A 71753-nucleotide genomic window follows, 5' to 3' on the forward strand; every position below is an offset into this window, starting at 1 on the left:
AATGATTATCATATCAATAAAAAAATAACCTTACTGCAACCAGATGTTGTAAAGAATAGGTAAAATGTTAAATATAATTTGTTGCATCTAAAGAAAATATTTAAGAGGAGTGTGTGTGTGCGTTCTGTATACATCTTTCTTTCCTTTTTTAAAATTATTTTTAATTGATTTTGCTGTTACAGTTGTCCCAATTTTGCCCCCTTTCCCCTCTCCATTAAGCACTCTCACTCCCTCAGGCAATTCCCCCACCATTGTTCATGTTCATGGATCATGTGTATAAGTTCTTTGGCTACTCTATTTCATATGCTGTACTTTACATCCTCATAGCTATTCTGTAACTATCTATTTGTACCTCATAATCCCCTCACCTCTTCACCCATCCCCTTACACCACCAAGCCATCTGGCAACCATCAAAACGCTCCGCATATCAATGACTCTGTCTCTGTTTTTCTTGTTTGCTGAGTTTGTTTTTCAAATTTAGCTGTTGATAGATATGTAGTTATTGCCTCTTTATTTTTCCTAGTATTGATCTTTTTTTTTCTTAAATAAGTCCCTTTAACATTTCATATAATAATGGTTTGGTAATGACGAACTCCTTTAGTTTTTTCTTGTCTGTGAAGCTCTTTATCTGTCCTTCAATCACAAACGATAGCTGGCTGAGTAGAGCAATCCTAGCTGTAAGTCCCTGCTTTCTCTGACTTTGAATAAATCTTGCCAATCCCTTCTAGCCTACAAAGTTTTTTTGAGAAATCAGCTGACAGTCTTATGGGGACACCCCCATAGGTAACTAATGGCTTTTCTCTCACTTCTCTTAAGATTCTCTCTTTATCTTTAACCCTTGGAGTTTAATTTTTAAAATTGTTTTGTAAATTCTATTTTTTACCTTGTTTTATTTTTTTTATTATTGTTCAAGTACAGTTGTCTTCATTTTCACCCCACCATACCAACATAAAGGAAAGAATAAGCAAAGGGGATCTTATCAAAATAAAAAGCTTCTGCACAGCTAAGAAAACATCAGCAAAATGAAAAGGGAAACAAAGCATATGGGAAAACATATTTGCCAATGATACCTCGGACAAGGGTTTGATCTCCAAAATATATAAAGAACTCACACAAGTCCAGGAAGACAAACACTCAATCAAAAAATGGGTAAAAGACCTAAACAGACACTTCTCCAAGAGGGACATACAGAGGGTCCAGAGACATGAAAAGATGCTCAGCATCAGTAGCCTTCAGAGAGATACAAATTAAAACCACAATGAGCTGCCACTTCACACCAGTGAGAATAGCCCTCTTAAACAAATCAACAAACAACAAGTGTTGGAGAGGTTGTGGAGCACAAGAAAACCTAGTGCACTGTTGGTGGGAATGCAGACTGGTGCAGCTGCTGTGGAAAACAGTATGGAATTTCATCAGTTACCTTTGGCATTTTAATTTTGATGTGTCTTGGAGTGAGTCTCTTTGCATCCATCTTGTTCGGGACTCTCTGTGCTTCCTGGGCTTGCATGTCTATTTCCTTCACCAAACTAGGGAAGTTTTCTTTCATTATTTTTTCAAATAGATTTCCAATTTGTTGCTCTTCCCCTTCTCCTTCTGGCACTCCTATAATGCAAATGTTGGAATACTTAAAGTAGTCCCACAGACTGCTTACGCTATTTGTTCTTTATATCAATTAGTGAATCCTTCATTTCTGATTGGATCTTTTTTATGCTGTTGAGATCCTCACTAAGTTCCTTGAACATCCTTATAACCACTGTTTTGAACTCTGCATCTGACAGATTGCTTATCTCCATTTTGTTTAGTTCTTTTTCTGGAGTTTTGATCTGTTCTTTCATTTGGGCCATGTTTTTTCATCTCCTCATTTTGGCAGGTTCTCTGTGTTTGTTTCTATGTATTAGGTAGAGCTGCTATGACTCCCTGTCCTGGTAGCATGGTCTAATGTAGTATTTGCTCTAGAGGGTCCATTGGCTCAGCCTCCCCTATTATGTAAGTGGGGTCTTGAGGTATGCCCTTCATGTGGGCTGAGTACACCCTCCTCTTGTAATTGAGCCTTGATTGATGGCAGGTCACTGGGAGGGGATTACCCAGGCCAATCAGGTGCAAATCTGGCAGTGGCCACTGACCAGAAATTTCCACCCTCCTTGAAGGATCAGTTGTCCAGGGACAGGGTGGAGGTCTGTAGCTGCTCACTGGGTGTGTAGGCGCAGGGATTTCCCCAGGTGGTGCAGGCCAAGGTCAACCCCCACCTGTGTTCTGCCCAGGGTCCACCCTGCACAGCTATAAAACAGTCTGAGATGGCTGCTACTTGTGCTGGTCTTGGAGATTCCCAGGGAATGCCTAAGTGTGAATCTAGACAGGCTGCTGCTAGTGCCAGGCCTGGGGCCACTTAGCAAGAGTTATGGGGGCTAGAGGCTCATTGAGGCCAGAGGTTGCTTGTTTGATAGGATTTAGGAGGTTGTGAAACATGAGGCAACACCAGCCATTTATATGGAAAAGTCATCGTTAACCGTTTGGGTGGGCCCAAAATTTGGACGGGATGGAGTCTCAGGGGATCCTTAGGGCAGAGCAAACAGTGTTAGCCAGGTTGATGGAGTCTCAGATATGGCACCATCCTGCTGGTCCTGCAGCTCTTTGGAGGGGAGGGTCAGAACGAGACAATGGCCTCTGCTCACCTTTCTGTCTGAGAGGAAACTACCCCAGCTGTGGCTTCAATGCCAGACACTTCAGTTCTTCCCCATATGCCACTGGTGTCCTTCAAGCTGCTACCCTAGTGCTGGAGCTCAGAGGTAGGGAAACTGAGTAAGTCTGTGTGTGGGTTGTTCAGGAGGAACTGCTTGGGACTCCATAAGTTTCTTCTACCAACTGAATCCCTGCTGGTTTTTGCCACAAGAAGTTATGGAAAATTGTCTTCTTTGCACTAGAACCTGGGCTGGGGGATGTGGTGTGGGGCTGGGACTCCTCACTCCTCAGATACTGTGCCTGAATTTTCATCCAGCACATGTGAATGTGGGACCAGCCCATTCCACATCTTCACCCTCCTACTAACTGGATGAATGGGGTTTCCTTAATTCCGTAGTTGTCAGACTTCCATTCAACTTGATTTGTGATGGTTCTGAGTGATGGCTGTTCTATATTTTAGTTGTAATTTTGATGTGGTTTTGAGAGGAAGCAAGCTGTGTTTACCTACGCAACCATCTTGACCAGAAGTCATTTACATCTTACAAATAAACACACTCACACATATGTATGTGCATGCACACAAACTCATTTATAGTCCCATCTATTATGCTGAAAGAAACCTTGAGAGAAATTTGGACAATATAGAAATAAAAAGAAGAAAGGTGTGAATTAACATGAAATAGAAAAAAATTAGAAATCTTGACAGAAAGATTTAAGTAAAATATGTGACCTTAATCTTAATGAATAACTTTTTTCACTTTAAAGCTTCAAAGGCTTCAAGGTCAGGACCACATTTACATTTATGCAATGGGAAATTCTTTGTACCACCTATGGGGCCAAATAGCTCTAAATTAGCTGTGATTTTTTTTTCTATTTAATGTAGGATTTCAAAACAAAACACCTTTGCCCAAGGTGAGATAACTGAATGATTGAGAGGCTTCAACTCAGTCTCCTTGAACAATATCTTATTGGATCTATGTCTACATTAGTTTCCCACTCCTGTTCTTACGAATTACTACACAAGTGGCTTAAAACAACCAACTTTCAATCTCACAGTTCTAGCAATCAGATGCCTTAAATGGGTCTTTAAGGGCTTAGCTCAAAATGTTTGCAAGGCCTGGATTTTTCTGGGTGATCCAGGGGAGAATGCAATGTCTCCCTTTTGCAATTCTAGTTTCCAGAGCCTCCTGCATTCCTTGACTCCATGACCCATCCTTGAACGTCAATGCCAGCAACAGAGAATCTCCAAATGCCTCTCTGACACCAATTTTCTGCTCCTTTTCACATTTAGAGGACAATTGTGAATATATTTGACCAACCTATAAAATCCGAGGTAGTCTACTGTCTCCTCATTGTATGACAAGTGACTAATAACTTTATTTCATATCTTCTCATAGTTACCCTGTTGAGTGAGATAACATATTGCAAAGTTCTCGATATTAGGATATTATCATCTTTTGAGGCCCTTATTCAGCCTACTACAAAGACTTTCCAGATACAAATTATTATGTGTCTCTCTGGAGCTCTAGTTTAAAAGAATCAAACACGGAATTTATCTTCTTCTATGGAATGAGTGGAAAACTTTTTTTTTCAAAATCACATACACAGAAGATTCCTGGTGGAGAAGACCTAAAATTACCCTCCCCTATCTCTAAGACAGGGCCATAGCCAGCTACTCAGACTGTGGTCCTCAGAACAAGAAGACCTGCAGCTTCAACATCACCTGGGAGTGTGTCAGAAATGCTGTCCCTTGGGCCCACTGGAGACCAGAATTTGCATTTGAACTCCAAGGTTTGGTGACTTATGTGCACAATGAAGTGGACAAGTACTGGTCTACAATAGGTGTTTTTACCTTGTCACTGTTGACACTTGGGGCTGGGTAATTGTATGTGTTGGGTGCTGCCCTGTGCATTGCAGGTGTTTAGCCGCCAACCTGCAAACATTGCAAATATCCCCAGGGGAAAGTCATTTCCGTTTGAGACCAAATGGTTCAGAATCTGCAAACTGGAAGCCAAAACTCCATCCCTTCCTTGGTTTATACCTTTGAACACAAGAATAAATCCCTCTGTGCCCCATTTCTGCATTGGTGAGGTAGTTTCTCAAGGTACTACCTCATAAAACCCATTTCTGTGGAACATATATTTGACAATTGTTACAAAGTGCTAAGCTGGACTATGGTGCCTGAAATCTAAATGAATCTCTTCTCTTTAATAAACACGTCATGATGAGGGATCAAATGGCAGCTGTTAACTTGTGATATCACTATGAAATCCCTAATTATTCTGGCTGAACAATCATGAAGCCTAAGAGTATACTGCCTCAGGTTTTATAGCAAAGGAACAATTATCTCCCCTTTCCTAAAGAGGAAGATGTTAATTGTCTAGGGATATCAAGAGTGCATCCCACTATAAATAAATGCCTTGAAGACCCAAAGACCAATCAGACAAATTTCTCAGAATAAGACTTTTTGTTTTTCAATTACAGTTTACTTTGAATATCTTTCTGCATTGGTTCTAGGCATACAGCACAGCAGTCAGACAATCGTAAACTTTACGTAGTGTCCCCCCCACCCCTGCCATGTCCCTCCTGGTGTTTCCAGTACCCAACTGGCCTCACACATAGTTATTACAGTATTATGGACTATATTCCCTATGCTCTACTTTACATCCCTGAGACTGTTTTGTAACTGCCAACTTGTACTTCTAACTCTCTTTACCTTTTTCTCCCAGTGCCTCAACCCACTTCCCCTCTGGCAAACACAGGTCCACTCTCTGTGTCCATGAAACCGTGTCCATTTTGTGTGTTCATTTATTTTGTTCTTTAGATTCCACATATGAGTGAAAACATATGGTATTTGTCTTTTTCTGGCTGGCTTATTTCACTGACCACAATGCCCTCTAGGTCCATCCACTCAGAAACTTTAACACACAGTTGGGATGAGCTGCTGGAAAGTGTAGATGTAGGAAGCAGGACAGTTAATGGAGAAGGACTCATCAAAACTGTACTCAGATGGCTCATTACATAGTCTCCTAGGAAAAGAGAATCAGCAGGAAAACTCTCCATTCTGTCCAGACCAGCATCCCCAAGGGGAATTCTGTGCTTAGAGGTTAGAGTGCTGAGAGGTAAGTGTGCCTAATGAGCCGACATGGAGAGCTGTAAGTAGCTCCTGTACTGCAGCATCTCAGCATGTGCAACCTTTGGATGGAGAAACGTGGCTGTTGCTCTTGGAGACCTGAATCTGGCAGGGAGACCAATGCTTGACCACTCCTTGCCATCTTGTCTGGGACAGAGTTTCGGTCTCCATCATCCACCACCCAGGGAAGATTTTGGACTCCCACAGGGAAACCTTCTTGTCAGAGCTCCCATGCAGGTGAGTCTGAGAGCCCAACTGACATGGCAGGAGAGGATCTGAGAGACTGGAAACCAAGAACTTGTACCTGAAATCACCTGAGAACCATTCCAGACTCCAGTGATCACTGTGGTTGCTGGCTGGCTTTACTCATAAACGAATGTTTATTCATGATGCTAAAAGGAAAGTGAACATTGTACTCAGAAATGCAGGTGTCTTTGTTGACAACTGAATGGTTTTAATAGAAGACAAATAAGAGAGGGAATTGGAGGTGTGGTCATTCCAGTAGAAGTAGAACGTAAGTTCAATGAACAGGAATAGACAAATAGGTTATTAGCTGTGGAGGAACAGATGGTGATGTGAGGGCATTTAAACATTTTATGATGGGGCCTATTAGACTGTGTCTCCCTATGGATGAGAAAGATCTGGACCAAGGAAGGCTCACAAGTACACCCTTGCAGTGGCAGTGCATGGGACATGCATTTCACAGCATCTTCTCTCACTGCCTATTCACATGAAAAAGCTGTTACTTGGTAGGTGAAAACAAGTGTGCTGATGAGCTTCCCTTTGTGATTATTTCATTGCCTGTGAGGCTGAGTAAGGAAATGTGTGGGTTTGTAAACCATTTATGGTCACTCTTGACATTTTGCAGTGTAAGTTTTTTTGCTTTTCTTGTGTATTAATTTATTTATTTTATATTGTAATTGGACTATAATATTATAACTTTCACTATGCTGTCCACCTGTAAGCTCCTTGCTCTTGGATAGTGGTATCAGAGTATTTTCATTCCTTTTTTGTGTGTTTGTTTAAGTACAGTTGGTAGACCATATGACATTAGTTTCAGGTGTACAATAGAGTGACTCACATCTGTATACGTGGCAATGCAATCACCACACTGAGTCTCATAGTCACCTGTCACTGTGTAAGCTTATCACAATATTTTTGACTACATTCCCTTATGTTATTTTTTTACATCACAACATTGTTTATTATGTGAATTTTTTACAATACAAACAAAAAAATACAGAGATGCAATGTATGAATACAGCTAAAAGCAGGATGGTGACTTTTTTTTCTTTTTAAGAGGCCATTATTCCCATTTCTAGTAAAATAAAGAGACTGCACATAGATAGAAATAGGTTGGTCGTTAGCTCCACAATTTTGCTTAGAAATGATCTATAAATGCATTTTCCCCCTGCTACTTACCATAAAGTGTAAAAAGGGAATTAAAGGAAAGTTTCCTTTAGATGCTATATTCTATTTTAGCAGGGCCAATATATGGAAAATACCTAAATTAAATGTTATTACAAAAATGTAGCAGTAATGAGATTCTGGCTAAAGAGGGAACTAAGTGAGAATAATATATAAAGAATCCAAAATAACAAACAAACAAACAAAAAAGGCTGTTAAAGAAAAGCTCTAGGTGCATGGTAAGCATATACGTTCTTTTTTCCATGTGTATTTTTAAACAATGGAAGTGTCAAAAAATAGGGTCAACGGTGTTAGACTAAATTACATTATTGTATACGCTGCATTGGATGGAACCTTTGTATTATAATTATCAGAGAGAAGCAGAGTTTGCATCATATTATGGCAATTTATCCTTGGTGAAAACCTTTCAGAGTCCTTTTATTTTGGAATATCCTGTAAACAGTGAAACCACCAGAACATGATTGTACAATAGTAAAATGTTTTCTTGCATTAAATTGAAGACATCTGTTTAATTAAAAAAAAAAAAGAAAATGTAGGAAAGGTACTTAGAGCTGTTAGTTTCTAAGTACACAACACCCTAGACAATTCAAGGCATCTTAATCTCCATCAAGAACAAAAAAATAATAATAATTTTTGTCATGCTGTTAAATCCATCATTAAGGATAAAACTGGTGCAAATTGGTCAAACGGATCCAACAAACACTGATGTCCAAGCTGGCATATTGGCAACTAATATGTGACTGGTGGTCAACAGAGGGTTTAAAAGATCTTCCCTTTCTTCTTGTCCTTTTCCAAGGTTCTTGAAGAGTTCTGTTCTTCTAAAATACGTTGTTGGGCTTCCCAGTTTGCTTTCTCATCCTCAAACTGACGACGTTTTTCCTCTAATTCTTTGTGCTGTGCTTCCAAATTCTTTTTCATTTGCTCATGGCGCCGCTGGAGCTCAGCTTCAGAGTCCTTCAGTTTCTGAACTTTTTCTTTGACCTTCATCTCAAACACCTGCTCCATCTCCATCTCCATCTTCTTCATCTTAGCGATGTGCTCCCTTCTTTCTTCTTCCATTTGGGCCAGAGGGCTCTTAGTAAGCTGCCCTTTATTCTTGTTATTATCAACTCCATTATAAGTCACAGCCGCCAGTTTTCTGCTCCGGTAGTTTTCATAGTGTACATTATTAGTGACATCTTTCAAGTCCTGCATATGTGTCCTTATCAACATATTTCTTAGAATTGTGAAATCACAATGCTCACCATTTTCAACTTCAGCAACACCCCAAGGATACTGCCTTCCTCTGACCCTTTTGCCATTAACTTCAACGATAGTATTACTACCTACCACAGCGAGAGGTAAACGGTCCTTTATCTTTTTAACAAGCTTATTTTCTTCTTCATCATCCGTCTCTGGAAATTCGTATATTTTAATTTTATGTTCTTGGATTTCTTTCATTATCTGTTTTTTAAACTGTTGGCACTCCTCTGGTGTGAGTGTGTCCGCTTTGGCAATAAGTGGAATGATCACTTTTTCATGCAAACGCTTCATAAACTCAATATCCAATGGTTTAATTCCATGTCCTGAAGGAGCGATGAAGTATAAACAACACTGCACCCTGTTATCAGGCATCTGCCGTCTGTTCACTCGGGATTCTGCGTTTAGGTAGTCCTCAAATTTACTGTCAGTGTAGTCGATAATAGGCTGCCAGCAATTACTATTATCCACTGCATCTCCAAATCCTGGGGTATCAACTATTGTGAGTAGCAACTGAATCCCACCTTCTTTGATTAAAACTTCGGATTGTTCCACCTGCACTGTCTTTTTTATTCTATGGGAAGGACCTGGATACTCTGGAGAATACAAATGCAGCCGACAGCGGACGCACTCCTCCTCCGGTGCTCACCCGACTCCCGCTCCCTCCTCCGCCCCCGCCCCTCTCCCTTATGTTATTTTTTATTGGCTTCTTTCTAACCAAGAATTGGAGTTTTTTTTACACAAACTGTCTGTTTTCCATTTAGTTCTTTTATGTGTGTGTACATGCACTTTTGGGGAATGTATAAAGTTGATAAATTTTGTGTGGTCCACTCTATCAGTCAGTGATACTGTGTTCTCTCTATGGCTTTTTCAAAAAATGTTTTTAAATTGAAATATGCCTTTTTAGTTTAAGTAATTGGTTTATTAAATGTCCTTTTGATGACATGGAAATTGAGATTAAGAACATTGTAACGATAGCCACAGGGGAGTGGGGAGGGGATAGTGGGGAGAGGGGTCTATAGGAGCTAATATAAAGGACACAAGGACAAAATCAAGGGGGAGGGTAGAAGTGGGGAGGGAGGTGGGACTGGCTGGGGTGGGGTGGAAGGGAGGGGAGAAAATGCAGACAATTGTAACTGAATAAAAATAAATTAATTAATTTAAAAAATAAATGTCCTTTTGATGACATGGAAAAAAGGTCAGATATAAAGTTTTTGTAGTTCTTGTGAAAAAGAAAAAAGAAGGAAGTGAAATTTCATATAACTTTGAAAATTATAAACACCAATTTGAATACTCTTACCCATAACAACCGATTAGCATGAAATGTTTTGGAATTAGAACAGACATAAAACGTTATATTAGTTTCAGGTATACAACATAATATTATATTTGTATATAACACAAAATGATCTGCAGTAAGTGTAGTTAACCTCTGTCAGCACACACAGTGACAACTTTTTTCTTTGATAAAGACTTTGAAAGTCTCCTGTCTAGCAAATTTCAAATACAGCGTTCAGTCTCATTAGCTTGAGTCACCATGCTGTGCGTTCCATCACATCCATTGCCTTTTTACTTTTTCTTCTCTTACTGAAAAAACTGAGTAAGATACAAGAATTCTTTGTGTATCTTTACCTGGAAAAAGAATTTTAAATAAGAAATGGCACTAGGGATGTTCTAAATAATACCAGACCACACACCAAATGTGACATTAACTTCTTGATTCTAAAATATTAATGGTAGCAATTATGCTAGGTTACTAATGCTTGCATGAGTGAAAATGAGTCATGTACTTTTCTTATATCTTGGTAGTCAAGTGCACCACATGGAAGCAGTGAATCTTACACAAATTACAGAGTTTCTTCTCCTGGGACTATCAGAGGAAACAGAACTGCAGCCCCTCTTATTTGGGCTCTTCCTCTCCATGTACCTGATCACTGTGCTGGGAAACCTGCTCATCATCCTGGCTGTCAGCTCAGACTCCTACCTCCACACGCCCATGTACTTCTTCCTCTCCAACCTGTCCTTGGTAGACATTGGTTTTACCTCCACCACTGTCCCGAAGATGCTGCTGAACATCCAGACAGAGAGCAAAGGCATCAGCTATGCAGGCTGCATCACCCAGATGTATTTTTTCATACTGTTTGGCGCATTGGATGACTTCCTCCTGGCCGTGATGGCCTATGACCGGTTTGTGGCCATTTGTCACCCCCTGCACTACACAGTCATCATGAACCCCCGACTCTGTGGACTGCTGGTCCTAGTGTCCTGGATCACGAGTTCCCTGTATTCCTTGTTGGAAAGCTTAATGGTATTACAACTATCCTTCTGTGCAAACTTGGAAATCCCCCACTTTTTCTGTGAACTCAATCAGATGAGCCAACTTGCCAGTTCTGACACCTTTCTTAATAACATGGTGATGTATTTTTCAGTTGTCCTACTTGCTGGTGGTCCTTTTGCTGGGATCCTTTACTCTTACTCTAAGATTGTATTCTCCATTCGAGCAATCCCATCAGCTCAGGGGAAGTATAAAGCATTTTCCACCTGTGCGTCTCACCTCTTAGTTGTCTCCTTGTTTTATTGTACAAGCCTGGGTGTGTACCTCAGCTCTGCTGGTACCCACAGCTCACAGTCAAGTGCAACAGCCTCAGTGATGTACACTGTGGTCACACCCATGCTGAACCCTTTCATCTACAGCCTCAGGAACAGAGACATAAAGGGGGCTGTGAGGAGATTGGTTGGAACAGCAGGTATATAAGGACCATTTGTCCTAGGGTTGTATAAACGCCTATGATTTCAGGGCTGAAAGCCCCAGAGCCAGATGTTGTGACTCTTTGTTCAGGTTGTAGAAGTAGAAAGTACTCCCTCTGTTTATTTCCTCGAGTTTGTGTTCCTGTGATTTCAACTTCTCTATAATATTTAAGCAGATCAGTTTATTAATTTGTCAACTTTGTCATATATAGCAGCTTTTTCTTTGTCATTTTCTCCTCTACCAAATTCATTCCCAGCCTTGGATGAAATATTTGGCTACTGCCATTTATCTCATGGAGACTACGTGGATTTCTTAAGAACAATTTCTTTTGAAATGAAATATGTCATGCTGAATAATTTTTCTTTTGTTTCACTGAAACATCCTGAGTTGTACTACTCTTATGGAGGAACACCACACTTGGTAACCAAAGCCATTCATACCATTTCATAGGAGAGGAAGCTAGAAGAGCACAGTTTAACCCTTCTTGTACATCATTTCTTCATGTAACACTACATAACTGCTCTTACTGAAAATGTAGAGTTTAAAATGTAGTGTGCTTTGTAACAGGCCATTGAGTTGTCTTCCCTCATTAGGATCCTGATTCTTATTGAGCTTGGTGTCCACATTCTTACCATAGTCACAGGCAAAATGGACCATCAAATCATGTTTCCTATTCTAATCGATGTCAAAAAACAAATTTCATAACATAATTTGACGTAATATGTGCTTAAAATCAAAGAGAACCTTAAGTGTGAAGAAGCAATATTTTAAGTCATACATTTATTACTATGTAAACTAGTTTTTATGGTGTATGTTTACTTATCGATGTCTGTAAGATCAGTGTCCATGTGTAAAGGATTTGTGCTTGGGGTGAAGTATTGCTTGGTGTAATTATGTGTCCATTGAATGATCTTTCTGCCTCCACTTGAAAACTTCATTGTTGCTTAAAACTATGATTCCCTCTATTGTTCTAAATGAAGCATCTCCCCCGACTGTAAATATTGTTGTAATCACTGGAGAGGTAGGGAAAGAGCTACATCAATCTCATGCAGTAAATATATTATATATGTGATGTATAGATATGTCATATAGAGACATAAATGACCAAACAATGACTCACTAGAGAGCTTGAATTCCTGTCAATTCTGTGACTCAGAGTCATATGTGTTATGCAGACATGCATGTTCTTCCAAACTCTCCTGCTTACCTACAAGGGAATCTCTATGGAGTCGCTCTTTAATGCAGTGATTGGAAATAAACTTCAGTAGGAATAATCATGAATGCCATCTTCAAATATCAGAACAAAGACCTACGATGACAAGTGGCTGATTATGATATTTTCCTTCACTTCTGATTATTGTTCACTTTGATTATTGTTATCAGTTAGCTGTTGCTGCATACCAAGTGATCCTAGAAGCAAATGGTTTGATATGATGCATTTGTTACCAATGGGATTACATGGTGGGAAGTTGTTCTGAGTCTGATTGTTTCCCCATGGGTCTGAGTCAGCTGTCAGTCTCTCTGTTGTGTCCCTAAGGCTCATCTATGATGCTGTGTGTGACTGTAGTGCTCTTCTCTCCTGAATCGATTCATGTGTTTGTTCCCTTTATATGTGCAACTGAGTCATTAGTTTATGGAAAAAATGGATTTATTAAAAATAATTGCTTTATTTTAATTTCTGTATTGAGATATAACATTTACTTTCTTCTTGGTTAGAAGAGATCCTCCCAGCACTTCTGGGGGTGACTCGGCTACTTGTGCTCTAGATGTGACCTTGAGCCACGCTCTATGAGAAAATTTAATTCCTAACTGATTCATGGAGCGTAATTACATACAATGTACTGCACATACAACATGCTGAATTAAGTGAGCCATACAAAAATTAGAATTTATATTACATGATCCCATTTGCATATACTTTGTAAAGGTGTACAAGGGTTAAGTCCTTGTTATGTTGTTGTTAAAAATGTAGTCACCCTGAACCAATTTCTTCATTTCTGATGGTAATATGAGATAATAAATTCTAATTACAGATTAATATTGTGTGGAATAAATGAAATGTGTTGCAATACTCTGTTGAGTTCAAAGTTAACGTTCAAGGTTAGGAGTGTATGTCTGTATGCACTTGTACACACTTTTCTCTCAAATAAGCACATTCACACACATATATGTGCATGCTCACAGAGTCACATATATTCCCATTTATTGTGCTAACAACATCTTGAGAGAAAGTCGGAGGGAATAGAAATAAAAAAGATGAATGTTTAAATGAACACAAAATGGAAAAATGTAGAAATTTTGACATGCAGATTTAAAGTAGGAGTATAATTTTAATAAGAATTGTTTTTCCTGTCTTAGATCCTCAAAGTCCTCAAGGCCAGAACATTTACATTTATGCAATGTGGAATCTGTGCCACCTAGTGGGGCAGAATATCTCCAATGGACTCTAATTTTATTTTTTTTTAAAGTTAAGTCATTTTTAATTGTTATTATACTACAGTTGTCCTAATTTCCCCCCCCCCTTTGCCCTCCTCCACCCATCCCACCCCCACAGTCAATCCCCACACTATTGTCCATGTCTGTGGGCCATTCGTATGTGTTCTGTGTCTAGTCTCTTCCCCTTCTTTCCATTATTCCCTGTCCATCTCCCCTCTAGTCACATGTCAGTCTTTCCATGCCTGGGGCTCTATTGTGTTCATTAGTTTATTTTGTCATTAGATTCATCTTATAGGTGAGATCATATAGTATTTGTCTTTCACTGACTGCCTTATTTCACTTAGCATAATATTCTCCAGTCCCATCCATGCTGTCACAAAATGTAAGCATTCTTTCTCCTCTCTGCTGCGTGGTATTCCGTTGTGTAAATGTACCACAGTTTTTTAATCCATTTACTGTTCGTTTACTGATGGACACTTAGGCTGTTTGCAGCACTTGGCTACTCTGAATAGCACTGCTATGAACAAAGGGGTGCATACGTTCTTTTGAATTGGTTATTCAGGATTCTTAGGGTATATTCCCGGCAGCAGAAATGCCGGTTCAAAAGGCAGTTCCATTTTTAGTTTTTAAAGGAAATTCCATACTGTTGTCCACAGTGGCTGCCTCAGTCTGATACTCACCTTCTATTTTAAGGTGGGATTTCAACACAAAATGGGTGTACCTAAGAGAAACTCACTGAATGAACTGAGAGGCTTTATAGCCATGGGGATGGAAAGTCACCATAAGAAATGTAGCCAATATTATTTTAATAACTATATATGGTGTTGGGTGGCACTAGATTTATCAGGATGATTACTTTGTAAGTTATATAAATGTCTAATCCCTATGTTGTACCCTTGAAACTAATATAATACTGTATATGAAGTATAACGGAAAAAAATTTAAAAAAATTAAAAGTGAGAGGCTTAAAATTAGTTCCTGCAAACAATTTTTTCTTTTTTTGTTTTCTTTCATTTTTCAATGACAACTGACATTCAATATTTAAAATTTTTTAATTTAGTTTATTGGGTGACATTGATTAGTAAAATTATATAGGTTTCAAGTGTACAATTTTATGATACATCATCTATATATTGCATGGTGTGACCAATACCCAAATCATAGTAGTTTCAACTGCACAGCATAGCAGTTAGACAGTCATATATATACTTGACAAAGTGATCCCCCTGATATTTCTAGTACCCACAGGCACTATACCATATGGAAGCTATCCTGCCAACAATTTTTCATTATTAAAAATAACTTAAAAATTTTTTGAGTTACAGTTGACATTCATCATTATAGGGGTTAGACATTTATGTAACTTACAGAGTGACCCCCAGTAAGTCTAACACCCACCTGACACTGTAGATAGTTATATTGATATTATTGACTACATGGCCTATGCTGTACTTTACATCCCCATGACTATAGTGTAAATGCCAGTGTGTACTTCTTAATCTCCTCTCCTTTTTCACCCAGCCCTAGCACCCTCCCACTTGAAAACTATAAGTTCCTGCAAACAATAATTTATTGGATAAATACCTGTATTAAAATTTTATTTTCGCTCTAACAAACTGCCATACTGCTGGCATAAAACAAACAAATATCTATCTTATAATTCTAGAAGGTCAGAGGTCTGAAATGGGTCTGTCTGGGCTCAAATTCAGATGTCTGCAGGACTGGGATCCTTCTGGAGGCTCCGGGAAAGAAGGCATTGCCTTTCTACTTCACTTTCCAGGGGCCACCTACAATCCTTGGCCCATGGCCCTTCCCCCACATTCAAAACCAGCTGCAGAGCCTCTCCAATGTTTCCCAGACTCCACTTCTTCCTCTCTCTTCCACATTTACAGGACCACGAGGATGACATTGGTCCCACCTGGATGATCCAGGGGGATCTTCTTATATCAAGAACAATGATTAACAACCTCATTCCATCTGCTAGCTTAATTCCCTTTGCTCTGTAAAATAACATTTAAAAGTTCTTGTGATTAGAATGTGTACATCTTTTGAGGCCCTTATTTTGCCAACTACAAAGCCTTTTTCAGATACAAATTATCTGATGTTACTCTGGAGGCCCACATAAAAGAACCAAACACAGAATTTATACCCCCTACAAATTGGGTAAAAAACTTGTCTTTTAAAATTACACACATGAAAGATTTCTGGTGGAAAAGACCTAATATTACCTACCCCTGTCTCTAACAGGGGGCTAGTTTCTTGCTACTCAAACTGTGATCCACAGACCAGGACCTGCAGCATCAACACCATCTAGAAGCTTGTCAGAAATGCAGAGTTTCTTGGGCCCTCCAGGACCTGCTGAATCAATTGCATTTGAACTACAATTCTTGATAATTTGTAGGAACAGTGACATTGGAGAAGTGCTGGTACTGTTCACATTTTCCCTCTTCCACCGTCAACGTTAGGGGTGGTCTGATTACTTGCATCGGGGGCTGTCTGGTGCAGTACAGTGTTCAGCAGCACCCTTCAGACATTGCCAAATGTAGCCAGGGGCAAAATCATGTCTGCTGAGAACCACTGGCCAGAGTTCAAGAACTGGAAGACAGATTTCATTCCCATCCCATACTCAATTTATAACTTGGAGCAGAACTTCAAATCTCTCTGAGCCCAAATCCTGACATAGAGAATCGAGTACATGATAAGATTACCTCATAGAATAAACTGCATAAAAATGAAATGAGATAATCCCTATAATCTGCTAAGCTAGTTTATGATGCATAAAAACATCTCCAACATCTATTATAATTATAAACACTTTATAACAAGCGACGAGATTATAGCTCTTACTTGTGATAATTGCATGAAATTCTTTTTTTAAAAAAAAAGATTTTATTTATTTGTAGAGAGAGGGGAAGGGAGGGGGAAAGAAGGAAGGAAAGATCAATGTGTGGTTGCCTCTCTTGTGGCCCTCACTGGGGACCTGGCCTGCAACCCAGGCATGTGCCCAGACTGGGAATCGAACTAGTGACCCTTTGGTTCACAGCCTACACTCAATCCACTGAACTACACCAGCCAGGGCACTTGTATGAAATTCTTAATAGTTTGGCAACAGTGTAAGGAAGCCAAAGAATGTGGTGCCCAAGATTCTATACAAAAGGAACAGTTGTGTCTCTTCTAAAGAGGGGAATAACAATTTTCTAGAGGTAACAGGGGTTCTGTGCCCACCACTACTCAATGCTTGGAAGACCCATGGACCCAATCCAGGCATGTTCCTCAGTCTCAGACTTTGAGAAACTCTCACTGATGTTTGAGGTAAGCTACTGAGAGTTTAGACCTCTGGAAGCAGAAGAGCTCATGGAGGACCAATAATAGAAACTAAATTCACCTGGCTTATAACCGAGTCTCTTAGGCACAGAGAGTCAGCAACAACATTTTCCTTTCTGGCCAGTCCTGTCTGTGTCCCACTGGGAAATCACTTCTGCAGATGTGAGAGTAACAATAAAACTACCTAATGGGAAGATAAAGTGAGCTGTCCATAGCACCTCTGCTGCAGTCCACTCAGCCTGTGCAACCTTTTTAAAAAAAATTGTAGTGGTTTTATTATTTTATTTTTAAAAGAATTTTATTTATTTATTTCTAGAGAGAGGGGAAGGAAGGGACAGAGGGTGAGAAACATCAATGTGTTTGTTGCGTCTCCTGCACCCCTGACTGGGGACCTGGCCTGCAACCCAGCCATGTGCCCTGACTGGGAATTCAACCAGGGGCCCTTCGGTTTGCAGGCTGTGCTCAATCCACTGAGCCACAGCAGCCAGGGCTCAGCCTGTGTAACCTTGGGCTCTGCAGGGCATGGCGTTTCCTTCAGAGACAGAGTCTGGCAGGCTGACCACCGTTTCACTCCCTCCAGCTGTCTTGTGTGGACACAGCTTTAGTCACCATGGTCAACCATCCAGGAGGAAGTTGGACTTGCTGATGGAGACCTTCCTCTCAGTGTTTTCATCCAGGTGATTATGAGAACCCAGCATACACGACAGGGAACAATCAGAGACTGGAAGCCTAGAATGTTTATCTGAGGCCATCTTGTTACAGAGCAAGGGGGGGGGGGGTGGTTCACGATAAATATTACAGAAAGGATCCCCCTTTCTGTCTCTGGAGGTTCCTCCCCCCCACGCCCACCTGCTAGGTTCGAAATGCCCGCCGCCAGAGGAAAGACGTCTCTCAATGCCAGAGACTGGTGAAAAAGAAATTATTTATTTAAAAGTTACACAAACTTAGAGTAATGGCTTAATGTCTTCATTAAGATACTAAAGTCCTTTAGAATACCCACAGATGCACAGTCCTTCCCTCTCCCTATGCCCAGTCCGGGGTACCGTATCTCAGGAAAAGAAGTAGAAGTCCGTGATTCAGGATCCCGGCACCATCAGCTGTGTGGCTGCTGCAATCTCCAGTTAATCCAAAACCATGTGGCACCTTCTCATGGCCCACCAGCCAGAGTCCATTCTCCCCTTTTCTTCCCGGCAAAGTCTCTCCTGCTGCCTAAGCCGCATGGTCCTCCTCTTTTTACTTCAGAACCTCGTGGCCCTCTCTACCTATCTACTTGCTTCATAACCTCATGGTTCTCTCCTTTCCCCTCAGAACCTCCTGGTTCTCCCTCCTTTCAGAACCTCATGGCCCTCTCTATTTACTTCACCAAAGCTGCATGACCCTCTCCTTTCTCCCCCCAAAACTTGTGGTCCTCTCCCTTCTATGGCTGCCGCGCCTAGGTTTAAATCCCAGCGCCCATCTTCCTTTGCAGCCCCATTTCCAACTCCTCCTACAGTCAGTTACACCTGCCAGCATCCCTGTATTCTTCCAGCTTTACTGGGTGCCATTGTAAGTCTGGGCAGGTGTGGCCCCATGGCGTGGAGCCAATCATCTCCAAGCTCTCCCGCAGGCCCTGTAACCAGGGGGAGTTGCTTCCCAGTCCCATCTTGGGTGGAAGTCACTCCCATCCCCCTGGCTCAAAGCATGGCCACAGCTATTTAACGTATCTATGAAACCAGTTAAAGGTTATAGATATGTTAAATGACCATGCCAGGAGTTAGCTGCAAAGCTCTTGCTACCCAAAACAGTTCTGAATGGCCCTGTTCCATGTGTCCCATCCCCCTTGGCTCAGGCTTGTGGGGGTGAGGACATCCTACATACATTTTTCTAATATTTCCTGGACACCTTGAGCTCTGGGCCTCATTACAAATCCCTTCTTGGGGCCCTCCTCTTGGCTGCACCCTGCTTCAATCTAAGAGCAATTTCGGTCTAGCCCAGAGCCCAGAGATCAGGGCGGTTGTTTGGTGGCTTGATTCATAAATCAGTGTGTTTATTTATGAGGCTAACAAGCAAAATAGACACTGATCTCAGGGACATAAGGGTCAGTGTTGCCGGTTGAGTAATACTGGAAGCACAAGTAGAAGCAGGAATGAGAGGCATCAGTGCTTCCAGTAGAAGTAGAGCACTAGCCAAAGTCTTATCAATTAACAGCGCAGAGACCTAGGGTGCTGCTGCGGAGGGATATAAAGGGACGTGAGAGCATTTCTTTTTACTTTTAAAATGTGGCATACTTGTTTCCATAACAATGAGAAAGATTCAGAGCAGGAAATGCTTTAAATTACTCCCTTGCCACAGTATTTCTTGAAGGAAACATTTCACAGTATCTCATCTCACTCTGGGTCTCATGTTAACAAGCGGGTTTACTAGTGAAAAGGAGAGCACTCATGAACTCTACTTTGCAATGATTTTGTTCCTTGTGAGGATATATGTGCATGTGTTATTTATTTCCTGTGTTGATCATAAATTGCCTGAGAGACCTTTGTTTCCGTGTGGTGGGGTGGGGGTGTTCTTGTTCCTGTCTCTGACCATATTCATGCAAAAAACAATGGAAGGTTTTCTTTCTTTTTCACAAAATGGTTGTTGGTCATTTAGTTCTTTTAAGTATATATAGATATATGGTAGGAATGTATGAGACTTTATAAATTCTGTGTGGTCAATTCCATCAGGAATTATTAGGAATCTTTTATCAAGATGAGAAAGATAATTGCTGGTCTGGATGTGGAGAAAAGGGAGCACTTGTGCACTGTGGGCAGATCTCACTTCCGTGTGTAAATTCTAATGAAATGAAATCACTGTCACAAAACTATATCCGCGCCCTCTCGATGTTCATTGCCGCAGTATTCACAATAGCCGAGACATGGAATAATCTAAGCCGCCACCGATTGATGAATAAAGAAAATATTCTCGCACATCGATGTTTCTCTCCGTCTTTCTCCCTCCTAAAAATAAATAAATAAAAACTTTTTAAAAAGAAAATATTTTATATAATACATATAATAAAATAGTATTCAGCAATTTAAAATGAGGAAATCATGTCATTTGCAACCACAGGGATGGGCTTTCAGGGCATTATAATAAATGAAATAAGACAGAGAAAGACAAAACTTGGCGCGATCTGTCTTACAAGTGGTATCAATAAAGCCAAATTCATAGAAAGAAAGAGTGATGCCTGGAACAGTGGTGTAAGGAAGATGTGGAAATATTAGTCAAAGGGTAAAGACTGGTATATGGTGTATAAGGTCATGGGAATCTGATGAGGATCCCAGCCCTAGGTGGGATCCGTGTGTTGTGGCTGCAATGGACAAATTCACATGGATTACTGAGTCCTGTGGAGAAAAAGGGTTGGAGCGGCCCCTCTCTCAAGAGGAGAGCGCCTCGACCCTTACCATGAAAGGCTCATACTGCTTTTCTGGGCACATTACATTGAGGATGGTCCTCATTTACTATGTACAGGTTCGCTTTAGGTGGTTACAGAAAACAAAGGAGAGGGTGTTGCTAATTACATAAAAGAGGAAGGATATTTGCAAATGGAAAGGGAAAAGTGGTTAAGATGGTTACACTAGTCCTTGGAAGGTTTAGCATAGATTTTAGGAAGTTACTTTAAAGATATGCAGTAAACATTTGCTGCCTGTATTCAGGGTGACGGAGTTTTAGCCAAAAATAAGTCTCAAAGCAGCCTAGGTACAATGAGGAACTGATTCCCGGCGGGAGATTCTATCTGTGAGTGTGGGTCCTGTGTGCTGGACCTTGCTCCCCACTGGCCTATCTGAGTGGGAGCTGGGCCCACGCCACGCAGAACGGTCTCCTATAGGAATCTAATAAAAACCAAGGTGATTCTAGTTAACAATACTGTATTATATATCTGAAAATTGCAAAGAAAGTACATCTTAAATGTTTTAACCACATGAAGGGTAATTATATCATATGCAAATTCAAACAGCTGATATGTGGTAGATAAATTGAGATCGGTCATCCAATTCCTAAAGCTTGCCATATATTATCATTTAGAAACTGGTTTCCATTTCATCTCTAGTAACGTCCACTATCGTCATTGTATTTGGTAATGTCGATTGTGTGTTTGTGTCCTTTGGTCATTTTTAGTGAAATGTTCGATGTGTACAACATCTGGACAATGTATAATATCACGCCTTTCTCTTTGATTACTTGATTTTTGATGTTTTATCAGTTATCCTGAGCTTCAAGGGTATAGAACTGTGGTTGGAATGTTGCCAGAACCATGGAGTTTTCCTTATCTCAGCTCATCAGCAACCAACTGTACAATTAGGTCCTTCCCCCATTTACCTCTCTGCTTTTCAACCAATTTTTTAAGTTTCTTTTTTAAAACATATATTTATTGATTATGTTATTACAATTGTCCCATTTCCCCCCCCCTCACTCCACTCAATCCTGCCCACCCCTCCCTCCCACATTGCACCCCTAGTTCATGTCCATGGGTCATATTTATAAGTTCTTTGGCTTCTACATTTCCTATACTATTCTTACCCTCCCCCTGTCTATTTTCCACCTATCATCTATGCTACTTATTCTCTGTACCTTTCCCCCCTCTCTCCCCCTCCCACTCCCTTATTGACAACACTCCATGTGATCTCCATCTCTATGGTTCTGTTCCTGTTCTAGTTGTTTGCCTAGTTTGCTTTTTAAAAAATTTTTTTATTGTTATTCAGGTACAGTTGTATGCCTTTTCTCCCCATCCCTCCACCCGATCCCAGCTGAACCCACCTCCCTCTCTCACCTCCACCCTCCCCCCCAATTTTGTCCATGTGTCCTATATAATAGTTCCTGCAATCCCCTCTTCCCACTGTCCCCACCCCACTCCACCCTGGCCACTGCTAGACTGTTCCCAACCTCAATGTCTCTCGTTGAATTTTGTTTGCTTTTTTCTTCTATTGATTATGTTCCAGTTAAGGGTGAGATCATATGGTATTTGTCCCTCACTGCCTGGCTTATTTCACTTAGCATAATGCTCTCCAGTTTCATCCATGCTGTTGCAAAGGGTATAAGCTCCTTCTTTCTCTCTGCTGCGTAGAATTCCATTGTGTAAATATACCAAAGTTTTTGGATCCACTCGTTTGCTGATGGGCACTTAGGTTGCTTCCAGTACTTGGCTATTGTAAATTGTGCTGCTATGAACATTGGGGTGCACAGGTTCTTTTGGATTGGTGTTTCAGGGTTCTTAGGGTATACTCCCAGCAGCGGAATTGCTGGGTCAAAGGGCAGTTCCATTTTTAGTTTTCTGAGGAAATTCCATACTGTTTTCCACAGTGGCCTCACCAGTCTGCATTCCCACCAACAGTCCACTAGGGTTCCCTTTTCTCCGCATCCTCTCCAACATTTGTCTGTGGATTGTTTCTGTTGACCACTCTGACTGGTGTGAGATGGTACCTCATTGTGGTTTTAATTTGCATCTCTCTGATGGCTAGTGATGCTGAGCATCTTTTCATATGTCTCTGGGCCCTCTGTATGTCTTCCTTGAAGAAGTGTCTGTTCAAGTCCTTTGCCCATTTTTTTAATTGGGTTGTTTGTCTTCCTGGAGTGGAGTCGTGTGAGTTCTTTATATATTTTGCAGATCAGGCCCTTGTCTAAGGTATCCTTGGCAAATATGTTTTCCCATACTGTTGGTTCTCTTTGTAATCTGGTGCTGTTTTCTTTAGCTATGCAGAAGCTTTTTATTTTGATGAGGTCCCATTTGTTTATTCTTTCCTTTATGTCCATTGCTTTAGGGGACATGTCTGTGAGGATGTTGCTGCATGGAATGTCTGAGATTTTCCTGCCAATGTTTTCCTCTAGGACTTTTATGGTGTTATGACTTATATTTAAGTCTTTTATCCATCTTGAGTTTATTTTTGTGTATGGCGTAAGTTGGTGATCAAGTTTCATTTTTTTGCACGTAGCTGTCCAGATCTCCCAACACCATCTGTTGAAGAGGCTGTTTTTGCTCCATTTTATGCTTCCGCCTCCTTTGTCAAATATTAATTGACCTTAGAGAGTTGGATTTATTTCTGGGCTCTCTGTTCTGTTCCATTGGTCTATGTTCCTGTTTTTATACCAGTACCAGGCTGTTTTGACTACAGTGGCCTTGTAATACAGTTTGATATCAGGTATTGTGATCCCTCCTGTTTTGTTCTTCTTTCTCAAAATTGCTGCAGGTATTCGGGGTCCTTTATGGTTCCATATAAATTTCTGAAATGTTTGTTCTATATCTGTGAAATATGTCATGGGTACTCTAATAGGGATTGCATTGAATCTATAAATTGCTTTGGGTAGTATGGCCATTTTGATGATGTTAATTCTTCCAATCCATGAGATGGTACATGCTTTCATTTGTTTTTGTCTTCCTTAATTTCTTTCTTCAATGTTGTGTAGTTTTCTGAGTACAGGTCTTTTACGTCCTTGGTTAGGTTTATTCCTAGGTACTTGATTTTTCTTGTTGCTATAGCAAATGGGATTTGTTTCCTGATTTGTGTTTCTGCAGTTTCGTTGTTGGTGTACAGGAATGCCTTTTATTTCTGAGTATTACTTTGTATCCAGCTGTTTTGCCAAATTCATTTATTAGGTCGAGTAGTTTTTTGGTGGAGTCTATAGGGTTTTCCATGTACACTATCATGTCATCTACAAACAGTGACAGAGTCATTTCCTCCTTTCCAATTTGGATGCCTTTTATTGCTTTTACTTGTATGATTGCTGTGGCTAGGACTTCCAATACTATGTTGAATGGGAGTGGTGAGAGAGGGCATCCTTGTCTTGTTCCTGATCTTAGTGGGAAAGCTCTAAGTTCTTGTCCATTGTGTATGATGTTGGCTGTAGGTCTCTCACATATGGCCTTTATTATGTTGAGGTATGCTCCCTCTATTCCCACTTTGCTGAGTGTTTTTATCATAAATGGGTGCTGTATCTTATCAAATGCTTTTTCTGCATCTATTCATATGATCATGTGATTTTTGTCTTTGCTCTTGTTGATGTGATGTATTATGTTTATTGATTTGCAAATATTGTACCATCCTTGCATCCCTGGGATGAATCCCACTTGGTCATGGTGGATGATCTTTTTAATGTATTGCTGGATGTGGTTTGCCAATATTTTGTTGAGAATTTTAGCGTCTATGTTCATCAGCGATATTGGCCTGAAGTTTTCTTTCTTCGTTGTGTCTTTATCTGGTTTTGGGATTAGGATGATGCTGGCTTCATAAAAAGAGTTTGGGAGTCTTCCATCAGTTTGGATTTTTTTGAATAGTCTGTGAAGGATAGAGGTTAGCTCTTCCTTAAATGCTTTGTAGAATTCTCCTGTGAAACCATCTGGTCCAGGGCTTTTGTGTGTTGGGTGTTTTTTGATGAGTGCTTCAATTTCCTTTGCTGTTATTGGTCTGTTCAGGTTTTCTGCTTCTTCTTCATTCAGTTTTGGAAGATTATATTTTTCTAGAAATGTGTCCATTTCACCTAGATTTTCAAATTTCTTGACATACAGTTCTTTGTAGTAACTTCTTATAATCCTTTGTATTTCTATGGTATCAGTTGTAATCTCTCCTCTTTCATTTCTAATTGTGTTTACTTGGATCGTCTCTCTTTTTTTCTTGATGAGCCTACTTAAAGGCTTGTCGATTTTGTTTATCTTTTCAAAGAAGCAGCTCCTGGATTCATTGATCCTTAGAATTGTGCTTTTAGTCTCTATGTCATTTAACTCTGCTCTGATCTTGGTTATTTTTTTCCTTCTGCTTGCTCTGGGCTGTCTTTGTTGTTGTTCCTCCAGTTCTTGTAGGCGTAGGGTTAAGTTGTTTCTTTGAAATATTTCTATCTTTTTAAGGTAGGCCTGTCTTGCTATGAACGTCCCTCTCAAGACTGCCTTTGCTGTATTCCATAGGTTTTGGGCTGTTGTGAGTTCATTTTCTTTTGTTTCCAGAAAGTTTTTGATTTTTTCCCTAATCTTCTTCTTGACCCATTCATTGTTTAATACCATGCTCTTCAGTCTCCATGATTTTGAGTATTTGGAGTTTTTTCCTTTGGGGTTGGTTTCTAGTTTCAGTCCCTTGTGGTCAGTGAAAACGCTTAACATGATTTCAATTTTCTTGAAGTGTTGAGGCTTGCTTTGTGTCCTATCATGTGGTCTATCTTTGAAAAAGTTCCATGGACAGTTGAAAAGAATGTGTATTTTGCTTCTGTGGGATGAAAAGCTCTATATATATCAGTTAAGTCCATTTCCTCCAGGGTATTTTTAAGTGACACAATATCCTTGTCGATATTTTGTTTGGAAGGCCTGTCCATTTTTGATAGTGGGGTCTTAAAGTCCCCTACTATAATTGTGTTGCTGTCACTATCTTTCTTGAAGTCCTCCAAGATTTTCTTAATGTATTTGGGTGCTCCTATGTTGGGTGCATATATATTTACAATGTTTATGTCTTCTTGGTGGATTCTTCCTTTGAGTGTTATGAAGTGACCTTCTGGGTCTCTCTTTATGGCCCTTCTTTGGAAGTCTATTTTGTATAATATGAGTATTGCTACCCCTGCTTTTTTTTCCTGTCCATTTGCTTGGAAAATTTGTTTCCAGCCCTTCACTTTCAGTCTGTGTAGGTCTTTTGTCCTGAGATGGGTCTCTTATAGGCAGCATATCTGTGCGTCATGTTTTCTTAACCATTCAGCTCTTGTATGTCTTTTGATTGGAGCAATTAATCCATTTATGTTTAAGGTTATTATCGATAGGTAGTTATTCATTGCCATTTTTTCCTGCCTGTGTTCCTCTGTCTTTCTCTTTTCCTTCCTTTCCTTAAAGCAGTCCCTTTAGCATCTCTTGCAGAGCTGGTTTGATGGAGCTGTATTCTTTTAGACTTCTTTTGTCTGGGAAACTCTTTATTTGGTCTTCTATCTTGATTGAGAGCCTTGCTGGGTAAAGTAGTCTTGGTTGCAGGCCTCTGGTTCTCATTACTTGGAATATTTTTTGCCATTCCCTTCTGGCTTGGAGCGTTTCCATTGAGAAGTCAGTTGCTAACCTTATTGGGGCTCCGTTGTACGTTACTTCCTTTTTCTCCCTTGCTGCCTTTAAGATCCTCTCTTTGTCTTGGAATTTTGCCATTTTAGTTATGATGTGTCTGCAGTAGGCCTCTTTAGGTTCCTCTTGCTTAGGACTCTCTGTGTTTCCTGGATTTGGGTGACTTTTTCTCTCCTCAGATTAGGGAAATTTTCCATCATTACTTTTTCAAACAGGTTTTCTATCTCTTGCTCTTCTTCTTCTCCTTCTGGTGTTCCTATTATACGGATATTGTTACGTTTCATGTTGTCCTGAATTTCCCTTATTGCCTCTTCATTCTTTCTGAGCCTCTTTTCCTTTTCTTGCTCTTTCTGGGTGTTTTTTTCTACTTTGTCCTCCAGCTCGCTGATTTGATCCTCTGCTTCATCAAGTCTGCTTTTCATTCCTTCTACTGTGTTCTTCAATTCAGAAATTGTATTGTTCATTTCCTCTTGGCCCTTGTTGATAGTTTCTATTTCCTTTTTCATGTTGATATAGTTTGCAGTGAGTTCATTGTAGTTTCCCTGTAGTTCCTGGTAGTTCTCTGTGTGCTCAGAGAGCTCAGTGAGCTTCCTGATGACTATTGCTTTGAACTCAGTATCTGATAGTTGATTTGCCTCTTTTTCAGTTAGCATTCTTTCTGAGGCTTCCTCCTTTCCTTTCACTTGGGGATTGTTTCTTTGTCTTCCCATTGTTTGTGAGACTCTTCTTGTTAGCTTCTGCTTCTTAAATTGATCTATTCTGACTCCCTGGGTTTATGGTATGAACTTCTATGGTAGAATGTCAGTGGGATTCAGTGGTGCTTTCTCCTTAATCTCCTGTGCTCATTGGTCTTGAGCTGACGTTTATGGGTGTAACACGGTCTAACTCTGGTCTTTTCAGCACTCCAGGTTTTGTTGTCTCACCTGTGGGAAACAGAGAAAGGGGGGAAGAAAAAAAAAGAAGGGAAGGAGGGAAAAAGGAAATAGAAAAGGAAAGGAAGGAAGAGGGAATAAAGAAAGATCGGAGGCAAGATAAGAAGGAATTTTAATAAAAATTAAAAGAAAGGAATAAATAAAAGAAGGCAGGAAGAAGGCATAAGAAAGGTAAAGGATGGGAGGAAGAAGGAATAAAAGAAAGAAAGGAAGAAGGAATTCAGGGGGAATGGAGGAAAGGAAAAAAAAAAAGTCTTCTGCTGGCTTTAAACTGGTCAGGTTAGTTCTGCTGGTCGTCTTGTCTGTGGAACGGGAGGGGGTGTTTGGCAGGAATGGTTTCACTTTTCTCCCTTCCTGGGCCACACTCTTCACTGTTGTTCAGCCTGCAGTCGATTTCCTCATGGTCCTTCTGCTCCGCAGTAGGCCTTTAGTTCCCCAGTTGTGCTGTCCTTGAGTTGCACCAATTAGGGGCAACTCACACTCTACCTTCTTGCTCTTTGCTGTCTTAGATGCTAGGGGCTCTGGGTGCTGCTATGGGGTAGTTTAGCCCCCTACTGGGTCGAGTCTTTCTGGGGAATGCAGTCTCCCCTACCCCTGCAGCTCCCCTCTGCTGGGTGTGCTGTCTTTGCCCTAGTGAGCCAGTAGGCCCTGCAGGGCTCTGTGCACAAGCATTAGGTAGGAGTTGTAGGATTGGTCCCTCGCAGGCAGCCAGGCCGTTGATCAGCCAATCTTCTGCTTTAGTCTTGGGTTGCGCGGGATGGCGGGGCGGCTTTGGGACTGAGTCATGTGGCGATTGGGTCTGCTGTTTTGGGCCTGTGGGTGGGGCAGCTAGCCTCTGCTTCAGATGGGCACCCACCTGAGGTTTCAGGTGTGGGTGCCCCGCCGGGGTTTCAGGTGTGGGCAGCCAGCCGGGGTTTCAGGTGTGGGTCCCCAGTCCGCTAATCTGCGTGTGCGCAACCGGGGTTCAGGTGAGCGCTGGGGCTGTTTATTGCGCGTTCACCATCCAGGGGCTGAGGAGGGAGGGGCGCCAGAGGCCGCGGCTGCTACAGAGAGTTCTCTAACTAGCCCCTGAGTGCCTCTATTTTCTTTTTCTTTTTGAGAAATTCTTCTTATTCAAGCCCCCCCTGGTCCAAACAAGCACCTGGCTGCTCACAGCTCAGCCTGGCTCTCTCCCAAGAATCTTGCAGCAGCCCCTGTGCCCCGGCCAGTGCTACAGGTGCACGGGTGGGGGCTTCAGCCACCCTGGTCCCTGCGCGGGTCTCGGGGACCTTATTGTCCTTAAGCACTCTTCTTACCGTCAGATCTTTCAATTGTTGCATCCACCGACACAAGAAACAGATGTTCGGAGACTTTCAGGACGTTTTCTGAGATGTTACTTTAATGGCCAACTCTTTTGACCTGCGCAGGGGCGGACTCTCGATGTGTCCTGGAGACTCGGTGCTCAGAAGAGCTGCAGATGAGAGCCACACTGAACGCTCACAGGCTAGCCCTTTTTATACGCGCGTGAAACAAGCAAGCAAACTACAAAAGCGGAGGTTGCTGTTATCTCTGCATAGCTCTTGGCTCTGGAGGAACATTAAGCAGATGTTAAAATTTTCTTTTGAAACCCTGTCTCCTGTCGATAAGAACCATCTGTCCCACTTAATTCATACCCTCAGTTTAAAGATAAGGGTCCGGACCTGAGATGAGTCTGGTGCCTAAAGTTTTATGGCCCTCTAACTAATTGGCTGTAACTCAGAATAAGCCCTCTGCAAATCACGTATTGTTTACCCTTACTTTGGCTGACAATGTTGTTTCTCTCCCCTATCTATTCTGGTGACCTTCAAGAGGTTTTCTGCTTAGCAATGCCTATAATTGTCTAGCTCTCTTGCCTAGGCCTCAACACAATGTCCTCTATCTTTGGTCTCCAATCTTCATATACACTGAAATACTGTTGGCTGTTAGCTCCGCTCCTCAGATCAGCTAGGTATTTCACTGGCATTGAGGGGAAGTGGACTCCACTCCCACCTGTCTTGCTGCCATCTTCCCGTCTCTCCCTAGTTTGGTCTTGTTTTTGTTTTAGGTGTGGTCGTTAATAACTGTGAGTTTGCTGTCATTTTTACTGTTCCTATTTTTGATCTTTTTCTTAGGTAAGTCCCTTTAACATTTCATATAATAAGGGCTTGGTGATGATGAACTTCTTTAACTTGACCTTATCTGAGAAGCACTTTATCTTCCCGTCCAATCTAAATGATAGCTTTGCTGGATAGAGCAATCTTGGATGTAGGTACTTGCCTTTCATGACTTGGAATACTTCTTGCCAGTCCCTTATTGCCTGTAAGGTCTCATATGAGCTCCATTTCTGTGGTTCTGTTCCTGTTCCAGTTGTTGGCTTAGTTTGCTTTTGTTTTTGTTTTAGGTGTGGTTGTTTATAACTATGAGTTTCCTGTCATTTTTACTGTTCATATTTTTTATCTTCTTTTTCTTAGATAAGTCCCTTTAACATTTCATATAATAAGGGCTTGGTGATGATGAACTCCTTTAACTTGACCTTATTTGAGAAGCACTTTATCTTCCCTTCCATTCTAAATGATACCTTTGCTGGATAGAGCAATCTTGGATGTAGGTACTTGCCTTTCATGACTTGGAATACTTCTTTCTAGCCCCTTCTTGCCTGTAAGGTCTCTTTTGAGAAATCAGTGGACAGTCTTATGGGAAGTCCTTTGTAGGTAACTGTTCTTTTCTCGTGCTGTTTCTAAGATTCTCTCCTTCTCTTTAATCTTAGGTAATGTAATTATGATGTGCCTTGGTGTGTTCCTCCTTGGATCCAGCTTCTTTGGGACTCTCTGATCTTCCTGGACTTCCTGGAAGTCTATTTCCTTTGCCAGATTACGGAAGTTCTCCTTCATTTTTTGTTCAAATAAGTTTTCAATTTTTTGTTCCTCCTCTTCTCCTTCTGGCACCCCTATAATTCGGGTGTTGGAACGTTTCAAGATGTCCTGGAAGTTCCTAAGCCTCTCCTCATTTTTCCGAATGCTTGTGTCTTCATTCTTTTCTGGTTGAATGTTTCTTTCTTCCTTCTGGTCCACACCATGGATTTGAGTCCCAGTTTCCTTCACATCACTATTGGTTCCCTGTACATTTTCCTTTGTTTCTCTTAGCATAGGCTTCTTTTTTTCATCTGGTTTTTGAACAAATTCAACCAATTCTGTGAGCGTCTTAATAACCAGTGTTTTGAACTGTGCATCCGATAGGTAGGCTATATCATCCTCGCTTAGTTGTATTTTTTCTGGAGCTTTGAAGTGTTCTGTCATTTGGGCCTTTTTTTTTTTTTTTGTCTTGGCCTGTCTGTTACTTTAAGGGGCGGAGCCTTAGGTGTTCACCAGGGTCGGGTAACGCTGATTGCTGCGCTATGACGCTGTACGTGGGGGAGGGGCTGAGAGGGAGTAATGGTGCCCGCTTCACTCCCCACTGGACTTTGCCACTCCCTCCACTACCCACAATCAAGGTGGGCCCCTCTGTTGCTGTCTCCTGAGTGGGTGGGCTTGTGCACACTCTTGGCCCCTGTCGGTCTCTTCAACAACCTCTCCTGTGAGGCTGGGAGTCTCTCCTGCTGCTGCCCCCACCCCCACGGGCACTTTCAATCAGATGTTTGAGGCTTTATTTCCCTGTGCTGGAGCCCTGGGTTATGTGGTCTGCTTCGCTCCCCGCCGTTTGTCCCGGTTTATCTGTGCGCAAGTGTGGGGCCAGGGAGTGCTACCCGCTGCTCTGCCTGCCCAGTTCTCCGCCACTCTGAGTCCGGCCCTCTTGGTTTCTCTGTGTGTGAATGTTCGGCCGCAGGGTCTGCTACTGGTCAGACTGCCGGCCCTGTTCGTCCCACATTCCGCCAGTCTCGGTCCTGCCACGGCCACGCGAGTCTTCTCTGTCCCGGTGCCTGTCTCCGTCCCTCCTACCAGTCTGGATGAATGTTTATTTTTTATTTCCTTGGTGTCAGATTTCCTTGCCATTCGATTTTCTGTCAGTTCTGGTTGTGCGAGGAGGCACAGTGTGTCTACCTACGCTGCCATCTTAGTTCTCCCAGCAATCTTAAGTTTCTTTAAATAACTTAAGTTTCTTAAGGGACACAAACTGGCCATATGAAATGGAGTCCCACATTTACATCTCCGTGGGAGGCTTAACCAATGGAATGTGGTTACTATTTCTGTACTCATGAGGGTAGATATAGTCTGATGTTGATATTATGACTCGTATCCTTCTGTTTCCAATTCCTGTGACAGGGTGAGAAGAGCTTGGTGATAACAAGGCCCCAGGAAGTCACAGTATGTGTGTGTGTGGGTGTGTGTGTGATGTAGGGCAGTTTGACCTGAGCCCATATACTCCAAAAGATATCCCTTAAAATACAGATGCCTGATTATTCAACAACCCATGAAAATAAAAGGGAGATCTGTTACTACTTACAATCTTTTTGGAAACAAAATAATGAAGTGCAGAAAACTTCATGGGATCAAGGAATTCTTCATGTCTCCAATTTTCAGCAGCAGCAGGGAGGCCACCTCATTCCCCTCATTCTCTAACGCCATCTCTCATCGCTCTGCTCTTGCTCCTTCCCCTCCCCATGCTGGATCCTTTCTGAGTCCTGAATGTCTGAAACAAGTGTCATCTCTGGGCCTTTGCACTGACTCTCCCCCACCGCCCACTTCCCCCCCCCCACTTTCTTCGTGTCTCCCACTCTGTCTTCCTGGAGGTCTCCTCTATTCAAGTGTCTCCTTGTTTGCAGGGATACCTGAAGGCCCAGTTAAAAAATATATATTTTATTGTTGTTCAATTACAGTGTCTGCATTTTCCCCCACCACTCCCACACCCCCCAGCCAAACCCACCTCCCTCCCTTGCTTCCATCCTCCCCCTTGGTTTTGTCCATGTGTCCTTTACAGTAGTTCCTGAAAACCCTTTCCCCCATTGTCCCCTCCCACCTGCCCTCTGGTGACTATTAGATTGTTCTTAATTTCAATATCTCTGGTTATATTTTCTTTGTTTTTTTCTTCTGTTGATTAGGTTCCAGTTAGAGGTGAGATTATATGGTATTTGTCCCTCACGGCCTGGCTTATTTCACTTAGCATAATGCTCTCCAGTTCCATCCATGCTGTTGCAAAGGGATAGGAGCTCCTTCTTTCTCTCTGCTGGGTGTTATTCCACTGTGTAAATGTCCCATAGTTTTTTTATCTGCTCATTTACTGATGGGCACTTAGGTTGCTTCTAGCAGTTGTCCATTGTAAATTGTGCTGCTATGAACATTGGGGTGTATAGGATAAAATCCTAGTTTAAAAAAAATAAAACATCCCATCCTCTCACTTTACCCCTAACTATACCTCTGGAGGATGGTGAAGGCTGGCATCAAAACTAAGGCTGAGTGCTTGGCAAGGCCGCACTTGATTGCTTGCATCTGCAAGGCAGATCAAGCCAGCAGTGACAACAGCCAGGACATGCAGGGGTTGGGAAGGAGATAGCTAACCGCAAGCTTTGGCTGAATGCGACTGTAACTTTTGCTGAAGAAATATTTATCATTTAGATAGCCTGGGAACAGAGCAATTATGCCAGCAGTTTTTCTCTGAGTCTGCAAAACATCCTTGAGCTTTATTTAACTAACCCCTATAAAATAAACATGGAGACCATGTCCAGAGTCATTGTCTCTCCATCAGAGGACAATGCCCCACCTGACCTCGCTTTTCCTTAAACTGTTTATGTCTGTGTCTTTCTTAATCTCCCATTGCCCCCACTCAGGGACCTCCTCCCCTGGTCGTGCTGGTCGTGGTATATACCTACTTTACTTTTCTTCACCTGATACCACCTCACAGGTGTATGATATATATATATATTATATATATATATTATATATATAATATTCCTTCACCTTCATTATATTCTAAAGATTTTGTCTATCAGCATCTCTAGAATGTGGCATATCAATAAATATCCTCAAGTGCATGAAGGCAATTCTCATTAAAACTGTGTAATCCATGACTACCTTGGGAAAACAACTGAGGAGGACAGAAACTCTTTATCAGAGATGTCATGAAAGGTGGGTGCCTTAAAGGGTGTGGTACTTACAAAAAATAATATTAATTATTTTACTGCAAAATATGGTTGTAGCATTTTAACTACACTAGTAAAATAGCCATTTGTATAAAAACTAATATTTTTTACTTTTCTCCTAGCCACCTACACCACATGGGACCAAGCAATGATACCCCAATTACAGAATTTCTTCTGGGATTATCAGAGGAACCCAAACTGTAGCACATCATATTTGGGTTTCCCCAATGTTCATAGCAGCACAATTTACAATAGCCAAGTGCTGGAAGCAACCTAAGTGCCCATCAGCAAATGAATGGATCAAAAAATTATGTTACATTTACACAATGGAATACCAGCCAGTAGAGAGAAAGAAGGAGCTCCTACCCTTTGCAACAGCATGGATGGAACTGGAGAGCATTATGTTAAGTGAAATAAGCCAGGTGGTGAGGGACAAATACCATATGATCTCACCTTTAAGTGGAACCTAATCAACAAAAGAATAAAGCAAACAAAATATAACCAGAGATATTGAAATTAAGAACAATCTAAAAATAACCAGAGGGGAGGGGGAAGGGACAGTGGGGGAAAGGGTTTTCAGGAACTACTATAAAGGACACTGGACAAAACCAAGGGGGAGGGTGGAGGCAGGGGAGGGAGGTGGGTTTGGCTGGGTTTGGGGGAGTGGTGGGAAGAAAATGCAGACAACTGTAATTGAACAACAATAAAATAATTTTAAAAATGTATATTATATTGATTTTGCTATTACAGTTGTCCCATATTTCTCTCCCCTTTATTCCTCTCTGCCATGCACTACCCCCTGCCCACCAGCATTACTTTCCCCCTTACTTCATGTCCAGGGTTGTACATTAAAGTTCTTTGTGTTCTACATTTTCTATACCATTCTTCACCCCCGCTGTCTATTTTGTACCTACCATTTATGCTTCTTATCCCCTGTACCTTTTCCCCTTCTCTCCCCTCCTTCTCCCCAGTGATAACCCTCTCTGTGATTTCCATTTCTGTGATTCTGTTCCTCTTCTAGTTGTTTGCTCAGTTTGCGTTTGTTTTTGTTTTTAGGTTCAGCTGTTGATAGTTGTGAGTTTATTGTCATTTTACTGTTCATGGTTTTGATCTTCTTTTTCTTAGATAAGTCCCTTTAACATTTCATGTAATAAGGTCTGGGTGATGATGAACTCCTTGAAGTTGACCTTATCTGGGAAGCACTTTATCTGCCCTTACATTCTAAATGATAGATTTGCTGGATAGAGTAATCTTGGATGTAGGTACTTGCCTTTCATGACTTCAAATACTTCTTTCTAGCCCACTCTTGCCTGCAAGGTTTCTTTTGAGAAATCAGCTAATGGTCTAATGGGAACTCCTTTGTAGGTAACTGCCTCCTTTTCTCTTGCTGCTTTTAAGATTCTCTCCTTCTCTTTAATCTTGAGTAATGTAATTATGATGTGCCTTGGTGTGTTCCTCCTTGGGTCCAACTTCTTTGAGACTCTCTGAGCTTCCTGGACTTCCTGGAAGTCTTTCCTTTGCCAGATTAGGGAAGTTCTCCTTCATTATGTTTTCAGATAAGTTTTCAATTTCTTGCTCTTCCTCTTCTTCTCTAGCACCTCAATGATTCAGATGTTGGAATGTTTAAAGTTGCCCCAGATGTTCATAAAGATGGGGGATGACTCAGCATCTGGAGTCTACTCTCTCTGTTCTCTCCTCAAAGCTTCTGTCCTCAGTCTCTCCTCAGGCATCACCAGCCCACTCTGCCCTCACCTTTGCCAAAGCCCAGGATAAGTGGTTGCAAATGAAAATTTGTGTGTTGGCCCTTTAAACAAACAGCTCTTTGCATCTCCAGTCATCCGTCTCTGCAACCCTTCCACTTTTCACCACTGGTTGTTATCTGTGTACTTTTTGGGTTGTGCTCTTTGGGTGCTCTAGGCTTGGAATCCTAGCTTAGGGTTTAGACCCCATTCTTCTCAGGAGATCCAACTGGCTGCTTAATTATCCCTCCAGCACTGTCTCCTGTGGGTGCCCAACCAGGCCTCTCAAGTCTCTACTGCACTCTTTACCAGATAGGTTGTACTGAAGCTGATTCTTCTAGCTATCTGATGTTATACGGTTTCTTTCTTGCTATTGCTCAGTTGTTTTTTTCTGGGTGGTTTCTTCACAAGTGAGTTGTAATTCTAGATTGGTCCTGGTAAGAGGTTATTGTGACTCCCATTCACAGCCCTGCCATGTTCCTCCTCCTAAATAAAATGTTTTGAAATATTCGGTGAGTTTCAGAACTCTGTTCAGAAGCCACTGTTAACAGCTGTAACTTGGGTGCAGTGGAGCCTGAAGGGATCTCCAGGGTGGGGCCAACAGTATTAGCCAGGTTGATGGAGTCTCAAATATGGTACCTACCTGTCGGCTCTGTGGCTCTGCCTGCCTTTCTGTCTAGAAGAAAGCTATCTCCCAGCTCTGCCATTGATGCCAGACACTTCAGTCCCTCCAAGTATGACACTGCTGTCTTTCAAGCTGCTACCTTGGTGGTGGAGCTCAGAGTGACTGAATCTGAGTCAGTTGGTATGTGGGTTCTTTTAGAGGAACTGCTTGGGATTGTAGCAGTTCAGAACTAGAAACATCTTGATAGAGTTATAATGAAAGCTCACCTTTTGCTCAGTTTATAATTTTGAGCAGATCGCTTTACCCTGTAAATCCCATTTCTGCAATAGCAGAAAAGAGGTTACAATGGTGTTTGCCCAGAGAATGCACATTTGTAAAAATGAAATAAGACAATCATATAGAATCTAAGTTCAGTTTATGTTGCATAAAAAATATATAAATATGTTACTTAATTACCAACCATTTTTAACTTGAAGCAGTAAATGCCAGCTCTTAATTTGTGTTACAAGCATGAACCTGCCAATTGTCTGTCAAAAGCATCATGCGGCCCAGGATCAGAGTACTGTGGTTTTATAGCAAAGAAGCACACCACTCCTACTTGTTCAAGAGAAGAACAGCAATTTCTAGAGATAGGAGGAGCTGTTGCTCACCACCTGTCAGTACTCTAGGGGTCCATGAGACCTAGTCAGGACAGGGTCCTCAGTCTTAGATTTGGAGAAAACAATGACACAAGATTGGGGTAAGTGCAAGGAGGTAAGACCTCTGGAAGGCAGGCGAGTTCATGGAAAAGCAATAATGAAAGCTGGATTCACCTGACTTCTAATATGGTCTACAAGGACACAGAATCAGCAGGAAAATTTCCCTTCTGTCCACATCAGTGTCCCAAGGGACATGATGTACTCAGAATTGGGAGTAACAATGAAGAGAGTATCTAATGAGCAGATATATAGGCAGCTGAAAATATCACCTCTGCTGCATGTACAACCTTGAACTGGCCGGAACAGGGTTGTTGCTTTTGAGACCGAAGTCTGGTTGGGGACCAGTGCTTCACTCCTTCCTGCTCTCTTGTCTGGTGACAGAGCTTCAGCCTCCATCATCAGACATCCACAGAGCAATTCAGACTTGCACACGGAGACCTTCTCAGAGCTTCATCCAGGTGAGTCTGAGAGCCCAGGTACTACTGGAGGAAAGGTTCAGAGAGAATGAAGCTGAGAATTTCTACCTGAGGTCCCCTGAGAGCCTAACCAGCCTGGTCCAGAGTCCAGAGATCTCCATGTTTGTTTACTAAGGAATTTAGCATTAATATGTTTAATATTTTAAAAAGAGAAGTGTTCATTGAGCTCAACAATACGAAGACCATTGTTGACAATGATGGGATGGGAATGGAAGTGCAGTTGGATAAACCTGAGGAAGGAATGGGAGGTATAACGTGGTACCAGTAAACCTGAACAGACACAAGGAGCGGTGCAGCTCAGGGGAGTAGGAAAACAGTGGTAGCTGTGAAGGTGAGAGTAGTGAAGGAGGGCATTAAAAAAGTTTCCCAGATGGGGTGCATTTGAGCACGTTCTGTATTTATTAAAAGGATCCAGCCCCATGGAGGTCAATACCACCTTGCAACGAAGGCTCTCTAGACATATATTTCACAGTGTCTCTCATATAGCCATTCAAATGAAACAATTGTATTTGTGCCCACAGGGTATGCTAATAAGCATGACTTTCCAATTAGTATATTTCCTGGGAGGCTGAATATATTTTTGACTTTATAGCCCTTTACTCTCTATACCACAAATTGTCTTTGCAAGTACTTTGTTTTTATGTACTGGGGTCTGAATGTTTTTATTGTTTTTGATTGCATTCTTTCAAAAACTAATTGCATTTTCCACCTAGTTTGCTTTTTCCCATTTAATTATTGTGTGCATGTAAAGATGCATTTATGGCATTGTGTGAGAGTTTATACATTTTGCGTGGTTGAATCTATCAGTTGGTCACATTGTGTTCCCTTATCACCTTTAAACATTGAAGGGTGTTCTGCATTCCAGCATTACTGGATCATTTTGCCATCTGATATCACATGTTTTTTGTTACTTCTACCATTTTTGTTTTGTGATTAGATCTACTTTTTAAAATAGCAAGGATCTTCTGTGATGTTCTCGAACACATTCTTTTATTTTTATTTTTTTAAAAATATTTTATTTATGTATTTTTAGAGAGAGAGAGAGAAACATCAATGTGAAAGAGAGATACATTGATCAGTTGCCTCTTGTATGCCCCTAACTGGGGACCTGGCCTGCAACCCAGGCATGTGCCCTGACTGGGAATTGAACCAGCAGCCCTTTGGTTCACAGGCCGGCACTCAATCCAGTGAGCCACAACAGCCAGGGCCACATTGCTTTATATTCAACTAAAGATCACCTATACCTTTTTCATAAGCACGATGAGTCCATTTATGTGCAAATAGAATGACATGATAATTTTAGATACTGCTTCCTTCACTGTTTTAAAGAATATGTTTTCCTAGTCCTTTATTTCCTTTTACTCATTTCATCTTGAATTAGTGATGCTAATGTGATTTATTGTTATTTTCCTTCACATGTTAGTATTATATATTTATTCTATTTTATTTAAGCTATTTGAATTCACTATATGTAACATAGGGTTATTTTCCATGTCAATTTTTTTATTGAATGAATTCTCATTTTCTTGAAATTCATTTCTATATGGACGCACACCTTCATGAAACACAGAAGTGAACAATGCAGGTGAGGTCCCTGCTCATGTGATGTTATATTAAATGAGGAAGGCAGAGTGAGGTGGGATAAAAGTGTGTATGACACAGCATCTTCAGTGACAAACAGATGAAGAAAGGGGATAGATTATCTTGCTTGTGTAGAATTTTATAAAGTATAATTTGGGGATGAGTTTGCGTGTTGGATGGGGACCAGAGCCAGGACTAGAGTGTGAATGCTGGGGAGTCACAAAAGATACGGAATCCCAAAATCCAAGAACAACAAAGGAAAGTGAGTAAAGGGCCAGCCTCATCCACTGGTCAACCATATGAGAACAAGGGTGGGCAAATGAACGGGGCACAGGTGCAGCAATGACAATTCGATCAGGAGCTGAGGGAGAGGCTCTGATGAGGCCAGTGGAGCAAGCTAGGTCCAGTCCCTGTGTCATCCCTTGAGTCCGAGGTGACTTCAGCACCACACTGGCCGCCCCTTCTCTCTGCATCTGGTTCTCTGCTGGGCTCTTCAGTCTTACTGTTTTTTCTTCGTTAGCGGGAACTGGTGTCTTTTTTTTTTTTTCTTTTTTTTTTTAATATATTTATTGATTATGCTATTACAGTTGTCCCATTTCCCCCCCCACTCCACTCCATCCTGCCCACCCCCCTCCCTCCCACATTCCCCCCCCATAGTTCATGTCCATGGGTCATACTTATAAGTTCTTTGGCTTCTACATTTCCTACACTATTCTTACCCTCCCCCTGTCTATTTTCCACCTATCATCTATGCTACTTATTCTCTGTACCTTTACCCCCCTCTCCCCCTCCCACTCCCTTATTGACAACCCTCATGTTCTAGTTGTTTGCCTAGTTTGCTCTCGTTTTTGTTTTATGTGTGGCCGTTAATAACTGTGAGTTTGCTGTCATTTTTACTGTTCCTATTTTTGATCTTCTTTTTCTTAGGTAACTCCCTTTAACATTTCATATAATAAGGGCTTGGTGATGATGAGCCTCTTCAACTTGACCTTATCTGAGAAGCACTTTATCCTCCCTTCCATTCTAAATGATAGCTTTGCTGGATACAGTAATCTTGGACGTAGGTCCTTGCGTTTAATCTTGGGTAATGTAATTATGATGTGCCTTGTTGTGTTCCTCCTTGGGTCCAGCTTCTTTGGGACTCTCTGAGCTTCCTGGACTTCCCGGAAGTCTATTTCCTTTGCCAGATCGGGGAAGTTCTCCATTATTTGTTCAAATAAGTTTTCAATTTTTTGTTCTTCCTCTTCTCCTTCTGGCACCCCTATAATTCGGATGTTGGAACGTTTCAAGGTGTCCTGGAGGTTCCTGAGCCTCTCCTCATTTTTCCAAGTTCTTGTTTCTTCATTCTTTTCTGGTTGGATGTTTGTTTCTTCCTTCTGGTCCATACCATTGATTTGAGTCCCAGTTTCCTTCTCATCACTATTGGTTCCCTGTACATTTTCCTTTGTTTCTCTTAGCATAGGCTTCATTTTTTCATCTGTTTTTCGAATAGATTCAACCAAGTCTGTGAGCATATTGATAACCAGTGCTTTGAACTGTGCATCCGATAGGTTGGCTATCTCTTCGTCGCTTAGTTGTATTTTTTCTGGAGCTTTGAAGTGTTCTGTCATTTGGGCCATTTTTTCTTTTTTTTTTTTTTTTGTCTTGGTGCGTCTGTTACTTTAAGGGGCGGAGCCTTAGGTGTTCACCGGGGCGGGGTAATGCTGGTCGCTGCGCTGTGATGCTGTACGTGGGGGCGGGGCCGAGAGGGAGCAATGGCGCCCGCTTCACTCTCCTCCGGATTTCAGTCTTTCACTCCGCTACCCACAATCAAACTGGGCCCCTCTGGTGCTGGTTCCCGAGTAAGTGGGCCTGTGCACACTCTAGGCCCCTGTGGGTCTCTCCAACAACCTCTCCTGTGAGGCTGGGAGTCTCTCCTGCCGCCCCAACCCCCAGGGGCGCTTTCAATCAGAGGTTTGAGGCTTTATTTCCCCGAGCTGGAGCCCTGGGTTGCGCAGCAGTCTGCTTCTCTGCTCGCCGTTCGTCCTGTTTATCTGTGGGCGAATGTGGTGCCGCAAGGTGCTATCCGCCACTCTGCCTGCCCCACTCTCCGCCACTCTGAGTCCGGCCCTCTAGGTTTATCTGTGCAAATGTGGGACCACAGGGTCTGCTATTGCTCGGACTGCCTGCGCCATTTGTCCCACACTCCGCCAGTCTCAGTCCCGCCACAGCCACGCGAGTCCTCTCCACCCCAGTGCCGTCTCCGCCCCTCCTACCAGTCTGGATGAATGATTATTTTCTGTTTCCTTGGTGTTGGTCCCCCTTGCTGTTCGATTCTCTGTCAATTCTGGTTGTGCGAGGAGGCGCAGTGTGTCTACCTACGCCGCCATCTTGGTTCCGGAACTGGTGTCTTTTTAAAACTAATTTTTTCTTTACTGCATCATTCCAATTTTTTAAAACATGTCCCTTGGTAAACATGCCTTTTCCATTGTGGCCAAGCATGTGTGCACATGCAAACACAAAAACACACATGTGTGCACACATGCACAACTAAAGCAAGAGAACCTGCACCAGTGATGCCTGTAGATATGCCGTCAGGAAGGAACTGTGCTAAACTTGTGTATTTATTGACCAAACATGCTGGTCATATTGTGGGGAGATGCATACCTCTGCCCTCTTGTGTTTCAGTGAGAATATTAACATTTAGAATGGATTGATTGTCTCTTCAAATTCAAACAGGTAATATGCGGCAGATCCATGTTCAGAATTCAGTTACTAACCCAGAACTTCCCTTTCAGTGCCATTTAGACAGGTCGTTTACCATTTCATCTTTAAAAACCCAGTATTCTTATGTGTTGTTGATTTCCATTTGTAAAGTGTAAATTTATTTTATTGGCTCTTATTTTTCAATCCTCACCAGATGACAGGTTTGTTGATTTGAGAGGGAGAGGGAGAGGGGAACAGGTAGGAGAGGGAGAAAGAGAAAGAGAGAGGGAGAGAGAGAGAAATGTGAAAGAGAAACACCAACACTTTGCTTCCCATAGGTGCCCCAACCATGATTGAACCTGCAACGTTTTGGTGCATGGAAGGACATGTCAATTAAGTGAGCCACCTAGCCAAGGCTCTTTGCTCATATTTCTAGTGGATGTTTATTCATAGAGGTGTCTTGACATTGATAATATATCACTCTTCTCTTTCGGATAAATTGCGTTCATTGTTTTATTAGTTACTCCGGGCATCATGGGGTCAGGACTGGGGTTGAAATGGCGACAGGCCCAAGGAAGTTTTCTTCTCATCAGTCTCTCAGAGACCCTCTGAACTCTTAGATCTTTCCACTCCTCTCGCCCAGTTCTTAAAATAACTCTTTTTTGTTCTAGTATTTGTTTTGTATTACTATCTGTGTTTTTTCAACTGAGTTGTTCACACTTCATTAAATACTAGACAAGAATTTAGTTAAGTAATCTGGCAGTTATTAGTTTAGTATTTTCTGACCCTTATGAAAAATCACAAAAACCATATAGACTTCTTCAACTTAATTTTAATTACTCAGTTTCCAAATATTGCAAACAAAAATCTAAATGAAAAAGATAAAAATAGATAAAATTGAGAAATAGAGGACAGAATATAGACATACTAATATTGAATGACAAGCTTACCATTCATGGCAGGTTACCCACTGGAACTTGGATACTATTCCTATATTTTTTAGGGGAAAGATGTAATCTGATGTTGACAGCCTTCCCTGTACCACTGTTTTCTTAATAATTGTGACAGGATACAAAAAGCCCCAGAATAACATAGCCTCAGGAGGTCATTGTGTGTGTGTGTGTGTGTGTGTGTGTAATGAATAGTTCTCGAAGCACGGGTAGATGAGAAAATATACTCCAAAATGTGACCCTTAAAATTGAGATGTACGAATATTAACTGGCACATGAAAATAAGAAGGGGAATCATGTATGTTCACAATATTACATGAAAACAAAATAAAAGTGCAAGGAACAACAGTGGATGAGGGATTCCCTGTGACTTGAAGTTTCAGTAGCAGCAGAAATGCCACCTCATTCCCCTCATTCTCTGACATCATCTCTCATTGCTCACCTCTTTCTCGTTCCCCTCACTATGTGGCTCCATTTTGAGCCTTGAATGTCTGGAACAAGTGTCACCTCCTGGCTTTTGAACTGGCTCTTTCCCTGCAGGGCATCCACTTTGCAAATGAACTAGTGTCTCCTGCTTTCTCTCCCTTGAGGTCCCTGTTCTAATGAAATCTTGTTCTCAGGTCTCCCTGAACTCTCCGTAAATAAACCCCACATCCAATCTCTTTTGTGCATGCTTTTTCCCACATAGCATTGTAATTGTAGCATCTCCACCATGTTAGTTATGCCCATTTATTTGAACATTAATATGTTTTATTTCTAGTTGTGACCTCCGCCACATGGTACGAAGCAATGATACCTCAACTTCACAATTTCTTCTTCTGGGATTTTCAGAGGTACCAGAACTGCAGCCCCTCCTATTTGTGCTTTTCCTCGCCATGTACCTGATCACTGTGTTGGGAAACCTGTTCATCATCCTGGCCATCAGCTCAGACTCCCACCTCCACACGCCCATGTACTTCTTCCTCTCCAACCTGTCCTTGGTAGACATCTGTTTCACCTCTACCACCATTCCAAAGATGCTGGTGAACATCCAGAGAAAGAGCAAAGTCATCACCTATGCTGGCTGCCTCACACAGATTTATTTTCTCATACTCTTTGGAGGTTGGGACAACTTCCTCCTGACTGTGATGGCCTATGACCGATATGTGGCCATCTGTCACCCTCTGCACTACATGGTCATCATGAACCCCCAGCTCTGTGGACTGCTGGTTCTGGTGTCCTGGATCATAAGTGTCCTGAATTCCCTGTTACATAGTTTAATGTTGTTGTTACTGACCTTCTGTGCAGATGTGAGAATCCCCCACTTTTTCTGTGAAATTAAGCAGATGATCCAACTTGCCTGTTCTGACACATTTCTTAATGACATGGTGATGTATTTGGCCACTGGGCTGCTGGCTGGTGGTCCACTGGCTGGGATCCTCTACTCCTACTCTAAGATAGTATCCTCCATATGTGCAATCCCATCAGCTCAGGGGAAGTACAAAACTTTTTCCACCTGTGCATCTCACCTCTCGGTTGTCTCCTTATTTTATTGTACAGTTCTAGGTGTGTACCTCAGCTCTGCCGGTACCCACAGTTCACAGTCAAGCGCAGTCACCTCAGTGATGTACACCATGGTCACACCCATGCTGAACCCCTTCATTTACAGTCTCAGGAACAAGGACATAAAAGGGGCTCTAAAAAGAGTTTTTGGAATGGCAGGCGCTCAAGGGACAACTGTTCTGAAGCTGAAAAAGTGATCTTGATTACATGGCTCAATGACTTGAAACAGAAGATGTGACTGATCACGTGGGATAGTCTGGCTCCTTCTCTTTATTTCCTGGCATGTCCTTTTCCACGTATTCGTGTTCTCTATAAATTTTAGTAATTCACTTTGTGAAGCTATTCTATAATATGTAGACAGTTTTCCCTTTGAGCATATTCATACATTATTAAACATTTTCTCTACCTTGGATCAGAAATATTTGGTAATTTCCCTGTCTTTCATGGGACATATGGATTCTCTAAAATAATTTCTTCTTAAATGACATATATCATACTAAGAAAATTTCCTCTTTTTCCTGAAAAAATAATTATCAGGTTTGTATTACTCACATGGATAAAAATACAGGTACCATCTAAGGACATTTATTTAATTTCATTTTACAGGAAAATATAAAAGCAGTTTTCACTTTGGGTCTATCATTCATTTTTACATCACTAACTTAAGTACTCTTCCTAATAATGTACATTTTAAACTCTCTTCCATTTAAGTCTCAGCCTACTGATAATGCAGGTATTCCTACAAAAGCCTGGGGCACACACCTGGGACTTGAATTCTTGTGATACCAAGGTGAACCAATCAATGTTCATGGGCCAAGTGGCTGGACCAGGTGTCGCATTTCTTAATATGATTGCATGATTCTGGTCAGCCAAAATTCTAAGACCACCTGGTAAAAGCAAGTTTATCACTCAGAGGTTGGAGGGTACACAGACTGTGTAAGGTCCACACGTGTGGTCATGTGGAGAGAAGGGGGAGAGAGAGAGAAAGACAGATGGAGAGAGAGAGAACACAGAACTGGGGGTTCTGCATTTATTTGGGTCCAAGGGCAGGATGGATAGAATTTCAAAGCTTCACTCTTTATGGGTGAATATAAAACTTAAGAGCAGATGATAGGGTGTGAAAAGTGAACAGTGGGTCACTGCCGAGGTCAGTTACCTAAGTTCTCCAGGGCTTTCTGTAAGGGGGGTCTTCACAGATGAGCAGGCCAGGGTGCTTAGCTACAGCTCTGTCAGAGAGCTGGCCACATGTTTCTTCAACATGGTTATCTTTGAAGTGGAAGCCTTGGAAATCTAAAGTTTAGAGTTGGGCACTTACACTACAAACAGGCCATTCTGCTTCATAGCTGTTCTCCTGCTTTTATTGTCTTATTCAGCTCAGTGTCCCAATGCCCACTGGAGGCACTGACAAAAATCAACTGTCACATACATACCTACCACGAAATCTACATGGACAGCAAGTTTTAACTGATTAACCTAATGTGGCCTTAGTGTCAGAGATGACCTGAAACATGAGAGGCAAAACTGTTAGTCACTAATTTTATTGCTGTGCAAAGTATTGCTGTACTCATGGAAGTATGGAAGATTGATGCCCATGTGTAAGGGGCTTTCTGCATTGGGGTAAGTGGTTGGCTAGTATATTTGATCTCTTTAGTGAATTCTATTTCTTTTTCTGCTTGAAAATTCTGGTGCTGCCTACAATTAGGACTCCTCTATGACTCTAAGCAAAATATGTCTCTCTTTCTAAATTTTATCTTAATCACTGCTGGGATGATAAATATAAAGTTTCCAGATTATCCACCATTTGTCTCTCTCTTGCTCAGGAATCATTTCTTATGATCAAAAAAAGACTCACAAGAGAGGCTGAATTCCTGCCTGGTCACGTGATTCAGGACCACCAGGTTTTCTGCACAAGTGTGCATGAGCTTCCAACCTGTTGGAGACCCCTAGAATGGAACCTCAACACAGTCACCTGTGAGTACAGTTATCTGTAATGAACTTGAATAACAAACTAATCACGAAGGCTGCCCCAAATATCAGAACACTTGTAATACAAAAAACAGATTTACTATATTTGCCTTTAGTGTTGTTTGCTTTGGTTATAGTATCAGCTATTGCTGCATAACAAGCATCCTAAATAGAATGGTTTGTTATAACATCTTTATTATTGAGTGGGATTCTATGATGGAAGTTGTTCTGACCTCTGCTCAGATCTCCTGAGTCTGCATCAGCTGTGAGTCTCTGCATTGCATGTTACGGCTCACTCGTGATGTTGTGTGAGGCTGTAGTGCACCCCTGTCTTGAACCGATTTATGTCCGTTTAGCTGTATATGTAGGTTAACATGTATTTACAAAAAATGAGATTATCAAATGTAATAACTTTAATTTAATCCCACTATTTCTATCTATATATGACACTTTTCTACCCAGTTAGAAGACATACCTCCAACGCCTGATAAAAGTGACTCAGCTACTGTGTTCTTCATGCTACCTTGAGACATGAGACTTTTCAATATAATTTGAGTATAATGACATACAGTAATGTTCACATATTTAAATACAGAATGTTCTGGACTAAGGAGCCATACAAAAACAAAGAATACAGCCCTGGCTGATGTGGCTCAGTGGATTGTGTGCTGGCCTGTGAGTCAAAGGGTCTCTGGTTCAATTCCCAGCCAGGGCACATGCCAGGTCCCCAGTAGGGAGTGTGCAAGAGGCAACCACACATTGATGTTTCTCTCCCTCTCTCTAGAAATAAATAAAATAAAACCTTTAGAAAAGATGTAAAAAGTAAAATTAAAAAAATGAAGAATGCACACTTCCTGGGTCCATGTACCTATCATTCAAAAAAAATTCTCAAAATACTAATTTGAAACAAGATATGCACCCCTATGTTCATTTCAGTGTTGTTTACAATAGCCAAGGTTTGGAAGCAGCTCAAGTGCCCATCAGTAGATGAGCAGATAAAAAAGCTGTGGTACATGTACACAGTGGAATACTAGTCGGCTGTAAAAAAGAAGTAAATCTTGCTTTTAGCCACTTACTTTTAGAATGCACTTGTAGAGCATCAGGCTAAGTGAAATAAGTCAGTCAGAAAAGAAAAGTACCATGTGATTTTACTCACATGTGGAATCTAATTAACAAAATAAGCTCACAAACAAAATAGATACAGACTCATAGATACAGAGAACAGACTGATGGCAATTACAGGGGAGGGGCTTTGGGGGCCTGGGTGAAAACGGTGAAGGGAGTAAGCAAAAAACAAAGAAAAGTCACAGACACAGGCAACACTATGGTACTTACCAGAGGGAAAGGGGCTGTGGGAGGTGGAAGAGGGTAAAGGGGGGTTAAATGGTGAGGGAAGGAGACTCGCCTTTGGGTGGTGAACACACAATACGGTATACAGATGACGTATAATAGAATCATATACCTGATAGTTATATAATTTTGTTAACCAATGTTACCCAAATAAATTCAATAAAATGTTTAAAGTGAATAAAGCTATCCTATTATAATATTAAAAAAAAAGAAATGTATTTTTAATTTGTTGAGGTCCCATTTGTTTATTCTTTCCTTTATGTCCCTTGCTCTAGGGGACATAGCGGTGATAATGTTACTGCATGGAATATCTGAGATTTTCCTGCCTATGTTTTCCTCTAGGACTTTTATGGTATCACGACTTATATTTAAGTCTTTTATCCACCTTGAATTTATTTTTGTAAATAGTGTAAGTTGGTGATCGGGTTTCTTTTTTTTGCATGTAGCTGTCCAGATCTCCCAACACCATTTGTTGAAGAGGCTATTTTTCCTCCATTTTGTGTCCATATTTTGCTTGTGTAGGTCTGAGAGCTGCTGGTGCCTGACCAGGGCATCTTTGTTTGGGGACTGGCTCCAGCAGAGGAGGCAGGCCATCTTCTTCCAGTTCACCAGCTTCTCTTCCTCACTCTCAATTCTCTCCACCAGCTCTTCTTTATTGTCACTGTCATCACTGTAAGCAGCAATAAGACCCCTCTTGAGGGGATTCTCCACATCTCCATTTCACACCATGTCAGGGATGACTTGCTGCCTTTAGGATTCTCAGATGCAGAGTTCAAAAGACTGGTAATCAGGATGCTCACAGAAATGGTTGTGTATGGTTGCAAAATAGAGGAAAAAGTGAAGGCTATGAAAAGTGAAATAAAGGAAAAAGTACAGGGAAGCAACAATGTAGGGGAGAAAACCAGGACTCAAATCAATGGTTTGGATCAGAAGGAAGAAATAAACATTCAACTAGAACAGAATGAAAAAACAAGAATTCAAAAAAATGAGGAGAGGCTTAGGAACCTCTGTGACAGCTTTAAACATTCAAAAGTACCAATCATAGGGATGCCAGAAGGAGAAGAGGAAGAGCAAGAAATGGAAAACTTATCTGAAAACATAATGAAGAAGAACTTCCCCAATCTGGCAAAGGAAATAGACTTCCAGGAAGCCCAGGAATCTCAGTGTCCCCAAAAAGTTGGACCCAAGGAAGCACACACCAAGGCACATCATAATTACATTACCCAAGATTAAAGATAAGGAGAGAATCTTAAAAGCAGCAACAGAAAAGGAGACAGTTACCTACAGAGGAGTTCCCATAAGACTATCAGTTGATTTCCAAAAGAAACCTTGCAGGCAAGAAACCCTGCTGGAAAGAAGTATTCAAAGTCATGAGGGCAAGGACCTAGATTACTCTATCCAGCAAGGCTATTATTTAGAATGGAAAACAGATAAAGTGCTTCCCGGATAAGGTCAAGTTAAAGAAGTTCATCATCACCAAGCCCTTATTATATGAAATGTTAAAGGGACTTATCTAAGAAAAAGAAGAAGATAAAAAATACGAAGAGTAAAATGACAACAAACTCACAACTATCAACAACTAAATCTAAAAAAACAAAAACAGAAACAAATACAAAAATGAACTAAGTAAACAACTAGAATAGGAACAGAACCACAGAAATGGAGATCACATGGAGAGAGGGGGGAAAGGTACAGAGAATAAGTAGCATAAATTGTAGGTAGAGAATAGACAGGGGGAGTCTATAGGAAATAGTATAGGAAATGTAGAAGCCAAAGAACTTAAATGTATGACCCATGGACTTGAACTGAAGGTGGGGAACGAGGGTGGGAGTGGGGTAGAAGGCTGAGGGGAAATAGGGGAGAAAAAAAATGGGACAAATGTAATAGCATAATCAACAAAATATATTTTAAAAAAAGAACCCATTCAAGCTTCTCCACAAACTACCACATCCTGGGCTCCTGCAGTCACCCAGCCAATAGCCCAGTCAGCCAGCAGCTCAGCCAGCATGTATGTAAGCTCAGGGTACTGGGGCTTCCTGATCTCCGTGTCCCACTCCACCAGCATCCAAGTTGGCTGTGCATCTGAGGGTCCTGGCTGTGGTAATGAACAGGGGTCTGGCAGGCAGAGGGGATATCCAGAGCCAGAAGGAGTCTTTGCAATGTCTGAATGACTGCCTGGCCTCCTACCGGGAGAGGATGAGAAGCCTGGAGGCTGATAATTGGAGACAGAAGAGAAAAGTTCAGAAACACCTGCAAGAGAAGGGACCTTAGAACAGAGACTGAGGACATCATTTCAATTCCATCAAGGACCTGAGGGCTCAGATCTTTGCAAGTTCTGTGGACAATGCCCGCATCATTCTGCAGATTGACAATGCCCGTCTTCCTGCTGAAAACTTCAGAGATGAGAACAAGATGGAGCTGGACTGTGAAGAGAGATGTCAATGGGCCCCGAAAGTTCAATATGCCTGTTTTATGTATTTACTAGAGTTCCTATTTATTTGAATTCAAATTCTCTAAAAGTAGAATGACTCACTTTATCATGCTTTCTACTGTAAGATATAGACATTTTCTCTTTTGTCCATTTTCTCCCTCTCATAAAGTTTTCCCCAAATTTGAATAAAAAATACATGGAAATTCCATTTATTTCTTGAAGCCATATGGACTACTTAAGAATAATTTCTTTTCATGGGGTCTCAAGAATTTTCCTTCATGTTACTGAAAGAATATTCATGAGATGTACTACCCACATGAAATAAACTCCACTTGTTAACGAAATCCATTCACAGATGTTTTCACAGGGAAATGTGAAATACAGTTTCCATTTTGGTCTGTCCTTCTAGTCTATTTCACTTCCTTGGCTACTCTTACTGATAATGTGGGCTTTCACATTCTACTGATTTTTCACTGGACTCCTGCTTTAATTCTCTCATTCAATTCGGTGTCTGCTTTATGTGCTGTTGTCCCTGGCAAACATTGATTATCAAAAATGTATCTCCAGGCAGAGTCCACATGGAAAGACAAATTTGTTAAATAGATTGACCTAATATGAGCTTTAGTCAAAATTGACCCTAGAGTTGGGAACGCATTGCTTATTTGAATACTCTACAAAATGTTTTATTTCATGCTATGATCTACTCCTGCTGCATAGAAGATGGATTCTATGGGTGAGAGACTGTTTGCATTGAGGTAAAGAATGGTTAGTGATTTTAAATTGTATCACCAAATTATTTTTCTGTTTGTTCTCCAAAATTACATTGCTATGTACAAATATAATTCCTATATGTATCTAAAGAAAATATCTCCACTTTTCTAAATTTTGTCCTGATTACAAAATGGACAGTAAATGAACTACATCAATATCATTCATTCATATCTCCTCAGGGGCTGCAATCTCTCACATCTCCATGACCAGAGGGTGATGCACAAGAGAGCTTGAATTCTGACCCAGGCCTGTGATTCAGTGTCACCAGTTTTATGCTGAACATGCAAATCCTTCCAACCTGTCAATGTTACCTGGAAGGAAACCTAAATGGAGTCACTTGTTAATCCAGTTATTCAAAATAAATTTCAAAGGCTTCTGGTCAAGTGGTGGAGTAGGTAAATGCTGTACTCCCTCCCTTCCTCCCACAACTACATCAAAAGTACAACAAACTACAGAAACACTATCATTCAGAACCACCAAAAACCAAGCTGAATGGAAGTCCTACAACTACAGAATTAAAGAAGAAATGACAGCGAGACTGCTAGGAGGGCAGAGACATGGAACCGGCTGGTGCCACACCCATGTGGGGCACATATAAATCAGGAGGGTAATGGCTGAGAAGCAAGGGGTGCTAGGCCCAAACCATGCCCTCCAGCCCAAGGTTCCAGTGTCAGGGAGAGAAATCTCCATAACTTCTAGCTGTACAAAAAAGCAGGGATTGAGGCTGAGGAAGATGAAAACTTCTGGAGTCCCAGGCAGTTCCTCTTCAAGGATCCATGCATGGACTTACTCAGACTCACTGTCTCTGATGTCCATAGCCAGGTCAGCTGCTTGCAAGGCATCAGAGACACATGGGGAGGAAGTGAATTGCTTGGCATCAGGGTGAGAGATGGAGGGGCAGCTTTCTCCCAGACACCTGTGGTAGCAGAAGAGGTTGATCCTTTGATGAGCCCTTCCCACACAGAGCTGCCAGGTGGGTGCCATATCTGAGACTTTTCCACCTGGCTCACATTCTTTGCCCTACCCTGGCAATTGCCTCAAACCCTGCCCCACCAAACATTCAGGCCCTCTCAAGCTGTTTCCATTGGTTTTCCATACAAAAGTCTTATCTTGTCTCATGCTTCAGATTTTCCTAAATTATTTCAAACAAGCTGTATCTGATTTTAGCGAGCCTAGTACCACTTGCTAAGTGGCCCCAGGCCAAGCACTAGAAGCGGCTGACCTTGTTCACAGCTTGGCCTCATGTAAGCCTCTCTAAGCCCAACACAAGTAGCAGCCATCTTCAGATAGCTTATGCTGGATGACCCTGGTCAGCACACAGAGGGCAGCCGACCTTGGCCTGAACCTCCTGGAAGGCCCCAGCGTCAGCATACCCAGTGGACAGCTTCAAATCACATAAGAGCACCACCATCCCAACCACCTCCACATGGGGCACAGTCAAGGGGCAAACGTAGCAGGCACTAGAGCCCTGCTGAAGTAAGCCCTGCTCTGTGGAGTGGGCCCCTGCCCAGCTGATCCTCCATGATGATTGGAGGTTGGTACTCAGTGGTCATAGCCAGTCACTGAAGCTGATTGGCCTCAGTAAATCACTCCTATAGATATGATAAGAGCAATGGAGGCTCAACTACAAATGGAGGGTGTATGCAGCCCACATAGTGGGCACAAGCTGATTACCCATCTTGAGTGATGTGGGAGGCTGTGACACTGGACCCCTCAAGACACCTACTACATTAGGCCACTCTACTAAGCCTGGGAGATATAGCAGCTCTATCAAATACATAGTAACAAACACAGGGATGCTGCCAATATGAGGAGACAAGAAACATGGCCTAGAAGAGAGAACAGAAATAAAACTCCAGAAAAAGAGCTAAACAAAATGGAGACAAGCAATCTACTAGATGCACAGTTCAAACCAGTAGTTATAAGGATGCTCAGTGAACTTAGTGAGGACCCCAACAGCATGAAAAAAGATCCAGTCATAAATGAAGAATGTACTAATTGAAATAAAGAATGATTTACAGGAAATGAACAGCAGAGTGGCTGCAGCTGAGAATCAAATCAGCAATTTGAAATGTAAGGAAAAAATACGTCCAATCAGAACAGCAAGAAGAAAAAATAATCTAAAAAAAATGAGAACAGATTAAGGAGCCTATAGGACAAGTTCAAACATACAAACATTTGCATCATTGGGGTGCTGTAAGGAGAAGAGAGAGATCGAGACAGTGAAAAATTATTTGATAAAATAATGAAGAAAATTTGTCTATGTTGGTGTAGGAAATAGAGGTAAAAGTCCAGGACATGTTTCCATGGATTTGAGACAGAGTGAGAGAGGGAGAGAGACAGACAGAGAGAAACAGAGAGATGTAGAGAAAAGAGAGAGAGAAACATTCATGTGAGAGAAGGATTGATGTGTCTCCATATGCATGACCAAACCAGGAATCGAATTCCATACGCCTGACTCTAACACAGCCACAGTTGCACTACTAGAAGTGTGGTCTTAAGACTAGCACATACAGCATGAGCACCGCCCGGGAACATGTTTGATTCAAACAACACCTGGGCCCACTAGGACCTGCATTTGAACTATAATCTAGGGCGACTTGTATGCACATTGAAGTTGGAGAAGTGCTGGTCTAGACTAGGCTTTCTCACATTCTCATTTTGACAATAGGGGTGGGATAATTATTTGTGTTGGGTATTGTAGGTGCTTAGCAGCCTCCCTCCACACATTGCCAAATGTCTCTAGGGGCAAAATGATCTCAGGTATAGAATCACTGGGCTACAGTGTGAAAACTGAAAGCAACCTGACAGATTCTAATCAAGGTCCATCCCTCACTTAGTTCATAACTTTGAGCAAATGGCTAATCCCTTCAAGCCCCATTTTTGCAAAAGGGAATGGAGTTCACAATAGTAACACTCACAGAATGGACTTTTCAAAAAATTAAATCAGATGAAGTCTCTAAGACAATAGCTCAGATTATATGGCATAAAACTATCAAAGTGTGTCTCTCATAATTAACAATATTTTATAATGAGACACTAAATGACAGCTCTTAATTTATGAAATAAATACAAAATCCCTAATTATTTTCACAAATGTGTCAGGAAGCCAGACAGTTTGGTGGCCAGGATTCCATAGCAAAGGAACACAGCTGTCTTTTTGTTGAATAGGAGATAGAAAAGCTCTGGAGGCATCAGGGCTGTGTCCCCACCACATTCAGTGCTTTAAGGATCAAAGGGACCTGGTACAATGGGTTCCATAGTCTCAAACTTGGGAGAAAGTGTTAACTCAGTGTTGGAATAAAAAAGTGGGAGGTAGGCAGTGGGAGAAGCACGTGAGATCCAAGACAAGGAGTCATAAAATCTAAAACCACTTGGATTCTGAATCTTAGTGAACTATTGGTGGGAATGCAGACTGATGCAGCCACTGTGGAAAAGAGTATGGAATTTCCTCAAAAAACTAAAAATGAACTGCCTTTTGACCCGGCAATACCACTGCTGGAATTATATCCTAAGAACCTGGAAACACCAATCCATAAGAACCTATGCATCCCAATGTTCATAGCAGCACAATTTACAATAGCCGAGAGCTGGAAGCAACCTAAGTGGGTATCAGTAAATGAATGGATCAAAAAACTATGGTAGGTTTACACAATAGAATACTACGCACCAGAAAGAAAGAAGGAGCTCCTACCCTTTGCCATAGCATGGGTGGAACTGGAGAGCATTATGCTGAGCAAAATAAAACTGGTGGTGAAAGACAAATACCATAGGATCTCACCATTAAGTGAACCTAATCAACAAAACAAACAAGCAAACAAAATATAACCAGAGACATTGAAATTAAGAACAATCTGACAGTAACCAGAGGGGAAGTCGGAGGGGATAATGGGAGGGAAGCGGGGAGGGGTTTTCAGGTGCTACTATAAAGGAAACATGAACAAAACCAATGTGGGGTGGAAGCAGGGGAGGGAAGTGGGGATGGCTGGGGTGGGGGGGAGTGTTGAGGGGTAAATGCAGACAACTGTACTTGAACAACAATAAAATAATTGAATAAAAATAAATAAATAAAACCACCTGGATTCTAACATTGTCTTTTGGGATCTGAGAACCATTAGGAAAAATTTTCTTTCTGTTTATTCCAGAGGTCCCAGGGGAAATCATGTACTCAGATATAGGAATAACACGAGAGAAATGTGCCTGATGAGCATATATTTAGAGAGCTGTAAATAATCCCCATGCAGTCCTGCGAGTTGTATAGTGATGGTGGACAGGACATGGTTGTCGCTGTGATTCCTGAGTCTGGCTTGGGAACTGATGGTTCACTCCTTCCTGCTCTCATGTGTGAGACAGAGCTTCAGTCTCCATCATCAACCATCCAGGGACCAATTCTGACTGGCACATGGAGCACTTACAAAAAATTCTTCCGGGGGAGTCTGAGAGCCTGGTAGGTACATCAGGAAAGGGTCAGAGGGGCTGGAACCTGAGAATTTTCACCTGAGTCACTGAGACTCTAATCAACCTAGCCCCAAGACCAGATATCTCTTTGTGTTCTTGGTTAAGGAACTAATCTATACTTAATTTAAATAACATGTTAATAAGGAAGCATCTGTTTGAATCTGTACCCCAGGGACATAGCTGACAATTAAGTGATGGGACTGGGAGTCCAGTGGGATGATGCTTGCACAATGAGTGAGATGCAGGAAATGGTTGCAGGAAAATGAAAACCATCTGAGGAGTTTTGCTGTTTGGGGAGGAAACGGGGCTTCAGGTGTGGAGAACGGTGCAGTGAAGTGAGGGTGTTTGTACTAAATTTCTAAGACGTGGTGTATGTGAGCATGTTTTGTATTCATTGAAAAGATCCAGACCAGTGAGGTAGACAGCACCTTGCAGGAGCAGTTAGTGAGACAGACATTGCAGCATCTTCTCTCATGCTGAGTATTCACATGAGAAATATTTAACAAGTCTAGAAGGGAACAGTAAATAGTTTTGCCTCATTACTGGTGAGGCTGCATATGTTATGGGGTTTGTGCACTTCTACCTTCTATGTTAAAACAGTAGAAATTCCTATCCCATACTCAGTCTTTTCCTGGAGTGGTCATATTTCTATGGCTTGAATGAGAGATTCTGTCGTGCTCTTGGGGAATATAAATTGAGAACTGACCGGCATTTACCAAAGAGTGTAGCATGCTGAGCAACAAGTTTTGATAATTCAATGAAGAAAAATGAAGGTCACACATTGTACCTAATGACACCAGGTTGTCCTGGGTCACAACATTCACATTTATGCCATGAAGACTTCACTGTCCCAGCTAATGAGGAGGAATATCTTCAATCGTTTCAAAATTTCTTTTCTTCTTTCTGTGGATTTTCAAAGTAAAATGCCTACCCAAGAGAGCTAATGAATGCAGAGACTTAAACTCAGCCCCTCTATCCCTTGTCACTGTATGACTGACTCTATTGGACTGCCGAGACTGCTGGGAAGCACTCCCACATTGTTCGTTCACAGTGAGCACAGATATGGGCACACAGTTCAAGGTGCCAGAGCCTGACAAGAATCTCACTCACTAATCTCAAGGTGTCTGCAGGGCTGGGTCCCTCCTAGAGGCTCAGGGGAGAATCTGTTTTCTCAATCCCAGTTTCTGTTCTGACCACCTTCATTCTTTGGCTCCAGGCCCTCCCTCCTTCATCAAATCCAGCAGTGTTGCATGTTCTCCTGTTCTCCTGGTCTCCCTCTGTGCATCTAGGGGAGCACTGTGCTGACCTTAGTCCCCCTGGATTATCCTGCTCATGTTCTACCTTAAAGTCAGCTGATTAGCAGCCCTGTTTCATCTGCTACCCTAATCCTCCCCTTTCTATTAAAAAAATATTTTATTCCAAGTTACTCAGGACTAGGTGGTGTATATCTTATAGAGGTCCTTATTCTGCCTGCTAAAAATGGTTTTTCAGAAGTGTATTATTTTGTGTCAGTCAAGGGCCCTTATATTAAGGATACACAGATTATATCATAGTCTCTGGAATGGGTGAATACATTCTTTCTTCACAACTCCATGCAGAGACAATGTTTGAATCAGAGGAATTAAAACGACCTGCAACTAAGTCAAATACAGAACCGTAGCCTTTCTTTCCAGAGAGTTGTCCACAGACCAGGACCTGCAGCATCAACACTACCTGGGTGCTTGTCAGAAACAGCTTCTCTGAGCCTGAAGGATCTGCAGATTCCGCACTTGAACTAGAACCCTGGGGACTTCATAAGCCCATTGAAACTGGAGAAGTGCTGGGCTAAACTAGTTACTGTCTCCTTTTACCACTGACATCTGGAAAACGGTAAGAATTGGGGGTTTTGTATTTGTGTTTGTATATGAATCATAGGTGTTTAGTGGTATCCCTTCAGGTCCTGCCATATACTCCAGGGGCAAAGTCATTTCTGGTTGAAATCCACTGCCTAAGCAACCTGAAATAATTAAAACCAAAGCCCACCACATACTCTAGTATTGCCTTTGAGCAAATCGCTAAACCCCTTCATCTCCTCCTTAAGGCTCTGGTACTGGCCATTCCCAATGCTGGGCACACACTTGTCCACAAAAGCTTTGTCTCCCTTGCTTTCTGCCTTGAGCTTTTTGCTCAAACGTCACCTGGTTGTCAGGTCTTGCCTAAATACCCATGAAAAATAGAATGGCCCAATCACTTTCTCCTTTAGACCTGCTTTCGTATTTCCTTCATGGGATCTGTCACCATCTGTAATGTTAAATTCATTTCTATTATTTGCTTCCATATTCTTTCCCTAGTATTGATGTGCAGAGAAGAACTTGTGTTCTTCTCCCTACTCACAGCCTAGAGAGCACCGAAAACATGGTCAGCGCTCAATTTATATTCCAAAGTACATGACATATTTCTCATTAAAACTGAAGTATACCTGACACCATAGGAAAAAAGCAGGTTGGGATAAATATTCCTGCTCTAAGATGACACAGAAAACTCCTAGAGGGGAGCAGATCTATACCAAAATACTGAAATTAACTTGTTCATTGCAAAATATAAATGGTAGCAATAGAGCTGTGTGAGTAATGCAGGTGCGTATTAGAATTACTCCTGTTTCTTTCTCCTTCTTGAAAGTCAGTTCCACCTCATGGATTCAGGGAACCTTACTAGAGCATCAGAATTTCTTCTCCTGGGACTATCAGAGGAACCAGAATTGCAACCTGTCCTATTTGGGCTGTTCCTCTCCATATACCTGATCACTGTGCTGGGGAACCTGCTCATCATCCTGGCCATCAGTTCAGACTCCCACCTCCACACGCCCATGTACTTCTTCCTCTCCAACCTGTCCTCGGTAGACATCTGTTTCACCTCCACCACCATCCCAAAGATGCTGCTGAACATCCAGACACAGAGCAAAGTTATCACCTATGCAGGCTGCATCACCCAGATGTATTTCTTCCTATGCTTTGCAGGATTGGACAACTTTCTCCTGACTGTGATGGCCTATGACCGGTTTGTGGCCATCTGTCAGCCACTGCACTACACAGTCATCATGAACCCCCAAGTCTGTGGACTTCTGGTTCTGGTTTCCTTTATCATGAGTACCCTAAATTCCTTGCTTCAATGCTTGATGGTGTTGCGGCTCTCCTTCTGTCCAGACTTGGAAATACCCCACTTTTTCTGTGAACTCAATCAGATGACCCAACTTGCCTGTTCTGACACATTTCTTAATAACATTGTGATGTATTTTTCAGCTGTGCTACTGGGTGGTGGTCCCCTAGCTGGGATCTTTTACTCTTACTCTAAGATAGTGTCCTCCATACAAGCAATCCCATCAGCTCAGGGGAAGTATAAAGCATTTTCCACCTGTGTGTCTCACCTATTAGTTGTCTCCTTATTTTATGTTACAATCCTAGGAGTGTATCTCAGCTCTGCTGGTACCCACAGCTCACAGTCAAGTGCAATCACCTCAGTATTGTACACCGTGGTCACACCCATGCTGAACCCCTTCATTTATAGTCTCAGAAACAGAGACATAAAGGGGGCTCTGAAAGGAATCTTTGCATGATAGGTAAACAATGGATACTCAATGTGAGGTCAAGAAAATGACCTTGACTTCTAGGCCCCCAAACTCAAAACTAGAAATTATGGAATATTAACCGTATTGTGGTTTTTGAACTTGCTCCTTTTATTTCTGTCTTGGAGTTTCCATTTCTTGAGTCCAATTTCCCTGTGCAAGTTAAGTCATCTGCTACAAGTTAAGCTCTGCTACATCTCTTGTCTACACAGTGTTTCTCTTTCTTATCATCCTAGCTTCACATAGTTTTTCCCAACATTGATTAGAAATATTTGTAAATTCCAGTTAATTCCATAGCAGCATTGATTTCTGAAGAATTATTTCTTCTGGAGAACCAAGATGGCGGCGTAGGTAGACACACTGCGCCTCCTCGCACAACCAGAACTGACAGAGAATCGAACAGCAAGGGGGACCGACACCAAGGAAATAGAAAATAAACATTCATCCAGACTGGTAGGAGGGGCAGAGACGGGCACCAGGGTGGAGAGGACTCGAGTGGCTGTGGCGGGACTGAGACTGGTGGAGTGTGGGACAAATGGCACAGGCAGTCCGAGCACTAGCAGACCCTGCGGCCCCACATGTGCACAGATAAACCCAGAGGGCCGGACTCAGAGTGGCGGAGAGTGGGGCAGGCAGAGTGGCGGGTAGCACCCTGCAGCACCACATTCGCCCACAGATAAACCGGATGAATGGCGGGGAATGAAGCAGACCACACAACCCAGGACTCCAGCTCGGGGAAATAAAGCCTCAAACCTCTGATTGAAAGTGCCCCTGGGAGTTGGGGCGGCAGCAGGAGAGGCTCCCAGCCTCACAGGAGAGGTTGTTGGAGAGACCCACAGGGGCCTAGAGTGTGCACAGGTCCACTTACTCGGGAACCAGTACCAGAGTGGCCCAGTTTGATTGTGGGTATTGGAGTGAAAGATTGAAATCCGGAGGAGAGTGAGGCAGGCGCCATTGCTCCCACTCGGCCCCTCCCCCACGTATAGCATCACAGTGCATCGACCAGCATTACCCCACCCCGGTGAACACCTAAGGCTCCGCCCCTTAAAGTAACAGACGCGCCAAGACAGACAAACAAAAAAAATGGCCCAAATGACAGAACACTTCAAAGCTCCAGAAATATTCAACTAAGCGACGAAGAGATAGCCAACCTATCGGATGCACAGTTCAAAGCACTGGTTATCAAGATGCTCACAGACTTGGTTGAATCTGTTCAAAAAACAGATGAAAAAATGAAGCCTATGCTAAGAGAAACAAAGGAAAATGTACAGGGAACCAATAGTGATGAGAAGGAAACTGGGACTCAAATCAATGGTATGGACCAGAAGGAAGAAACAAACATCCAACCAGAAAAGAAAGAAGAAACAAGAACTTGGAAAAATGAGGAGAGGCTTAGGAACCTCCAGGACACCTTGAAATGTTCCAACATCTGAATTATAGGGGTGCCAGAAGGAGAAGAGGAAGAACAAAAAATTGAAAACTTATTTGAACAAATAATGAAGGAGAACTTCCCCGATCTGGCAAAGGAAATAGACTTCCGGGAAGTCCAGGAAGCTCAGAGGGTCCCAAAGAAGCTGGACCCAAGGAGGAACACACCAAGGCACATCATAATTACATTACCCAAGATTAAACGCAAGGACCTACGTCCAAGATTACTGTATCCAGCAAAGCTATCATTTAGAATGGAAGGGAAGATAAAGTGCTTCTCAGATAAGGTCAAGTTAAGAAGCTCATCATCACCAAGCCCTTATTATATGAAATGTTAAAGGGAGTTACCTAAGAAAAAGAAGATCAAAAATAGGAACAGTAAAAATGACAGCAAACTCACAGTTATTAACGACCACACATAAAACAAAAACGAGAGCAAACTAGGCAAACAACTAGAACACGAACAGAACCATAGAGATGGAGATCACATGGAGGGTTGTCAATAGGGGAGTGGGAGGGGGAGAGAGGGGTAAAGGTACAGAGAATAAGTAGCATAGATGATAGGTGGAAAATAGACAGGGGGAGGGTAAAAATAGTGTAGGAAATGTAGAAGCCAAAGAACTTATAAGTATGACCCATGGACATGAACTATGGGGGGGAATGTGGGAGGGAGGGTGGTGGGCAGGATGGAGTGGAGTGGGGGGGGAAATGGGACAACTGTAATAGCATAATCAATAAATATATTTAAAAAAAAAGAATTATTTCTTCTAGCGGCGGGTAGCACCGTGCAGCCCCACATTCACGCACAGATAAACCGAACAAATGGCGGGGAACGAAGCAGACCGTGCAACCCAGGGCTCCAGCTTGGGGAAATAAAGCCTCAAACCTCTGATTGAAAATGCCCGTGGGGGTTGGGGTGGCAACAGGAGAAACTCCCAGACTCACAGGAGGGGTCGTTGGAGAGACCCACAGGGGCCTAGAGTGTGCACAAGCCCAACTACTCAGGAACAAGCATCAGAAGGGCCCAGTTTGATTGTGGGTATCGGAGTGAAAGATTAGAGTCCGGTGGGGAGTAGAGCGGGCTCCATTGCTCCCTCTTGGCCCTTCCTCCACGTACAGCGTCATAGCACAGTGACCAGCGTTACCCTGCCCCATGAACACCTAAGGCTCCGCCCCTTAAAGTAACAGACACCCCAAGACAAAAAAAAAATGGCCCAAATGATAGAACACTCCAAATCTCCAGAAAAAATACAACTAAGCGAGGAAGAGATAGCCAACCTATCGGATGCACAGTTCAAAACACTGGTTATCAAGACGCTCACAGAATTGGTTGAATCTGTTCGAAAACTAGATGAAAAAATGAAGCCTATGCCAAGAGAAACAAAGGAAAATGTATAGGGAACCAATAGTGATGCAAAGGAAACTGGGACTCAGATAAACGGTGTGGACCAGAAGGAAGAAACAAACATCCAACCAGAAAAGAATGAAGAAACAAGAATTCAGAAAAATGAAGAGAGGCTTAGGAACCTCCAGGACACCTTGAAATGTTCCAACATCCGAATTATAGGGGTGCCAGAAGGAGAAGAGGAAGAACAAAAAATTGAAAACTTATTTGAACAAATAATGAAGGAGAACTTCCCTAATATGACAAAGGAAATAGACTTCCCGGAAGTCCAGGAAGCTCAGAGAGTCCCAAAGAAGCTGGACCCAAGGAGGAACACACCAAGGCACATCATAATTCCATTACCCAAGACGAAACAGAAGGAGAGAATCTTAGAAGCAGCAAGAGAAAAAGACACAGTTACCTACAAAGGTCTTCCCGTAAGACTGTCAGCTGATTTCTCAAAAGAGACCTTGCAGGCAAGAACGGGCTGGAAAGAAGTATTCCAAGTCATGAAAGGCAAGGACCTACATCCAAGATTGCTCTATCCAGCAAAGCTTTCATATATAATAGAAGGGCAGATAAAGTGTTTCTCAAATAAGGTCAAGTTAAAGAAGTTCATCATCACTAAGCCCTTATTATATGAAATGTTAAAGGGAGTTACCTAAGAAAAAGAAGATAAAAAATATGAACAGTAAAAATGACAGCAAACTCACAGTTATCAATGACCACACCTAAAACAAAAACAAGAGCAAACAACTAGAAGAGGAACAGAACCATAGAGATGGAGATCACATGGAGAGTTATCAATAGGGGGGTGGGAGGGGGAGAGGGGGCAAAGGTACAGAGAATAAGTAGCATAGATGATAGGTGGAAAATAGACAGGGGGAGGGTAAGAATAGTGTAGTAAATGTAGAAGCCAAAGAACTTATAAGTATGACCCATGGACATGAACTATAGGGGGGGAATGTGGGAAGGAGGGGGTGGGCAGGATGGAGTGGAGTGAGGGGGAGGAAATGGGACAACTGTAATAGCATAATCAATAAATATATTAAAAAAGAATTATTTCTTCTCAAATGACATATATCACTGCAGTAATTTGTTCTTATTTTATAGATAGATAGTCATAAATGTATTGTCATATGGAAATTTTTTTCATTTGGTTACTCACACCGTTTATATACTTTCATTTCAGGAAAGTCTGAAATCTCAGTTTTTACCATGTGCCCCTCATTCTTTGTACATCAGTACCTTAACAGCTCTTCCTGAAGATGTAGACTTGATCATTGTTCTCTGTAAGTCTCAGCCTGTTGACAGTGATGCTACAGGATAGGAAGGCCTGGGCACTGGCCATGGGTCTTTCTACTAGTTGCTCAGACCACATTCATGTTGTGGCTGGACAAACTCTTGTGGCTCTTATTATAATAGCAACAACCATCATGAAACTATGAAAATATAAGGATGTTATTCTCAGGTCCTGGAGGGTACACAGCAACCTGAGGGCCAAAGAAGTTCTCAAAATGGGGTTGGGGAGCAGGAGGTAGGGAAAGAGAAAGAGACAGAGAGAGAGAGTGACAGAGAACAGATTGAGCTGAGTGGGGAGGCTTGGGTGCTTCTCTAGCAGCCTTATCAAACAGCTGGCAGTAGGATTATTTGAGATGCATGTCTTTGCAACAGATACCTCATACATTCAAAGTGTAACATCAGGCATTTACACTAGTCTCATCCTACTGGGTTTTATAACCAATCTCCCAGTTTTACTGTCTCATTAAGCTCAGTGTTCAGAATAGCTACCATAGTACCTACCAAAAAATGATTTTCAAGTATATGTCTCCCAATGGGTTCTATGTGGATATGAGGCAGGATAGAAAGACTTAGGAATAATCCATTAGGGAATGAAGACTTTGGAACAGACATCCTCTCACCAGACCCCACCCCATTCAGTCATGATCAAAAAGAAAACAGTTTATCTCAGGAAAACCTCTCTGCTGGGTGTGGAAGTCAACAACAAGGACTGGCTACTCCAGATGATTCCAAGATGGAGGAAAAATGGAGTGGATACCGACCCCAAAGTTCATTATGCCATCATTATAATGAAAATTGACACCTCAATTTGTGGTGAAAATGGACACCACAAATTGAGGGGAACAAAGACCATGACACTTCCAGAAGGACCATATTCGAACAAGGGTGCCTCCCAACCAGAAGGCAGAGTCAGAATTTGGTGCCCTGAAGCTTGGAGAAACCCATCCCCCAGCTTGGACACAGATAAAATTCCAAGAACTAACTGGTTTACAATCTCTGTCTCCAGGTAGCCCTATTCCACTCAGATGGGTACTTTTCTTTCCTGGGGGTGCCCATGCCTGGACCTCTTTCTTTTTATCTACCTCAATAAAACCTGCTTTATTGTCACCTAGTGTGTCCTTGAAATCTTTTGGTGCAGAGGCAGTCTGGTAACAATACATAGTTGAGAGGAGAAGAGTCAAAGGGACAATGAGGTATATGTGACATTATGAGCTAAAGATGAGGTGAGGCACCTGGAGTTCAGAGGGGAGAAAGGTCATTAGCAGGACAGTAAGATGAGAAGATGTTTGGTAATTAGAGTTTGTCCTGTCGTATGCTTTGGTGGTAAAGAGTTAACTCCACTGATAACTTTTATTATGGGCAAGGCCCCAAATTAAAAATTTGTTTATATTGTAGTGGTGTTTATTTTTCAATGTTTTATTGTTTATGCTTTTACAGTTATCCCAATTTTTCCCCTTCACCTCCCTCCACCCAATGCATCTCCAACTTGCATAGACAATCTCCACACTGTTGTCCATATACACGAGTCCTTCATATTAGTTCTTTGACTAATCCCTCCCCTTCTTTCAGCCAGTCCCCACCTCCCCTGTCCCACTTCCTACTGTCAGTCTATTCCATGATTCTATACCTCTGGGTCTATTTTGCTCATTAGTTTATTTTGTCCATGAAATTCCTCTTATAAATGAGATCATATGATATTTGTCTTTCACCAATTGGCTTATTTCACTTGGCATAATAGTCTCTAGTTCCATCCCTGCTGTCACAAATTAGTAATCCCTTCTCTTTTATTTTGCCACTCAGTATTCCATTGTGTAAAGGTACCACAGTTTTTTAACCCACTCATCTACTGGTGGGCACTTAGGCTCTTTCCAGCACTTGGCTATTATAAATAGTGCTGCTATAAACATAAGGGTGAATAAATTTTCTGAATTGGTGTCTCAGGATTCTTAGGATGTATCCCAGCAATAGAATCACTGGATCAAAAAGCAGTTCCATTTTTAGTTTTTTGAGGAAATTCCATAGTGTTTTCCACAGTGGCTGCACCAGTTGTTCCCACCAACAGTTTACTAGGGCCACCTTTACCCCACAACCTCGCCAGCACTTGTTTGTTGATTTGGTTATGATAGCCATTCTGACTGGTGAGAAGTGGTATTTCATTGTGGTTTTATTATTTTTTAAATATATTTTTTGATTATGGTATTACAATTGTCCCATTTCCCCCCTTCACTCCACTCCATCCTGCCCATCCCCTCCCTCCCACATTACCCCCCCTATAGTTCATGTCCATGGGTCATACATATGAGTTCTTTGTCTTCTACATTTCCTGTACTATTCTTACCTCCCTCCTGTCTATTTTCTACCTACCATTTATGCTACTTATTCTCTATAGTTTTCCCCCTCTCTCCCCCTCCCACTCCCTGTTGATAACCCTCCATGTGAGCTCCATTTCTGTGGTTCTGTTCCTGTTCTAGTTGTTTGCTTTTGTTTTTGTTTTAGGTGTGGTTGTTAATAACTGGGAGTTTGCTGTCATTTTTACTGTTCACATTTTTTATCTTTTTCTTAGATAAATCCCTTTAACATTTCATATAATAAGGGCTTGGTGATGATGAACTCCTTTAACTTGACCTTATCTGAGAAGCACTTTATCTTCCCTTCTATTATATATGAAAGCTTTGCTGGATAGAGCAATCTTGGATGTAGGTCCTTGCCTTTCATGACTTGGAATACTTCTTTCCAGCCTGTTCTTGCCTGCAAGGTCTCTTTTGAGAAATCAGCTGACAGTCTTATGGGAAGACCTTTGTAGGTAACTGTGTCCTTTTCTCCTGCTGCTTCTAAGATTCTCTCCTTATCTTTAATCTTGGGTAATGTAATTATGATGTGTCTTGGTGTGTTCCTCCTTGAATCTAGCTTCTTTGGGACTCTCTTAGCTTTCTGGACTTCTTGGAAGTCTATTTCCTTTGTCATATTAGGGAAGTTCTCCTTCATTATTTGTTCAAATAAGTTTTTGATTTTTTGCTCTTCCTATTTTCCTTCTGGTACCCCTACAATTTGGATATTGGAACATTTAAAGATGGTTCTTAAGCCTCTCCTCATTTTTTTGAATTCTTGTTTCTTCATTCTTTTCTGGTTGGATGTTTCTTTCTTCCTTCTGGTTCACACTGTTGATTTGAGTCCCAGTTTCCTTCCCATCACTATTGGTTTCCTGTACATTTTCCTTTGTTTCTCTTAGCATAGCCTTCATTTTTTCCTCTAATTTGGGACCAAATTCAAACAATTCTGTGAGCTTCCTGATTACCAGTGTTTTAAAGTGTGCATCTGACAGGTTGGCTATCTTTTCGTCGCTTAGTTGTATTTTTTCTGGAGCTTTGATCTGTTCTTTCATTTCGGACATTTTTTTTTTTTGTCTTGGCGTGCCTGTTATGTAAAGGGGTGGAGCCTTGGGTATTCACTGGGGTGGGGCAACCCACATTGCTGTTTTGTGATGCTGTATGTGGGGGAGGGGTTTGAGAGAGAACAATGCCGCTTGCTCTGCTCTCTGCCCATTTTCAGTCACATCTCCTGCTACCCACAATCAAATTGGGCCCTTCTGGTGCTGCTTTTTGAGTGGGTGAGTTTGTGTGCATTCTAGGCCCCTGTGGGTCTCTCCAATGAAGTCTCCTGTGAGGCTGGGAGCCTCTCCCACTGCCGCCTCCACCCCCCACAGGTGTTTTCAATCAGTAGTTTGAGGCTTTATTTCCCCACGCTGGAATTATGGGTTTCCAGGTCTGTCACCCAGTCCAGCAGCTGCTGCCTTGCCAGCCAGCTGCAGCTTTGCCCACCCCATTCCACAATCGGCCACCTTACTGGGTCCGCCAGCCTCTGCCTTGAGACGAGTTCTCTCCACCTGGAAGACCGTCTCTGCCTCTGTGACCAGTTGGATGAATGTTTCTTCTTTATCTCCTTGGTTGTAGGACTTCCATACAGTTTGATTTTCTGTCAGTTCTGGTTGTTTTTTGTTTTTAAATTGTCATTGTCCTTTTTTTGGTTGTGTGAGGAGGCACAGTGTGTCTACCCATGCCTCCATATTGCCCAGAAGTCTCATTGTGGTTTTAATTTGCATCTCTCTGATGGCTAAGTGTGCTGAGCATCCTTTCATATATCTCGGGGCCCTCTGTATATACTCCTTGGAGAAGTGTCTCTTCAGGTCCTTTACCCATGTTTTAGTTGGATTGTTTGTCTTCCTGGAGTGGAGTTGTGTGAGTTCTTTACATATTTAGGGGATCAAACCCATGTCTGAGATATCATTGGCAAATATATTTACCCATACAGTTGGTTCGCTTTTCATTTTGCAAATGTTTTCTTCAGCCATGCAGAAGCTTTTTAATTAGATGAGGTCCTATTTGTTTATTCTTTCCAGTATGTCCCTTGCTCTAGGACACATATCAGTAGAAATATTGCTGTGTGGAATATGTGAGATTTTCCTACCTATGTTTTTTTCTAGGACTTTTAGCATCACGACTTATATTTAAGTCTTTTATCCATCTTGAGTTTATTTTTGTGTATAGTGTAAGTGGGTGATGGAGTTTCATTTTTTTGTATATAGCTGTCCAGACGTTCCAATACCATTTATTTTTATTTAATTTATTTATTAATTTATTTATTTTACATTCAATATTATTTACTTATTTTTATTTTTAAAAATTAATTAATTTATTTTTATTCAGTTACAATTGTCTGCATTTTCTCCACTTCCCTCCACCCCACCCCAGCCAGTCCCACTTCCCTCCCCCACCTCTACCTTATTCCTTGATTTTGTCCTTGTGTCCTTTATAGTAGCTCCTATAGACTCCTCTCCCCACTACCCCCTCCCCACTCCCCTGTGGCTATTGTTACAATGTTCTTAATTTCAATGTCGCTGGTTATATTTTGTTTGCTTTTTTCTTTTGTTGATTATTTTCCAGTTAAAGGTGAGATCATATGGTATTTGTTCCCCACTGCCTGGCTTATTTCACTTAGCATAATGTTCTCCAGTTCCAGCCATGCCATTGCAAAGGGTATAAGCTCCCTCTTTCTCTCTGCTGCGTAGAATTCCATTGTGTAAATATACCATAGTTTTTGGATCCACTCATTTGCTGATGGGCACTTAGGTTGCTTCCAGTACTTGTCTATTGTAAATTGTGCTGCTATGAACATTGGGGTGCATAGGTTCTTTTGGATTGGTGTTTCAGGGTTCTTAGGGTATAATCCCAGCAGCAGAATTGCTGGGTCAAAGGGTAGTTCCATTTTTAGTTTTCTGAGGAAATTCCATATTGTTTTCCACAGTGGCCTCACCAGTCTGCATTCCCATAAACACTGTACTAGGGTTCCCTTTTCTCCGCATCCTCTCCAACATTTGTTTGTGGATTTGTTTATGCTGGCCACTCTGACTGGTGTAAGAGGGTACCTCATTGTGGTTTTAATTTGCATCTCTCTGATGGCTAGTGATGCTGAGCATCTTTTCATATGTCTCTGGGCCCTCTGTATGTCTTCCTTGGGGAAGTGTCTGTTCAAGTCCTTTGCCCATTTTTTAATTGGGTTGTTTGTCTTCCTGGAGTGCAGTTGTGTGAGTTCTTTATACATTTTGGAGATCAGGCCCTTGTCTGAGGTATCCTTGGCAAATATGTTTTCCCATACTGTTGGTTCTCTTTGTATTTTAATGCTGTTTTCTTTAGGTATGCAGAAGCTTTTTATTTTGATGAGGCCCCATTTGTTCATTCTTTCCTTTATGTGCCTTGCTTTAGGGGACGTGTCTGTGAGGATGTTGCTGCATTGAATGTCTGAGGTTTTCCTGCCAATGTTTTCCTCTAGGATTTTTATGGTGTTACGACTTATATTTAGGTCTTTTATCCATCTTGAATTTATTTTTGTGTATGGAGTACGTTGGTGATCGAGTTTCATTTTTTTGCACGTAGCTGTCCAGATCTCCCAACACCATTTGTTGAAGAGGCTGTTTTTGCTCCATTTTATGCTCCTGCATCCTTTGTCAAATATTAATTGACCATAAAGACTTGAGTTTATTTCTGGGCTCTCTGTTCTGTTCCATTGGTCTATGTGCCTATTTTTATGACAGTACCAGGCTGTTTTGATTACAGTGGCCTTGTAATACAGTTTGATCAGGTATTGTGATCCCTCCTGCTTTGTTCTTCTTTCTTAAAATTGCTGCAGCTATTCGGGGTCGTTTATGGTTCCATATACATTTCTGAAATGTTTGTTGTATATCTGTGAAATATGTCATAGGTACTTTAATAGGGATTGCATTGAATCTATAAATCGCTTTGGGTAGTATGGTCATTTCGATGATGTTAATTTTTCCAATCCATGAGCATGGTACATGCTTCCATTTGTTTGTGTCTTCCTTAATTTCTTTCTTCAGTGTTGTGTAGTTTTCTGAGTACAGGTCTTTTACGTCCTTGGTTAGGTTTATTCCTAGGTACTTGATTTTTCTTGTTGCTATATCGAATGGGATTTGTTTCCTGATTTCTGTTTCTGCAGTTTCGTTGTTGGTGTACAGGAATGCCTTTGATTTCTGGGTATTGACTTTGTATCCAGCTGTTTTGCCAAATTCATTTATTAGGTCGAGGAGTTTTTTGTGGAGTCTATAGGATTTTCCATGTACACTATCATGTCATCTGCAAACAGTGACAGTTTCATTTCCTCCTTTCCAATTTGGATGCCTTTTATTGCTTTTTCTTGTCTGATTGCAGTGGCTAGGACTTCCAATATTATGTTGAATAGGAGTGGTGAGAGAGGGCATCCTTGTCTTGTTCCTGATCTTAGTGGGAAAGCTCTAAGTTTGTGTCCATTGAGTATGATGTTGGCTGTAGGTCTCTCATATGTGGCCTTCATTATGTTTAGGAATGCTCCCTCTATTCCCACTTTGTTGAGGGTTTTTAATCATAAATGGGTGCTGTACCTTATCAAATGCCTTTTCTGCATCTATTGATATGGTCATGTGACTTTTGTCTTAAAATTTCTTTATGTGATGTATTACATTTATTGATTTGCAGATATGGTACCATCCTTACATCTCTGGGATGAATCCCACTTGATCATGGTGTATGATCTTTTCGATGTATTGTTGCATGTGGTTGCCAGTACTTTGTTGAGGATTTTGGTGTACATGTTCATCAGCAATACCGGCCTGCAGTATTGGAGATTTGGAGATTAGGATTTGTAGATTTGGATACTGGTTTGGAGATTAGCACGATGCTGGCCTCAAAAAATGAGTTTGGGAATCTTCCCTCTTCTTGGATTTTTTTGGGAATAGTCTGAGAAGCATAGGGGTTACCTCTCCCTTAAGTGTTTTGTAAAATTCTTCTGTGAACCTGTCTGGTGTGAGGTTTTATGTGCTGGGAGTTTTTTAATTACTGCTTCAATTTCGTCAAGTGTTATTGGTCTATTGAGCCTTTCTGCTTCTTCTTCATTCAGTTTTGGAAGATTATATTTTTTTAGTAATTTCTCCATTTCACCTAGGTTTTCAAATTTCTTGTCATATAGTTCTTCATATTAATTTGTTACATTCCTTTGTAGTTCTGTGGTATCAGTTGTGATCTCTCCTCTTTCATTTATGATTGTGTTTATTTGGGTCCTTTCTCTTTTTTTCTTGATGAGTCCACCTGAAGGCTTTTTGTGTATCTTTTCAAAGAATAGTCTCATGGATTTATTGATCCTTAGAGTTGTTCTTTCAGTCTCTATGTTGTTTAATTCTACTCTGATTGTGGTTATTTCCTTCCTTCTACTTTCTCTGGGATTTGTTTGTTGTTTTTACTCCAGTTCTTGTAGGTGTAGGGTTAAGTTGTTTATTTGAAATGTTTCTATCTTTTTTAGGTAGGCCTGTATTGCTAAGAACTTCTCTCTCAAAACTGCCTTTGCTGTGTCCCATAGGTTGTGGACTGTTGTGTATTCATTTTCCTTTGTTTCCAGAAAGTTTTTGATTTCTTCCTTGATCTCATTAGTAACCCATTCATTGTTTAATAGCATGTTATTCAGACTCCATGAGTTTGAATTAAAAAAATTTTTTTTCCTTGAGGTTGGTTTCTAGTTTCAAGCACTTGTGACCTGAGAAAATGTTTGATATCATTTCAATTTTCTTTAATTTTTGAAGCTTGGTTTGTGTTCTAGGAAGTGGTCTATCTTTGAAAATGTTCCATGTTCATTTGAAAAGAATGTGTGTCTTGCTTCTTTGGGATGAAAGGTTCTATATATACCAGTTAGGTCCATTTGATCTAATACATCATGCAGTTCCACAATATCTTTGTTGATATTTTATTTGGAAGATCTATCCATTGTTAACAGTGGGGTATTAAAACCCCCCTACTATTTTTGTGTTGCTGTCTATATCTTTCTGGAAGCCCTCCAAGAATTTCCCTATATATTTGGGTCTTCTATGTTGGGTGCATATATGTTTATAATATTTATGTCCCCTTGATGGATTCTTCCCTTGAATATTATGAAATGTCTTCCTGTGTCTCTTTTTATGGCCTTTGTTTTGAAGTCTATTTTGTCAGGTATAAGTACTGCTACCCTAGCTGTTTTTTCCTGTCTGTTTGCTTGGCATATTGTTTTCCAACCCTTCAATTTCAGTCTGTGTAGGTCTTTTGTTCTGAGGTGGGTCTCTGGTAGGCAGCATATGTGTGAGTTTTGTTTTCTTATCCCTTGAGCTACCCTATGTCTTTTGATTGGTACATTTAATTCACTTACATTTAAGATTATTATTGATAGGTACTTTTCCATTGCCATTTCATCCCTTTGTACCTTTGTTCCTCTCTCTCTCAGTGTTTTTCTTCCTCTTCTTAAAGCAGTCCCTTTAGCATATCTTACAACGCTGGGTTGGTGGAGGTGTATTCTTTTAGCTTTCTTTTGTCTGGAAATCTCCTTATTTGGCCTTCCATTTTAATTGAGAGACTTGCTGAATAGAGTAGTCTTGGTTGTAGGCCTTTGCTTTTCATTAGTTGGAATATTCTTGCCAGTCTCTCTTGGCTTGTAATGTTTCTGTTGAGAAGTCTGCTGCTAGCCTTATTGGGGCTCCCTGGTATGTTACTTCCTGTTTCTCCCTTGCTGCCTTAACGATTCTGTCTTTTTATTTGAATTGTGCCATTGTAATTATGATGTTTCTTGTAGTGGGGCTCTTTGGGTTCCTCTTGATTGGGACCCTCTCTGTTTCCTGGACTTGTGTGGCTTTTCTGTCAAGTTAGGGAAGTTTTCCATCATTACTTTTTCAAACAGGTTTTCTATCCCTTGCTCTTCCTCTTCTCCTTCCGGTATCCCTATTATATGGATATTATTCATTTTCATGTTGTCCTGCAGTTCCCGTAAGCCCTCTTTGTTCTTTTTTAGTTTTTTTTTTCCTTTTCTTCCTCTTTTTGGGTTTTTTTTTCTCCCTTGTCCTCCAGCTCATTGATTTGATCTTCTGCTTCATCTAGCCTGCTTTTGATCCCTACTGCTGTGTTCTTCAATTCAGAAATTGTGTTCTTCATTTCTTCTTGGCCCTTGTTTTTTGTCCCTATGTCCTTTTTTTATGCTGATATAGTTTGCAGTAAGTTCCTTGTAGTTTCCCTGTAGTTTTTGGTAATTTGCGCTGAGCTCATTGAGCTTCCTAATAGCCATTGTTTTGAACTCAATATCTGATAGTTGATTTTCCTCTATTTCATTTAGCATTCTTTTTGAGGATTCCTCTTTTCCTTTCAATTGGGGGTTGTTTTGTTGTCTTCCCATTTTTTTGTGA

General features: G+C 41.5%; 3 protein-coding genes and 1 pseudogene across 5 annotated transcripts; 3 read left to right on the forward strand and 1 right to left on the reverse strand.

Annotated features, from left to right (window-relative positions):
- The first annotated feature begins 5860 nt into the window (after positions 1–5860).
- LOC128779177 (olfactory receptor 7A17) lies at positions 5861–13203 on the forward strand. The gene is made up of 2 exons (XM_053910393.1): positions 5861–6050; positions 10290–13203. Exon 2 carries the CDS (start codon positions 10303–10305, stop codon positions 11233–11235), a length of 933 nt encoding a protein of 310 aa, XP_053766368.1. The 5' UTR covers positions 5861–6050; positions 10290–10302; the 3' UTR covers positions 11236–13203.
- Positions 7757–9085, reverse strand: LOC112301622 (septin-7 pseudogene; annotated as a pseudogene). The gene has a single exon (XR_011650357.1). The product of XR_011650357.1 is annotated as a septin-7 pseudogene (transcript).
- A 23190-nt stretch (positions 13204–36393) lies between the features above and the next one.
- Positions 36394–44849, forward strand: LOC112317016 (olfactory receptor 7A17). The gene is made up of 2 exons (XM_045183105.2): positions 36394–36545; positions 42540–44849. Exon 2 carries the CDS (start codon positions 42556–42558, stop codon positions 43516–43518), a length of 963 nt encoding a protein of 320 aa, XP_045039040.1. The 5' UTR covers positions 36394–36545; positions 42540–42555; the 3' UTR covers positions 43519–44849.
- A 9256-nt stretch (positions 44850–54105) lies between these two features.
- LOC112317014 (olfactory receptor 7A10) lies at positions 54106–59123 on the forward strand. 2 transcript variants are annotated; one of them, XM_045183103.3, is made up of 3 exons: positions 54106–54285; positions 55970–56165; positions 56955–59123. In XM_045183103.3, the coding sequence occupies exon 3, from the start codon at positions 56968–56970 to the stop codon at positions 57886–57888; it is 921 nt and encodes a 306-aa protein (XP_045039038.2). In that variant the 5' UTR covers positions 54106–54285; positions 55970–56165; positions 56955–56967; the 3' UTR covers positions 57889–59123. The 2 variants fall into 2 exon arrangements, with proteins under 2 accessions (XP_045039038.2, XP_045039039.2); XM_045183104.3 differs by having other exon boundaries at positions 56959–59123.
- Positions 59124–71753: the final 12630 nt, after the last annotated feature.

The sequence above is a fragment of the Desmodus rotundus genome, chromosome 9, assembly GCF_022682495.2.
Source record: "Desmodus rotundus isolate HL8 chromosome 9, HLdesRot8A.1, whole genome shotgun sequence".
In the NCBI taxonomy this organism is placed as follows: Eukaryota; Metazoa; Chordata; class Mammalia; order Chiroptera; family Phyllostomidae; genus Desmodus; species Desmodus rotundus.

Excerpts from the sequence above, each read along its gene's own strand:
- LOC112317016 (XM_045183105.2), top strand. The coding sequence starts at position 42,556 with ATGGTACGAAGCAATGATACCTCAACTTCACAATTTCTTCTTCTGGGA.
- LOC128779177 (XM_053910393.1), top strand. The coding sequence starts at position 10,303 with ATGGAAGCAGTGAATCTTACACAAATTACAGAGTTTCTTCTCCTGGGA.
- LOC112317014 (XM_045183103.3), top strand. The coding sequence starts at position 56,968 with ATGGATTCAGGGAACCTTACTAGAGCATCAGAATTTCTTCTCCTGGGA.